Here is a 62596-nt window from a genome sequence, read left to right on the forward strand (position 1 = left end):
TGCAAATTCAAGAAGCTATTAATAATGATGAACCTAAATCTCAGTCTTTACCCAAAATTTCCCCAGGCGATTTTGTCTATTGGAAAAGGCATCAACTAAAGCATTCCTTAGAACCTCGCTAAAAAGGACTCTACTTAGTACTTCTCACCAACCTTTGTGCTGCCAAGTTAGAAGGAGTGAACTCGGGGGTTCACCTTTCCTAACTAAAGAAAGCCAGGGAACCTGCCTGGACTTGTGAACCCACTGGGGACTTACAGATCACTCATAAGAAGGCCAGAAGCAGACGACTTCGGAAGTAGACAGCTCCTCCCAACATCACAGGAGAAGACCCCATGCAAGCTTTTGATTTTGTTGAACTTTATTTAGTTTCATTAATTGGTAAAGCTGATTTATGATTATCATCCTTACATTAGTAATACTCATCACTTGTTGTTAGGTGTCGTCCAGTCAGTTCTGACTCATAGCAACCCTATGTACTACAGAACGAAACACTGCCCAGTCCTGTGCCATGCTCACATTCGTTGTTATGCTTGAGCCCATTGTTGCAGCCACTGTGTCAATCCATCTTGTTGAGGGTCTTCCTCTTTTTCACTGACATTCTACTTTACCAAGCATGCTGTCCTTCTCTAGGGACTGATCCCTCCTGACAACATGTCCAAAGTATGTGTCTTAGTCATCTAGTGCTGCTCCAACAGAAGTACCACAAGTGGATGGATTTAGCAAAGAGAAGTTTATTCTCTCACAGTCCAGTAGGCTACAAGTCCAAATTCAGGGCATCAGCTCCAGGAGAAGGCTTTCTCTCTCTGTCAGCTCTGGATAAAGGTCCTTGTGATGCATCAGTCTTTCCTTGGTCTGGCAGCTTCTCTGCGCAGGAACCTCAGGTCCAAAGGACGCGCTGTGCTCCCAGCACTGCTTTCTTGGTGGTATGAGGTTCCTATGTGTCTCTGCTCACTTCTCTCTTTTATATCTCAAAAGAGATTGCATTAAGACACTATCTAATCTTGTCAACCTCATCAGTATAACCTCATCACAGTGATAGAATTTACAACACATAAGGAGATCACATGTAACCTCATCATAGTGATAGAGTTTACAACACATAAGGAGATCACATGTAACCTCATCATAGTGATAGAGTTTGCAACACATAAGGAAATCACATCAGATTACACAATCATACAACACTGGGAATCATGACCCAGCCAAGCTGACAGATATTTTTGGGGGACACAACTCAATCCATGACAGTATGTAAGATGTAGTCTCGCCATCCTTGCTTCTAAGGAGCATTCTGGTTGTACTTCTTCCAAGACAAATTTGTTCGTTCTTTTGGCAGTCCATGGTATATTCAATATTCTTCACCAACACAATTCAAAAGCGTCAATTCTTCTTCCATCTTCCTTATTCATTGTTCAACTTTCGCATCCATATGATGTGATTGAGACTAAGGTGCATCTTAGTCTTCAAGGTGACACCTTTGCTTTTCAACACTTTAAAGAGGTCTTTTGTAGCAGATTTGCCCAGTGCAGTGCATCTTTTGATTTCTTGACTTCTGCTTCCATGGGTGTTGATTGTGGATCCAAGTAAAATGAAATTCTTGACAACTTCAATCTTTTCTCTGTTTATCATGATGTTGCTTATTGGTCCAGTTATGAAGATTTTTGTTTTCTTTATATTGAGGTATAATCCATATTGAAGGCTGTAGTCTTTGATCTTCATCAGTAAGTGCTCCAAGTTCTCTTCACTTTCAGCAAGCAAGGTTGTGTCATCTGCATAACGCAGGTTGTTACTGAGTCTTCCTCCAATTCTGATGCCCCGTTCTTCTTCATATAGTCCAGTTTCTCGGATTATTTGCTCAGCATCCAGATCGAATAGGTATGGTGAAAGGATACAACCCTGACGCACACCTTTCCTTACTTTAAACCACGCAGTATCCCCTTGTTCTGTCCGAACAGCTGCCTCTTGCTGTATGTACAGGTTCCTCATGAGCACAATTAAGTGTTCTGGGAATTTGCATTCTTCACAATGTTATCCATAATTTTTTATGATCCACACAGTCAAGTGCCTTTGCATAGTCTATAAAACGCAGGTGAAAATCTTTCTGGTATTCTCTGCTTTCAGCCAAGATCCATCCAACATCATCAGTGATATCCCTGGTTCCATGTCCTCTTCTGATTCTGGCCTGAATTTCTGGCAGTTCCCTGTCGACATACTGCTGCAGCCACTTTTGAATGATCTTCCGCAAAATTTTACTTGTGTGTGATATTAATAATATCATTCAATAATTTCCATATTCGGTTGGATCACCTTTCTTGGGAATAGGCATAAATATGGATCTCTTCCAGTCGGTTGGCCAGGTAGCTGTCTTCTAAATTTCTTGTCATAGATGAGTAAGCACTTCGTCTCAACTGATATTTCATCAATTCCTGGAGCCTTATTTTTCACCAATGCCTTCAGTGCAGCTTAGACTTCTTCCTTCAGTACCATCAGTTCCTGATCATATGCTACCTCTTGAAATGGTTGAACATCGACCAATTCTTTTTGGTATAATGACTCTGTGTATTCCTTCCATCTTCTTTTGATGCTTCCTGCGTCATTTAATATTTTCCCCAGAGAATCCTTCAGTGTCGCAACTCGAGGCTTGTATTTTGTCTTCAGTTCTTTCAGCTTGAGAAATGCTGAGCGTGTTCTTCCCTTTTGGTTTTATCTCCAGCTCTTTGTACATGTCATTATAATACTTTACTTTGTTTTCTTGAGCCACACTTAGAAATCTTCTGTTGAGTTCTTTTACTTCATCATTTCTTCCTTTTGCTTTAGCTACTCGATGTTCAAGAGCAAGTTTCAGAGTCTCTTCTGACATCTATTTTGGTCTTTTCTTTCATTCCTGTCTTTTTAATGACCTCTTGCTTGCTTCATGTATGATGTCCTTGATGTCATTCCACAACTCGTCTGGTCTTCGGCCATTAGTGTGCAATGCATCAAATCTATTCTTGAGATGGTCTCTAAATTCAGGTGGGATATACTCAAGGTCGTTCTTTTGCTCTCATGGACTTGTTCTAATTTTCTTCAATTTCAGCTTGAACTTGCATATGACCAGTTCACGGTCTGATCTGCAGTCGGCCCCTGGCCTTGTTCTGACTGATGATATTGAGCTTTTCCATCGTCTCTTTCCACAGATGTAATCGATTTGATTCCTGTGTATTCCATCTGGTGAGGTCCATGTGAATAGCTACCGTTTATGTTGTTGAAAAAAGGTATTTGCAATGAAGAAGTCGTTGGTCTTACAAAATTCTATCACGTAATCTCTGGCATTGTTTCTATCACCAACGTCATATTTTACAACTATCAATCCTTTTTTGTTTCCAACTTTCACATTCCAATCACCAGTAATTATCAGTGCATCCTGATTGCATGTTGGATCAATTTCAGACTGCAGAAGCTGGTATAAATCTTCACTTTCTTCATCTTTTCCTTAGTGGTTGGTGCGTAAATTTGAATAATAGTCATATTAACTGGTCTTTCTTGTAGGCATGTGGATATTATCCTGTCACTGACAGTGTTGTACTTCAGGATAGATCTTGAAATGTTCTTTTTGATGGTGAATGCAATGCCATTCCTCTTCAAGTTGTCATTCATGGCATAGTAGGCAATACGATTTTCCGATTCAAAATGGCCAATACCAGTCCATTTCAGCACACTAATACCTAGCATATCGATGTTTATGCGTTCCATTTCATTTTTGATGATTTCCAATTTTCCTAGATTCATACTTCGTATATTCCAGTTCCAATTATTAATGGACATTTGCAACTGTTTCTTCTCATTTTGAGCTGTGCCACATCAGCAAATGAAGGTCCCAAAAGCTTGACTCCATCCAGGTCAGTTAGGTCGACTCTACTTTGAGGAGGCAGCTCTTCCCCACTTGCCTTTTGAGAGCCTTCCAACCTGAGGGGCTCATCTTCTAGCACGATATCAGACGAATGTTCTGCTGCTATTCATAAGGTTTTCACTGGCTAATTCTTTTCAGAAGTGGACTGCCAGGTCCTTCTTCCTAGTCTGTCTTAGTCTGGATGCTCAGCTGAAACCTGTCTGCCATGTGTGACCGTGCTGGTATCTGAATACCGTGGCATAGCTTCCAGCATCACAGCAACACAGAAGCCCCCACAGTACGACAAACTGACAGAACCCGTGGGGGTCCTCATCACTTTCATATTTTTAATAGCCATTTGCATTATTTTAATTAGGAACCCACTTATGCAAGCTGCTGAAGTCTTTGGACTTTGCTTTATAGTTTTTGTTATACTTTTTTAAAATTGCTTTATTACATTACCGTGGCATAATCCCCTGTTTTAACATTTTGTTCTTCCCAAGCAAATAACTGAAGGAAGAACTTGTTTTATTGTAGCCATTATTTTTATGATAATTGCCTTATTATATACTTCTGGTTGGTGTTCTTATATTATGAAGCTTTCCTCAAGTATTATTGTATACTGTGACTCTCGTTAACCCTTGGAGAGAAAATGCTTTTGTTAGAATACCTCAATCAGCAGCTAGCACTGGTAATCTGACCAATTGCTGCATCAGCCATCAAATCCCAAAAGCAGGACTTGACAATTCTGATCCATTGGCATTGCTCATCTTTAACTATAGTTTCATACCTAGTGCCATTGTTAATATCAGTGCCATTTCCAAACGAGCCATTCATGTCAGGCTATGGCATCCATCTAATTTCCCTATTTATCCTTTGTAGTTGTTGTTATTAGGTGCTTTTGAATCACTTCCAACTCATAGCAACCCTGTGTACAACAGAATGGAACACTGCCCGGTCCTGCACCATCCTCACAATCGTTGCTGTGTTTCAGCTAATTTTTGCAGCCATTATGTCAATCCATCTCCTTGAGGGTCTTCCTCTCTTTTACTGACCCTCTATTTTACTAAGCATGATGTCCTCCTAGGGACTGGTCCGTACTGATAACATGTCCAAAGTACATGAGATGAAATCTCGCCATCCTCACTTAGAAAAGGAGCATTCTGGCTGTACTTCTTCCAAGACAGATTTGTTTGTTCTTCTGGAAATCCATGGTATATTCAACATTCTCTACCAACAACATAATTCAAATGCATCAATTCTTCTTCAGTCTTCCTTATTCATTGTCCAGCTTTCATATACCTATGAGGCAATAGAAAATACCATGGCTTGGGTCAGGTACACCTTAGCCCTCAAAGTGACATCTTTGCTTTTTAACACTTTAAAGAGGTCTTTTGTAGCAGATTTGCCCAATGCAATACATCATTTGATTTCTTGACTGCTGCTTCCATGGGCGTTGATTGTGGATCCAAGTAAAATGAAATTCTTGACAACTTCAATCTTTTCTCTGTTTATCATGATGTTGCTTATTGGTCCAGTTGGGAGCATTTTTGTTTTCTTTATGTTGAGATGTAATCCATACTGAAGGCTGTAGTCTTTGTTCTTCATCACCAAGTGGCTTCAAGTCCTCTTCACTTTCAGCAAGCAAGGTTGTTTCATTTGCATATCACAGATTGTTAATGATTCTTTCTCCAATCCTGTTGCTGTGTTGTTCTTCATATAGTCTAGTTTCTTGGATGATTTGCTCAGCATACAGATTGAATAAGTATGGTGAAAGGATACAACCCTGACACACACCTTTCCTGATTTTAAACCATACAGTATCTCTTTGTTCTGTTTAAATGGCTCCCTCTTGGTCTATGTACAGGTTCTGCATGAGCACAATTACATGTTCTGAAATTCCCATTCTTCACAATGTTATCCATAATTTGTTGTGATCCACATGGTCGAATGCCTTTGCATAGTCAGTAAAACACAGGTGTAAAAATGACATAGGGCCAGCGTCTGACCTCCTCTAAATTTAAAAGGGGGAAGGAGAACCAAGATCAACAGTGTAAGGCAGACTCCCATGAGGTGGAGGCCAGACAAGCCTCCTCTCTCCGCCATCTTTACTAATTCTGATACCAACCGTCCCTCGCACAGCACTCTCTCCTTATCTGCTGAGTTTGATAATTCATTGCAATGGCCACACAGAACACACAGACAGTATTCACGATTATGGGGTTTACTAGGGAAGTAACAGATTACAACTCAGATTCAGGAACACTCAGTCTACAGCTCTTCCATCAGGACAGCCTCTTCTCAGCTGTACTTGCAGACATGCCTCTCTGGCCCTTGGCCTCTGCCTTCCTCAGGCAAGTGTTACAAAGCTCTTTTAATTCTGCCAGTAGGTACCCAGAGGCACCCTACTCTGCCTGTAAGCGTCTCCCCAAAGGCACTCAGCTCTAGCTCTGTGGATCAGGAAACCTAGCTCCATCAAGTGCCCAGAGACACTCTATTCCTCCAGCAAGCCTCCTGCACAAAGGCGCTCAGCTTTCTCTCTTCGTGGGCCAGGAAGCCCACTGTGCCATGTCCTGCTGGTCTCTCCTGCCAGTTCCTCCTGCCAGCATTTCTCTGCCACTGCTTTTCACCATCTTCAGTGTTACAACTGTCTTTCTCTCGGTCTACTGGTTCCAGGAGCTTCTCAGCACAGGGATCCCAGATCCAAAGGACACATTCTGCTCTTGGCTCTCCTTCCTTGGTAGTGGTAGGATCCTCTCTCTACTCTGGAATTGGCTCTCTTTTAAGCCCAGCGAGATGAAAAAACTGACCAATTCCCTTTATGGGCCACAATTACCTTATTTGCATAGTCCCACTCAATCACTTGGGTGAGAGCTACAAGACCATGGTGAGAAAGGCCACACAAAAGCAATCCATCATACCACAACAGGTAATCATCTTTCTGGTATTCTCTGCTTTCAGCCAAGATCCATCTGACGTCAGCAATGATATCCCTCATTCCATGACCTCTTCTGAATCTGGCTTGAATTTTTTGTAGTTCCCTGTTGATGTACTGCTGCAACCATTTTTTAATTATCTTCAGCACAATTTTATTTGCATGTGATATTAATGATATTGTTCGATAATTTCTGCATTTTGTTGGATCACCTTTCTTTGGAATGGGCACAAATATGGATCTCTTCCAGTCAGTTGGCCAGGTAGCAGCATTCCAAATTTCTTAGCATAGAGGAGTGAGCACTTCCAGCATTGCATCCATTTTGTTGAACATCTCAATTGGTATTCCGTCAATTCCGGTAGCTTTGTCTTTCACCGTTGCCTTCAGTGCAGCTTGAACTTCCTCCTTTGGTACCATCAGTTCTTGATCATATGCTACCTCCTAAAATTGTTGAACGTCAACCAATTCTTTTCGGTACTGTGACTCTGTGTATTCCTTCCACCTACTTTTAATGCTTCCAGCATCGTTCAATTATTTGCAACTTGAGGCTTGGATTTTTTCTTCAGTTCTTTCAGCTTGAGAAATGCCAAGTGTGTTATGCCTTTGTGGTTTTCTAACTCTAGGTCTTTCCACATTTCATTTTAATACTTTACTTTGTCTTCTTGAGCCACTCTTTGAAATCTGTTCAGCTCTTTTACTTCATCATTTCTTCCATTTGTTTTAGCTATTCCGTGTCAAGAGCAAGTTTCAGACTCTGTTCTGTTATCCATTTTGGTCTTTTCTTTCTTTATTGTATTTTAATGACATTTGGATTTCTTATATGATGTCTTTGATGTCATCACACAACTGGTCTGATCTTCGGTCATTAATGTTTAATGTGTCAAATATTCTTGAGATGGTCCCTAAATTCAGGTGGGATATACTCAAGGTCGTAATTTGGCCCTTGTGAACAAATTTTAATTTTCTTCAGCTTGAACTTGAACTTGCATATGAGCAATTGATGGTCTGCTCTGCAGTTGGCCCCAGCCTTGCTCTGACTGATGATATTGAGCTTTTCCATCATCTCTTTCCACAGATATAATTGATTTGATTCCTGTGTATTCCATCCAGTGACGTCCATGTGTATAGTAGCTGTTTATGTCGTTGAAAGAAGGTATTTGCAATGAATAAGTCATTGGTCTTGCAAAATTCTATCATGCGATCTCCCATGTTGTATCTATCACCAAGGCCATATTTTCCAACTACCGATCCTTCTTCTTTGTTTTGAACATTCACATTTCGATCACCAGTAATTATCAGTGCATTCTGATTGTATGTTTGACCAATTTCAGTGGGTAAAAATCTTCAATTTCTTCATCTTTGGCATTAGTTGTTGGTGTATAAATTTGAATAATAGTCATATTAACTGGTCTCCCTTATAGGCATGTGTATATTATCCTATCGCTGGCAGTGTTGTACTTCAGGATAGATCTTGAAATGTTCTTTTTGATGAGGAATGCTACACCATTTCTCTTCAATTTGTCATTCCTGGCATAGTCAGCCATATGCCTGTCTGATACAAAATGGCCAATACCAGTCCATTTCAGCTCACTAATGCCTAGGATATCTATCTTCAAGCATTCCATTTCATTTTTGACAACTTTCAATTTTCCTAGATTCATAGTTTGTCCATTCCATGTTCCAATTATTAATGAATGTTTGCAGCTGTTTCTTATCATTTTGAGTTGTGTCACATCAGCAAATGAAGGTCCTGAAAGCTTGACTCCATCCATGTCATTAAGGTCAACTCTAGTTTGAGGAGGAAGCTCTTCCCTAGTCGTCTTTTGAGTGCCTTCCAACCTAGGGGGCGCATCTTCTGGCACTATATCAGACAATATTCGACTGCTATTCAAAAGATTTTCACTGTCCATTTTTTTTAGAAGTAGATTGCCAGGCCCTTCTTCCTAGTCTATTGTGGACTGGAAGTTCTGTTGAAACCTGTCCACCATGGTGACCCTGCTGGTATTTGAAATACTAGTGGCATAGCTTCCAGCATTACGGCAACACACAAGCCACCACAGTATGACAAACTGACAGATGAGTGGTGGACTTATCCTTTAGTGCCCTGCTTTTATCTCTCTGACGTTTGGATATGCCCTAAAGTTACTTATGCTAATGGATGCCCTATTCCCTTTGTTGGCAATGGCTGATATTATACAGCAATAGTATACTTTTGTAATGCTAACAATCAAGAAGCTCCAATTTTTCCCCATCTTAAGAAAAAAATCAGAATTAGGAGGACTGTCTATTTACAATGACTCCCCTACTGAAAAAATGGCTTGAAAAACCAGACTATCCCTTTTCCCAATACTCAGACAGGAGCAGGAATGATTTGTGCACCCCTAGGATATACATTTTTATGTGGGAGATCAGCCTATTTGAAAGAAAACAACAATATCAAGCCTTACACTTGGGCGTTACCTTGTTTATACAGATGGAACCTATGCGGCCAGTGTGCCCTGGGGAGTCCCATTAAATATCCACTCTTATGATGAGAGCACTCATTGGACCAGTGATTTAAAAATTCTTACCAAATACAAAGGAGATCTCATAGAATCTAACAACAGCCCTATAACAGACAGACCCGGGATGGATGGTCATTTCTCAGAGGCCTCTTACCACTCATTGGTATCCCTCAACTTGAAAAATCTATTCACTATTTGTCTGCTACTAACCAGTGAACTTGCTGATAGGAAGCACAGAACAAATCTTTAAACTTCCTTACCAAAGTTGTGTTAGAATATAGAATTGCCCTCAATTTTATTTTAGTCCAGCAAGGAGGATTATGCAGTTGCCAATATTTCTTATTGTACTTGGGTAAACACATCAAGAGAAGTAGAACAAGACATCAGACGAGTCTGCCAAAGGGCCACCTGGCTTCAAATACCTATGCATAACTCCCCTTTCCTAGATAGTTTTAGTTGGCTGCCTTCCAGAGTTGGATCCTGAATTAGATCAATATGATTGACAGGATTAATGATACTGATTGGTGTCATAATAATTACTGGAATAGTCAAATGCTGCATGAAATGTATGACCAATGTCGTTACTCAGAAAACTAACCTAATGCCTATGAGAAGGACATGTACATACATGAAACTCATTTCCCTAACAGACTCAAGCATACACCGTTGGCCAGTCTTTTAAGAATCAAGTTGTTCCTCCAACGTGACCTTACTCCTCATGGACCCCCATCTAGGATCACAGAAGATGAATGCGAAGCCATGGTGGAGCAAAGAAGTCAGATGGTGCCCAATTACTGACTGTAGTATCCAGGGTCTTAAAAGCTTACCCAAGTAAGCATCCATCTAAGGAATCACCTGTCATCATAAGTCCCTGCAGAAGAAAGCATTCATATAATGGTGATCAAAGGATGTAAATAAAATCCTTGATCAAAAGAAGGGAATGTGTAAGAGTCCCAAAAGTGGGGCACTTGACTCTCAAAATGACTGGCCTGAGTCTGAGTCCAGATTCCATTTTAAACCTGTGTTTCCCCTGTAACCATTAACTTTAAACAGACTTAATCATGCAACTAAGGAAATGTTTTTCTCTGTGGTTAAGCTAAGGATATGAGAACAATGTCCCTGCTGGAGCGTCTTGACACAAGCCCCTTATCAGAAATCTGCGTGAGCAGTTCTCAGGGAATGTTTGCTAAAGATGCTATCTTCACACAATGGTCTCAGAAAGACTGTCTTGTAATTGCCTTGTGACCACCGTGTAAACTCCCCTTTACTCACGTACTTCTGTAATTTAGAAGACTAACCAATCTAGGTAGCCCACGTATACACTTTAGACTAATAATATTAAGATTCTCACTTGGAGTTGTCCTGCCTCCTACTACCCTAATTTTGTAGCTTCCAATCAGAAAATTGTACCTTAAGTTGTTGATTTTACTAGATAAATATGTCTCTCTAACTCCACCACCTTGGAGCATTTAGTTTCACTGTGGTAGACTAAGTGTCTCCCCAGTTTGAACTGTCTTGAGCCTTCAATAAATCTCTCTACTTTTATTTTAACAGAGTACGTGTTCTTATTCTAAGACAGTACATAGCAAGTCCACCCAGGGCTCCTTCAAACAAATGAATGTCCATCAACAGAGTGGATAAATCAGGTGTGGTATTATACAGAAAACGGAATAGTATAAAGCAACGAGAATGAACAAACTACAGCTATACCCAAAAATGTGGATAAATTTCATAAATATTGAAAGAAGCTAGAAGCAAAAGTGTTCATACTGTCTGGTTCCATTTAAATAATATTCAAAAACAGGTCAAACTAATATTTGGGGTTAGAAGTCAAGATTATAGCTATTGTTGTTAGGTGCCTTTGAGTTGATTTCAACTCATAGCGACCCTACATGACAGAGTAGAACTTCCCCATAGTGTTTCCTAGGCTGTAATCTTTACAGGAGCAGATCACCAGGTCTTTTCTCCTGCAGAGCTGCGTGGGTGGGTTCAGACCGCCAATCTTTCTGTAAGCACCCAAGCACTTAACCATTGCGTCATCAGGACTCCTTATACCTAGGAATAGAAAGCTGAATCTGAATCTAGTATATATGTATATTCAGCTTTATAAGATAGTGCCAAATAGTCTCCAAAGTGGTTGCAACATCGCTCCTCAGGCCTGTATCTGGCTCCAGAACCAATGTAGACCTCTGGGCTTCAGTTCCTGCTCACCACTCAGGCTTTGAGTTACTTTTTGTTTATGGCACTTAAGGATTTTCCTTTATTGCTTTTGAAGTCTGCTGTGTATTAAAATTGCTTTGTTCTTTTTTTCCCCACCATTTCTATGTGCTTGCTGTGTGGGAGGCATTTCCAGCATTAGCTCCGTCCAGCACATTGACCAGAAGTCAGTTACCTTTCAAAAATTGGATATGATTCTATCACTCCCTCACTTGACTCTTGTGGGCATTTTAGCACTGCTTCGTCTACTCATCCAACCAATATTTATTGAGCATAATCTCTGTGCTAAGAACTCGGGATACAGTGATGAGCAAGATATAAAGTCTCTGCTTTCATGGAGTTTACCATTCTAGTTGGAGAGAGAGAAAATAAACCTGTAAGCAAATAAGTAAAAATTACAGACGGAGAAAAAGACATTAGCGTTGTAAGGTAGTGGAGAGTAATTGTTGTGGGGGGTCATTTTAGATAAGGCAGTCAGGGACGACCTCTAAGGAAGTGACTTTTAAACGGAGATAGGAAGGATGAGGAGAGGCCAGTCTTGCACACAGTGGACGGCTTATTTGGGGCAGGAGTCCTTGAGTGGTGCAAAGGGTTAACATGCTCAGCTGCTAATTGAAAGGTTGGAGATTCAAATGCACACAGAGGCACAAATGGTTAGGTGCTGTCGAGTTGGTTCCGACTCATAGCGACTCTGTGTACTACAGAACGAAACACTGCCAGGTCCTGCACCATCCTCACAATCATTGCTGTGTTTGAGCCCATTGTTGCAGCCACTGTGGCAATCCATCTCATTGAGGGTCTTCCTCTTTTTCACTGACGCTCTAGTTTACCAAGCATGATGTCCTTCTCCAAGGACAGGTCCCTCCTGATAATGTGTCCAAAGTACATGAGACAACATCTTGCCATCCTTCTCGCCATCCTTGCTTCTAAGGAGCATTCTGGCCGTACTTCTTCCAAGACAGAGTTGTTCATTCTTCTGGCAGTCCATTGTATATTCGATATTCTTCCTCAATACTATAATTCAAATGCATCAATTTTTCTTTGGTCTTCCTCATCCATTGCCCAACTTTCACATGCATACAGGGCAATTGAAAATATCATGGCTTGAGTCAGGCACACCTTAGTCCTGAAAGTGACATCTTTGCTTTTTAACACTTTAAAGAGGTCTTTTGCAGCAGATTTGCCAATGCAATACATCATTTGGTTTCTTGACTGCTGTTTCTATCAGCATTGATTGTGGATCCAAGTAAAATGAAATCCTTGACAAATTCCACCTTTTCTCTGTTTATCATGTTATTGCTTATTGGTCTAGTTGTGAAGATTTTTGTTTTCTTTATGTTAAGGTGTAATCCATATTGAAGGCTGTAGTAAGTGCTTCAAGTTCTCCTCACTTTCAGCAAGCAAGGTTGTGTCATCTGCATATCATATGTTGTTAATGAGTCTTCCTCCAATCCTGTTGCAGTTCTTTTTCATGTAGTCCAGCTTCTTGGATTATTTGCTCAGCATACAGATTGAATAAGTCTAGTGAAAGGATGAAACCCTGACGCACACCATTTCTGATTTTAAACCATGCAATATCCCTTGTTCTGTTCGAACAAATGCCTCTTGTTCTATGTACAGGTTCTGCATGAGCACAACGAAGTGTTCTTCATGATTCCTGTTCTTTGCAATGTTATCTATAATTTGTTATGATCCACACAGTTGAAGCTTTTACATAGTCAGTAAAACACAGGTAAACATCTTTCTGTTATTCTCTGCTTTCAGCCAAGATCCATCTGACACTAGCAATGATATCCCTGTTTCACGTCCTCTTCTGAATCCAGCTTGAATTTCTGGCATTTCCCTGTTGCCGTGCGATTGATTACTTTGTGTGGCTTTTCTAGCCATGGTCTTGTAGCTCCCACCCAGGTGACTGGGCAGGACTGTGTGATAGGGTAATTGTGACCCACTAAGGGGATTGGTCAGTTTTGCCTTAAAAGAGAGCCAATTCCAGAGCAGGGAGGAGGATCCTACTACCACCAAGGAAGAACAGCCAGGAGTGGAGAGCCCATCCTATGGTCCTGGGATCCCTGCGCTGAGAAGCTCCTGGAAGCAGGAGACCGAGAGAGAGAGCAAGCTGCAACCCTGAAGACAATAAGAAGTGGTAGCAGGAGAGACCTGGCAGCAGGAGGCGGCGTGGTGGGCTTCCCGTCCCATGAAGAGAGAAAGCTGAGTGCCTTTGGGGAGAGGCCTAGGGCCAGGGAGAGACATGCCTGCAAGCACAGTTGGGAAGAGGCTGTCCTGATGGAAGAATGTATCCTGAGTGTTACTGAGCCTGAATTGTAACTGTTACTTCCCTAATAAACTCCATAATCATGAGTGTGGTCTGTGAGTCCTTTGTGGTCATTGCAATGAATTGTTGAACCCAGCAGAGAAGTAGAGAGTGCTGTGTGAGGGATGGTTAGTATCAGAATTAGTAAAGATGGTGGAGAGAGGAGGCTAATCTGGCCTCCACCTCATGGGAGTCAGCCTTACACTGTTGATCTTGATTCTCCTTTCCCCTTGTGAAGGTAGAGGAGGTCAGACACCACCCCCATGCCAGTTTTACACCTGTCTATGTATTGCTGCAGCTGTTTTTGAATTATCTACAGCATAGTTTTACTTGCATGTGATATTAATGATATTGTTCGATAATTTCTGCATTCTGTTGGATAACCTTTCTTTGGAATAGGTACAAATATGGATCTCTTCCAGTCAGTTGGCCAGGTAGCTGTGTTCCAAATTTCTTAGCATAAACTAGTGAGCGCGTACAGCCTTGCATCTTTTTGTTGAAACATCTCACGCAGTTGGTATTCTGTCAATCCCTGTAGACATATTTTTCACCAGTGCCTTCAGTACAGCTTTGATATCTTCCTTTAATACCATCAGTTCTTGATCATATGCTACCTCCTGAAATGGTTGAATGCCAACCCGTTCTTTTTGGTACAATGACTCTGTGTATTCCTTTCATCTTCTTTTTCTTTTTTTTTTTTTTTTTTAATTTTGTTGTGCTTCAGGTGAAGATTTACAGCACAAATTAGTTTCTCATTCAAAAATTTATATGCAAGTTGTTTTGTGACATTGGTTGCAATCCCCACGTAGTGTCAGCACCCTCCCCCTTTCCACCGTAGGTTCCGTGTGTCCCTTCATCCAGTTTTCCTGTCCCTTCCTGACTTCTCATCTTTGCTTTTGGGCAGCTGTTGCCCCTTTGGTCTCATATACTTGATTGAACTAAGAAGCATGTTCCATTGTTTTATGGGCCTCTCTAATCTTTGGCTGAAAGGTGGGCTTAGGGAGTGACTTTGGTTCTGAGTTAGCAGGGCTCCAGGAGCCATAGTCTCAGGAGTTCCTCCAGTCTCTGTCAGACCAGTAAGTCTGGTCTTTTTAAAAAAAAAATTTTCTTTTTTTTTTTTTTGTGAATTTGAATTTTGTTCTTCATTTTTCTCCTGCTTTGTCTGGGACCATCTATTGTGATCCCTGTCAGAGTGGTCGGTGATGATAGCCAGGCACCATCTAGCTCTTCTGGGCCCAGGCTGGTGGAGGTTGTGATTCATGTGGTCCATTAATCCTCTGGAGTAATATTTTTCTTGGGTCTTTGATTTTCTTCATTCTCCTTTGCTCTGGACGTGATGGGACCAATAGATGTATCTTAGATGGCTGCTTGCAAACTTTTAAGACCACAGATGCTACTCACCAAAGTAGGATATAGAACATTTCTTTAATGAACTATGTTATGCTAATGGACCTAGATGTCCCCCAAAACAGTAGTCCCCAGTCCTCAACACCTGTAACTCAGTCCCTCAAGGTGTTTGGATGTGTCTAAGAAGCTTCTATGACTTTGTCTTGGTTAAGTTGTCCTGAGTTCACCTAGACTGTGTGTTGTCTTTCCCTTCACCAAAGTTAACACGTGTCTGCTCTCTAGTGATTTCCCCTCCCCAACCCTCTCTTCCCTCATAACTATCAAAAATTGTTTTTTTCTGTGTGTGTAAACCTTTTCATGAGCTTTTATAATAGTGGTCTCATATGGTATTTATCCTTTTTGATTGACTTATTTCACTCAGCATAATGCCTTCCAGATTCATCCATGTTGTGAGATGTTTCACAGATTCATCATTGTTCTTTATCGTTGCGTAGTATCTATTGTGTGTATGTATCATAGTTTGTTTATCCTTTCATCTGTTGATGGGCACTTAGGTTGTTTCCACCTTTTTGCTACTGTGAATAATGGCTATAATAAACATGAGTGTGCATATGTCTGTTCATCTGACAGCTCTTATTTCTCTAGGATATATTCCTAGGAGTGGGATTGCTGGATTGTATAATATTTCTACTTCTAGCTTTTTAAGGAGGTGCTATATTGTTTTGTCATAGTGGTTTTACATTACCACCTGCAGTGCATAAGAGTTTCAGTCTCCCCACAGCCTTTCCCACATTTGTTATTTTCTGTTTTTTTAATTCATCCCTGTAACGTGGGGTGAGATAGTATCTCATTGTAGTTTTGATTTGCATTTCTCTAATGGCTAATGATTGGAAGCATTTCCTGATGTGTCTGTCAGCCCCCTGAATGCCTTCTTTGGTGAAGTATCTTTTCATATCCTTTGCCTATTTCTTAACTGAACTATTTTCTTTTTGTTGTTGCAGTGTTGAAGGATTCTAAAGATTTTAGAGATTAGACCCTTGTCAGATATGTTTTAGCCAAAAAATTTTTTCCCAATCTGTAGGTTCTCTTTTTACTTTTTGGTGAAGTCTTTTGATGAGCATACGTGTTTAATTTTTGGTAGCTCCCAGTTATCTAGTTTATATTCTAGTGTTTGTGACTTTGTTAATTATGGTTTCTGTCTTCTTTTGATGCTTCCTGTGCTGTTCAATTTTTTGCCCATAAAATCCTTCAGTGTTGCAACTCAAGACTAGAATTTTTTCTTCAGTTCTTTCAGCTTGAGAAATGCCAAGCGTGTTCTTCTCTTTTAGTTTTCTAACTCCAGGTCTTTGCACATTTCATTATAATACTCTACTTTGTTTTCTCGACTGGCCCTTTGAAATCAGTAGTTGGAAAATTGGAACGATTATTAATCAAAGTGTGAATCTAGGAAAATTGGAAATTGTCAGAAATGAAATGGAATGACCTATAATCGATATCCTAGGCATTAGTGAGCTGAAATGGACTGGTATTGGCCATTCTGAATTGGACAATCGTATGGTCTACTATGCTGGAATGATAAATTGAAGAGGAACAACATCACATTCATTGTCAAAAAGAACATTTGAAGATCTATCCTGAAATACAGTGCTGTCAGTTATAGGATAATATCCGTACGCCTACAAGGAAGACCAGTTAATATGACTATTATTCAAATTTACGCACCAACCACTAATGCCAAGAAGAAGAAATTGAGGAATTTTACCAACTTCTGCTGTCTGAAATTGATTAAATGTGCAATCAGGGTTTTCATTGATAATTACTGGTGATTGGAATAGATGGAATTGTGTCTGCCAAAAATATGTGTTTTCAATCCTAACCTCTATGCCTGTGGTTATTATCCCATTTGGGAACTGGTTGTCTTTGTAATATTAATGAGACAAGATTAGTGTAGGGTGTATCTTCAGCCAGTCTCTTTTGAGATGCAAAAGAGATTAAAAGGCAAGCTAAGAGGTGGAGATGGGGGAAGACAGATGCCAAGCCACATGAAGGTCACCCAGGAGCAGAAGCTTAGAAGAGACAAGGACCTTCCTCCAGAGAAAAAGCCTTCCCCTAGAGCCAGCGCCCTGAATTCAGACATCTAGCCTTTTAAAGAGAAAATATATTTCTGTTTGTTAAAGCCATCCACTTGTGTTATTTCTGTTATAACAACACTAGATAACTAAGATGGAGCCCTGGTGGTGCAGTGGTTAAGAGCTTGGCTGCCAACCAAATGGCTGGCAGTTTGAATCCACCAGCTGCTCTTTGGAAACCCTATAGGGCAGTTCTACTCTGTCCTATAGGGTCGCTATGAGTCGGAATCAGTAACTAAGACGGTACTTGGAAGAAGGAACTGGTGTTCTACTTCTGAAACAATCAGCCATTGAAAACCCTATGGAACACAGTTCTACTCTGACACACATGGGGTCACCATGAGTCAGAACTGACTCAACGGCAACTGGTTTGTTTGGGGTGGAGGGTTAATTCCAGGCAGTGGAAACAGCAAGTACAAAGACACAGAGATGGGAAAAACTTGGCATGTTAGAGTTACTGAGATGGTACCCGTGTGGCTCTAATGGGGGGAGAATGCTACCCAGTGAGGTTAGAGAGGCGCATGGGAGCCAGGCCTCTCTCCTGCCACCCGTCTCTGCCAGCCCCTTCCCTTTACTCTGTTGACTTGCCACACTGATTCTTTCCCAAACGTGCCCATGCAAAGTTGCTTCCTTTGTAAAGCCCTTCTCGCTGTCTCCCCTCTGTTCCCCTGACACTTTGTTTTCACCCCTTGTCAGAATGTCATGTGGATAGATAGCTGTTCACATGACCGTTTTCTCCAATAGACCGCAGGCCCATCGGTTAGATGGTGTGTCTTCTTTACCTTTGTGACCCCAGCTTTCAACACATGGTATGCACATCATAAATCTTGATAGCCTTTTTTTTTTTTCCTCCCCACCAGTTTGTGCTTAGGGCCTCCTTAGCAAAGCCTTCATAACAGAAATTCTCACAGGTCATACTTTTTGTAGTATCTCAACCATCCAAGTAAGGAAAACCAGCAACTTAAGGAGGAATTTGTTTGTTTAAAACTTGTCTCTGAAACTGAACGGGAAAGTGAGGGGAGGCATATAGCACAGTGTTACCCTGTAGTGGGTTGAATGGTGGCCCCCCCAAAATAGCAGCACCCCAGAAACCCCCTTCATGCAGAAACTGTGACAGATCTTATTGGAAAATAAAGTCTTTGAAGATGTAATTAAGGATCTCGAGATGAGATCATCCTGCATTATCCAGGTGGGCCCTAACTGCAAGGGCAAGGTCCTTATAGAGACAGAAGAGAAGACAGGGGCAGAGAGGAGAAGCCATGTGAAGACAGATGCAGAGACTGGAGTACTGCAGCCACAAGCCGGGGAATGCCTGCAGCCCCCAGATGTTGGAAAAGGCAAGAAAGGATTCTCCAAAAGAAGCTTCTGAGGGAGCTGCCAGGACACCTTGATTTTGAACCTCTGGCCTCCAGAACCGTGAGAGAATAAAGTTCTTGTGCTTTAATCCACCCAGTTTGTGGTAATTTGTTAGGCCAGCCCTAGGAAGGTAATATATACCCCTTCTCAGGTATACCTCAATGATCTCTTTTGTAAGGTGGGTGTGATAGATAATACCTGCCTCAGAAGGTTATTGCCCTGATGGAATGATTCACAAATAGCGATGAGTGCTCTTGGTCATCTGCTTCAAGGACTCCGGAGTTCTCTTCCTCTTGTGAATAAAAACCCAATGGTAGAGTAGGAAGTTTCCATCTTGTGATGCCTGATGAGTCAAGGCCCATACTGCGGATTTAACCTGAGATCGTTGGTTTCCACCTCGTGAGCTCCCAGGTCCTGGCGCCTTCCAGCCGTCCTTAGTTAGGGTTTTATATCAAGGGAGAGGGCAGCTGTCTACTGCAGGCTGGGGGAAGTAGTCAAGCTAGGCCTCAGACACCAAGTGAGAAATGACCCATATGGAAGAGAAAGCAGCTGCTCAGTCCCCCACCAAAAGGAAAGGTTTGGGTTCTGAATTTCTACTTCCTGTTAGGAAACCCTGGTGGCGCAGCGGTTAAGAGCACGGCTGCTAACCAAAAGGTCAGCAGTTCAAATCCACCAGGCGCTCCTTGGAAACCCTATGGGGCAGTTCTACTCTGTCCTATAGGGTCGCTATGAGTCGGAATTGACTCAACGGCAGCGGGTTTGCTTTATTAAGGGACTCAAGGAGCCCTGGTGGTGCAGCGGTTAAGCTAACTGAAAGGTTGGTGGGCCTCAGTAAGCACCGGGAGCCTGGGGAAGGCAGGCGTCACTGGAGCGCGGGACGCTGCTCGCTGCCTGGGCAGGCGGCCAGTGGTCAGAGCGGGAGCCTGATGCTGACCATCCTTTCTCCCACAGGATGGCGGGCACCGTGCTTGGAGTGGGTGTGGGTGTGTTCATCCTGGCCCTGCTCTGGGTGTTAGTGCTGCTGCTGTGTGCGCTGCTGTGCCGAGCCTCTGGTGTAGCTAGGTAAGGCATTCATTCATTCTGGCTGGGAGGCCTAGGTAAAAGCAGTTAGAGGCAATCAGACACTCATCAAACTCAGCAAACGTTTAGAATTCAGAAGATCGTTTCTATAATTACTGGCAGTTTGAATGAGTTGCATTTTGACCTCTTATCATAAGCACCAAGGAGCCCTGGTGGCACAGTGGTTAAGCCGTCGGCTGCTAACTGATGAGGTTGGTGGTTCGAACCCACCAGCTGCTCCATGGCAGAAGGATGTGGCAATCTGCCTCTGTAAAGATTTACAGACTTGGAAACACTGGGGGCAGTTCTACTCTGTCCTATAGGGTGACTAGGAGTCAGAATTGACACAGTGGGTATCCTAAGCAGTAACTGTGCTATAGGTGCTCTGAAGCAGAGGTGGGAGGGGAAGGAAAATGGCTTATTTCCTGTTCTCACTGGGAGGAGGTGGAGGGCCACAAGAGATGACAAGAAAATCTGCTTTTGCAGCCTATTGTGTGTGTGCGCGCGCATGCGTGTGTGTGTGTGTGTTTCATAATTGTTTAGATTTATAGTGGATGCTTGTCCAATCCCTAAGGCTCTAGGCCTGGGCCCAGGGAAACTAAAGAACATGGAGTGACTTGGGCTGGGCCTGAATGTGAGATGGTGACTTCAGAACACAGCTAGGCCATAAACTGACTCAAAATAAAACGATAGCATTGAACTCTCCGGCCAGCCGTGTCAGTTTGCAGCAGAGAGTTTCATAATTTGCTAAAGTGTTCTGGTCTCAAAACAAAACCAGAAGTAGGGGCGAGAGAGAGGCTGCTTGGGTTTTTCATGATGATGACTTTGTGCAAAGGCAAAAGTAAAAACGACAAATTCTCATTCTTAGCTATTTGGAATAACCTTGTTAAGCATAAATGCATCCAGCAGGTGCCTGTCTACAGGAAGAGTTTGGGGATGGGGGGAAAGCATGTCTAAATTTGTTAGGCAGGGTGGACAGTGGGTATCTGGGCATCAGGAAAGGGCTGAAACACAGAATATTGGCTCCAGGGAAGAGCAGGCCAGGCCTAACCCCGATATGAGGGGACACTCTAACAGTGCTTTAATATTTTGTCTTTCGGACCCCAGGTTCTCTGTCATTTTTGTATTCCTTGGTGCTCTGATCATCACATCAGTTCTGTTGCTTTTCCCCAGAGCCAGTGAATTCCCAACCCCAGAGGTGGAAATTAAGGTAAAGCTGTTGGTTTCCTTTTGCCTCCTGCTTTGTAACTCTTGTTTCTCTTGACCCAGGCATCTGCCCTGCCCTGCAGTGGTCCCTGATATCAGAGTGGCTGACGTGTGCTAGAAGAACTTAGCTGTAAAGTTAAAACACTGGTAGGACAAGCCCAAAGGGGGTGTTACATTCTCCTATTTGCCTAGGAAAGGAATGGTATTCTGAACTTCACCTGCAGCACCACCAGGCAGAGATCTGCCTGGTCTGCTCTCACCTCCAACTTGCACCACGTTGAATGAGCAGTGTCTGAAAAGACACCTCATAGTCTTGGAGACAGAGAAAGAGAAAGTGAGTTAGGAATAGGACTAGACCAGGTCCCTGAGATTGAAGTGCATCCATTCCTGATAGCCTGGCTCAGAGGAGCCTTCCGGGTGCTGACCTGTATGCTTTCCATCTCCTCGGGGTTGAATTTTCCCATTCATGATGTGGAGAGAGTAATTTCCATGGAGAAGAGCAGTGCATAAAGAGGAACACGTCTGTGGAAGGCAGTTGTGGACAGACAAGTCCAATGATAACCGTCCTCTGGGAGCTCCTTTGGTCCTATTCCTGGACCACACCTGCCAGCACCCACCTCTTTAAATAGACCTTTATCATCTCTCTCATAATCCTTCCCAGGAGACCCCTCCCATTCCGACACATTCATGATTTGGGGCTCTGGCTTTACCATACAAGTGCCTCTCGGATCCCTAGCATCTTGATAATGGTATTGACTTCTTAGGTCCTATTATTCCTTCTAGAAGCTTCTTACCTCTCAACTTCCATTTAAATGTTAAAATAGCAATGATAATAGCTAACATTCTTCAAGGCGTTACTGTGTGCCAGGTCCTGTGCTAAGCATATTGTCTGCATCGTCTCGTTTAAGCCTTAGGACAACCCTGGGTGTTATGAAGTCGATACTATTATTATCCTCATTTTATAGACAAGGAAACTGAGGCTTTAAGAGGTTAAGGTAACTTGTCCAAGGTAATACATATATATATATATGAGAAGAGGCAGAGCAAAGATTCAAACTGAGATCTGCCTTCAAAACCTGAATTTTAAGGATTAATCTTCTGAAAGTGCGTCATGTTTTGTCACGAGGAGCTCTTAAACCTGCCATTTGATCCCTCTTGTCTGCTTTCCTCCCACAATGGCGTGGAGTCACCTCTGTCCTCTCGCTACTGAGCCGAGATGTCAGTACTTGGGCCTTTTCTCTTAGGAGGCAGAAATTCCTACTAAGCTTTGGTTTTTTCTTCATATGACAATACACAAAATTGTAATTTCTGAGCTACAGTTGACACACACTTCCTACACTACCTATAGGGCTGACAATGGCGAAGGGAGGAAATGAGTCCTGGAAACCCCAAAGAAGATTATACTTACGACCCAAATTTAAGGAATTCTTTCCATACCTGCCAGGTTTTCTGTCAGCATTTGAAAACTATTCCAACAGTGGAAGTACCATCTGTGTGAGCTAAGGTGTGAGTTCCCACTGCAGTTTCCCTGTCTTTTAAACGGGAAGAGCGATGTAGGTGGCCCTATTTCTGGATTGCTGCATATGTGAATACTGGAAGGCAGGCACGGAGCAAATGCTGTTCTGACATCAGTCCCTCTGTCCTCTGTCATAGGAGTTTCAGACCCAGGAGAGAAGAATGGGCTTGAGCAAAACCTGCTCGTCAGCATGGCCAGGGGGTTGCGGTTCTTATTTTCAGGTTCTGAGAGCCTGGCTCAATACTGTATCAATAATACATGACCTGGGCCTTCTGCACCCAAGGCCTGCTAATTGGCTAATTAAAAAGTGAAACTCGTCGAACGAGCAAGCATGTAGCCCACCAGGGAGCTGTTCAGTACTGGAGCCAAGGTCAAACTTAGAGCTAAAGCTGTTTTATCAAACTGACCTTTGTGAGTGGAGCATGGAGGGAGTCTCCGGAGCAGCCGAGGCATCTGCAGCCCTTGTCTTCTTGGTGTCTTTGGATCTCTCTGATCGTACCAGGGCTTGGATTTGACAGGCGCTTTGTGTATCGATCACTGTATTAGTTTCTTATTACTGCTCCAACAAGTTACCACAAACTTAGCGGCCAAAACAACACAAATGTGTTATCTTACAATTCTGTAGGTTAGTCCAAAATCAGCCTCACTGGGCTGAAAGTAAAGGCATTGGCAGGTCTGTTTCCGTCTGAAGGCTCTAGGAGAGAATCCATTTCCTTGCCCTTGCCAGCTTCTAGAGGTTGCCCCATTCCTTGGCTCCTGGACCCTTCCTCCATCTTCAGAGCTAGCAATGCAGCTTCTCTGTCTCTGCCTCCATGTCTTCCTCTGACCCTCTCTTCTACTTTTAAGGACACTAGTGATTATATTGGGCCCATCTGTATAATCCAGGATAACCTCCCCACCTCAAAGTCAGTTCATTAGCACCCTTAATTCCCCTTGGCCATGTAATCTAACATATTAATAAATTTCAGAGATTAGAATGTGGGCATCTTACTTTTTTTTTTTTTTTGGAGGGGGAAGCATTATTCCATGTACCACAATTGCCTTTTAGATATTTTGGATTCTCTTCTAGGTTCTGGGTTCTTAAATCTTCTGGAAGCTATGAAGTCACCCAGTCACTTGGTTTGCGTTGCTGCTCCATTGTTGTTATTGTTGTTAGGTGCCTTCGAGTAGGTTCCGACTCACGGTGACCTTATGTACAGCAGAATGAAACACTGCGCTGTCCTGCGCCATCTTCGTGATGCTTGTCATGCTCGAGCCCATTGTTGCGGCCACTGTCGGTCCATCTCGTTGAGGGTCTGCCTCTTTTTCACTCACCCTTCGCTTCAGCAAGCGTAATGTCCTTACTTCTAAGGAGCATTCTGGCTGTACTTCTTCCAGGACAGAGTTGTTTGTTCTTTCGGCAGTCCACGGGATATTCTTTCCTGCTCAGATGTGAGCACCACCATTTGGACCTGGGGAGAGTGCAGCTCTGAAAGTGTACAGTAGGGAAGTGGTAGAGCTACCACCAGTTGTAGGTTTTTGTCAGCAAAGGCCAACAGCATTGGGTCTCAAGTAGGACTGATTGCCAGGGAGCCACCTGTGTGGTTTGAGGCAAGTGACCCATCCTCTCCATGTTTTAGCATCTCAGGTAAATGGCCCTTTTCCCTAGAATGCTGGGTAATGAATGTTAGGGTTCAGAACTCTTCTGGTGAAAGCTTCAGAGGGCAACCTTTTCATTTTGAAAATGAACCCTCCTGATTGGCAGTGGATTGATGATTTTGGGGGCTGGGTCTTGGGTAGAAGGGGGCTTATTATACTATCATATTTTTATGTATGTTAGAAATTCTTCATAATAAAAAGTTAATAACAACAACAAAATGAGCCTTTGCAGGACCAAACAAGCTTCTCACTCACACTTTCAAATAACTGATTTCAGAACTTTTGTGTCCTGAATTCATTCAGGAACCTCAAAGTGTTCAAGAACCTCCTAAATTAAGCCATTTGTTCCCTGTGTCTCATTAGTCCTTCCTTTACCTTGTATCTCCCGCTTGGGGAGTTGAGAAAAAGATTCTTTCCTGTCCATTTACAGAGGAGGGTCAGGGCAGGATGTTACAGGAAGTTAGAAATACGAACAAACTCGTGGTCCATTCATCACAGAGTTCAGAGTAGCACAGCCAGGGTGCTGGAGTGATAGTAACTTCACTTGGATGTTTTCTTTCTCCAGATTGTGGACGCCTTTTTCATTGGCCGCTATGTCCTGCTGGCTTTCCTCAGTGCTGTCTTTCTTGGAGGACTCTTCTTGGTTCTAATTCATCATCTCCTGGAGCCCATCTATGCCAAACCACTCCGGTCCTCCTGATCACTGTTCAAGAAAACTGAGACCCTGTCCTCTCCATTTCGATGTCATTGATAAGCAGCAAGGCACTCTTCAGAACCTTATTTTGACAGCCTTCGTGCCTGAAGGTCTGAGGATCTCCATGATCACTCTGATGAATCCCTTGAGTCCTGGGTTCCAGAATTCTTCCTGTGGGGATAAATTCTCACCAGCTTAAGAAGCAATGGTGCTGTCTTCTTACCACCAGTACCACCTGTTTTGAAAGGGAAATAGTAGCAGTGATCTGCTTAGAGTAGATTTTCAATCAGGATGCTAGTAAGTGGATTTTGGGAAAAGGAGCATTTTGGCTTCTGTTGTCAAATATGCAGAAGAACCTGACCCTTTTGGATAATGTGTACAATTCCATATTGAATGTATTGGTGTATTGAAATGATCAGAAGAACATTTGGAAAGGAAAGGTGCTCAAAGTTCAAAGGTTATTTTAATATGACAATTTGGAAAACTTATTTAGATGTTGGTTGTTGGCTACTCTGTGCATATTAGTCCACAGAACTCTAAAGGCATGGGGGTCTCACTTCCTTTGGTCCTATTCCTGGGCTGACCGTCACTTAAAACTCCTGGCCACAGCTTTCGGAATCTACATTTCAAGTTTGCTTGGGGAATTAAAGGAAACGTGTGGAAATGTTGGGTTTTTTGTCTTACTGCTCTGTACTTTCAGGGTTCTTTTCCTTCTGGGAGTTGATGACCTCTGTGTATATTACTGAGTTACTGTAAGAGTCCATTCTGAGTTACTGTCATCTCTCTTCATCTTGGTGGCCCTTTCTCCAAAGCTGGTGAGGAATGTATCTTCTCAGGACTAAATGTAACCTTACAGCTGCCTGAGAGCCCAGACCAAGTGAGGCTTGTTATTAAGCAGAGGAGCTCTGGGCTGGTTCTGCTTTGGAAGTCTCATCCCGACTCCCTGAGCTAGTCAAAGAGGAGTTTTCTGGCCTAAAATTAAGAACTAGAGAACAGTTTGGAAAGAGAACGTTGATTGAGCACGTGCTATATGCCAGTAGAACACTAGTTGCTTTGAAGTTTATTTAATTCTTCCAACCACCGATTTATCATCATCCCCATCTTAGCGTAGAAAAAACTGAGGCTTAAAGAGATTAAATCACCCAAGCTTCACATAACTGCAAAACATGTGCAAACCCAGGTTTGGCAGACTCCAAAACCTGTCTAGGACTAGAAAGAAAACAGACTACTTTTTTTTTTTTGTGGAACTTTGAGAGTTTCGGGAAGACTACAACCATTTGTCTTTAACTTTCTCTCCTGTCTCCCTGTCAGTGCAGGAGGTAAGCACTAAAAGCAAACCAGGAGAGAACTGTTGACTTTCCAGAGTCAACGGCTGGTGAGAGTCAGGTATGGTTAGCCCTACACTTGAACTAGCTCTTTCTCTATCTTATTCAGTTTGGAAAAACTTCGCAGATAAGGCTTTATCACAGAAAGCTTTAAAGGAATTTCTTCATCTGGCCGGGGCGCATAGGGAAGAAGGAAGAAGGCTCCCTCCAAGCAGAGTAGAGGACAGAGAGGAGCATGCAGGAATTCTGAGGGAAGAGGGGCTCACTGGGGGACTTCACGCTGCCCTGCTCCCCTCTGGACCCTTCTGCTGAGCTTCCAGTGATCTGCATCCCTGGGCAGAGGTGCTGACCAGCCAGGGTGGACAAGCACCGCCTGCCTGCCATTTATCATCTCCTGGGAGACTTCTTGCTGAAAAGCACATCTGGGAAAACCTTTGTAGGTTACTGACCACATATCTTTTTTATGCCCCCAAAAAGGTGTCCAGCTTACAGCCATGAAGGTTTGCGGGACGATTTTCATGGAGAAAAGCGTGCTAAGGTTGAAACCAAATTCCTTTGCAAACACCAGCACTATCATCTAATGTTTTTTACACACGTGAATGACAAATTTGTGTGTCAAGGGCTAGCTTTTGGCAAAAAATGTACTTTGTGGGATGTAGAACAAAATTCAAACACAAAAATAGACCAGATTTACTGGCCTGACAGAGACTGGAGAAACCCCGAGAGTATAGCCCCCGGACACCCTTTTAGCTCAGGGGTGAAGTCACTCCCGACGTTCACCATTCAGCTGGGGATTGGACAGCCCCATAAAACAAAACGGGACTAATGAGGCACAGCAGTCCAGGGACAAGGGCTAGAAGGCAGAAGGGGACAGGAAGGCTGGTGATAGGGAACCCAAGGTTGAGTGAAGACAGTGTTGACAGGTAGTGGGGTCCTTAACCTTTGCCATAGGGCGATATGTGTACTAACTGTTTAATGAGAAACTATTTTGTTCTGTAAACCTTCATCTAAAGTGAGAATAGCAGCACAACTGGAAGAACGTAATCGACATCACTGAATTGTACATGTAGAAATTTTTGCAATGGTACATCTTTGGCTATGTATATTTTCACCAAAAAAAGAAAAAAATGGTCCTCTAAGGTCTAGAAGGGAGAGTGTTGACATGTCGTGGGGCTGTTAACCAATGTCATAAAACAGTATTTGTACTGACTGTTTAATGAGAAACTATTTGTTCTGTAAACCTTCACCTAAAGCACGATAAAAAAAAAAAAATTTGAAAAAAAGTACTATGTGTACAGTGTATTTCACTGTGTAAATGTAAATGAATGATAAGATTACTGTCTACCTGCATACTCAAAGCGGTCATACCCAGCCCTGAAAAACACCCTGGGGGTTGGGGTAAGACGCGGAATGCTGTGAGGGCACAGAATGAGTTTCACCGTGAGTTCTCCGTGCCCCCTCTGGAACGATGTCTGATCTGAAGCCGCCGATGCTCGCAGCCCTCCTGGAGGTGATCCCTTAAATACAAGCAAACCATCCTGGTGTCCCATTACTCAGTCCCTGGTTGTGCCTCCCCGGTCCCTACCCAGAGGGGACCCCAGGCAAAGAGACTGTGGTGATCCCGTTTAGATGGTGGAGAAGGAGAGTAGGGTCGCCATGAGTCGGAACCGACTCGATGGCATCTAATGACAATGTATGGCAAAATAGCTTATTTCATAGCCTTTTAAAAACTGTCCTGACAAAAGCTAAACGAGCAGGCTACTTACTTCCCCAGCCGCACAAGAGACACTTGTCTGATCAGTTAGGCGGCGCTCTGTTCCGTTTTAGAAGTTTCTCAAGCCAGCAAAATACTGCCTGTGGTCCTGACCTTACTCACTGGGTGATTTTGACACGTTTCCTCAGTTTCTCAGCATAAAATAGAAGTAAAGCTAACATTCTTTATTGATGCCTGGTATTAGATCTTTCATCTAAAACTGTACCGGAGTTATTATATCAATATTCAAGTACCATCCCTGGTCCCTGCATGCGTAGCCACTCCCTCATTCATGCCCACAGCCATTCATTCAACGTGAATTGTGTGCCTATTGGGTACCAAGCGCTGTTGCTGCCGGTGTAACCCCGGCTCTAGGCTCTGAGGTGCCTAGGCCATCCCCTAACTCCCTGCCAAGATGAAAGCATCCAAATTATTTTTCAGTGTTTTTATTCTAACATAAAGTAATCCATTTCTCCTGCTGTTCTTTAAGACATAAACTCCATCAACTCGATTTCATCGTTGTTGGGGTTGAAGCATTTTTGTTTTGGTTTTGTGTTCAGTGTGTGAAGAAACCTGCTCGATTTTCATACAGATGAGAAGACAGGCCGAGGGAGGGAAGGAATTTAAAGGTTCATAGCTCGTTAGCGGGAGGGCTGAAACGTGACGTCAGGACTCCTGACTTCTCATTCCGCAGACAGTCTAAAGATCATTTCAGCGTTCAGACAGCTCCTTATTTTTACATTGGTTAATAGTGTGCCTTATACCGTCTCCATAACCTGTTTTCAAAGAGGTAAAAGTTTTATTAAAGAATTCTAATGAGCATGTACTCTACAAATAACATTTTATCATAACTTCTTGGTATAAGCCTTTACGTATTGGGCTATTGTTACATAGGAGCCAATTTCCAGATGTGGGAATGGGGATTGTAAGGAAAGAAATCTGGTAAAGTGTTAATTATCCTCATTAAAAAAAAAAGTCCATTCCAGTCGAGTCAATTCCGACTCATAGCCACAGGAGCATAAAAAACTCACGATTGAAAGGGAACCTATAGTCATAGAGTTCAATCTTTAATCTCTGTTCCCATACCAGAAGTTGGAAATAAGTCTATTCTTCATGTCCTGAAATCACAATTTTTATTATAATAGTAAACACGTGCTCGTCATTTTTCTAAGTGCTTTGTATTAACTTACGTAATCCTCCTACTGACCCGGTGCTGTAGGTGCTATTAATATCCTCATTTCACAGATGGGGACAGGCAGACTGGTGAGGTGACTTGCTGGAGATCACTAGGTAGGTCACAGTCAGGACATGAAGTCAGGCGGTTTGGCTCTAGAGTTTAAGCTCAGGAGGGACTGAGGTTTGGTGGTGCAAATCTTCTTGATGGAAATACCAAGGAGAGTCAGCTGAGTCTAGAGGAAAATCCAGAATCTTACAGACTAGGCAGGTCTAAAGCAAACCAGTTAAGCTTCATGGGACCTCAGAGACAATTTCATCAATCAACCCTGTTTTTGGAGGGTGTCTGCTCGATTTCACCCATGTCTCTGGGTGGCACAAATGGTTTGCACTCGGCTACCAACCTAAAGGTTGATGGTTCGAACCCACCCAGGGGCACTACAGAAGAAAAAGGCCTAGCAATCTGCTTCTGTAAAGATTACAGCCAAGAAAACCCTATGGAGTTCTACTCTGTACCACACGGGATTGCCGTGTTGCTTAGAGATCCAGTCGGGCAGCTAGTAGCTGGAGTTTTCAAGACATACACAGCGATCTCCCCTTTAGGCACCATCCGCCTGGAATCTTGATGCTTGGGTTGGTTTTCAGAGGACCCCTGGTGGTGTAGTGGTTAAGAGCTCAGCTGCTAACCAAAAGGTCGGCAGTTCAAATTCGCCAGCTGCTCCTTGGAAACCCTATGGGGCAGTTCTACTCTGTCCTATAGGGTCGCTGAGTCGGGATTGACTTGATGGCAAGGGTTTGTTTTTTTGGGGGGTATGGAAGAATCCTAGCCCCAGCCCAACAAGGTTTTCTCCTTCATCCCTGTCTCCAGCAGATCACTGGTGGTAGGAGTAGGATGCTGTTTTTTTCAGGGGAAAAAATGTTTCCAAGTCTCCCCCACCCCCAAACACATACTCTCTCGCCTGTTTCCTGGGACTTAGGAAATGACAGCGGGAGTCTAAGGGCCCCTCAACCCTGCTGATGGAGGAGCACGTTCACCTCTGCGGCTGCCTCCAATCCCGCTGGCTGTCGTAAGGGACGTGCATTCAGTTAGCCCAGACCGGCCCTCAGAGAACTCGCTGGGGCCGTTACACGGGTAGCATTCATGCTATACCTCAACGCTGCAAGGCCATCCCCTCCACTTTTTTTTAATTTAGAGGGGTTTCTTTTGTTTTCCTGCGTTCCTCTCCCGTCTTCAAATTGATCGTCCCCCAGTCCACAGTGGGAATATGTGTTGGTTTCCTACAACTGCTGTAACAAATCACCACAAACCTAGTGGCTTAGAACAACACAGATTTATTATTTTACAGTTTTGGAGGTCAGAAGTCTGAAGCGGCTTCACAGGCCTAACATCAAGGCTTTGGAGGCTCTGGGGACAGTCCCTGTGCTTGCCTTTTCCAGCTTCTGGAGCCTGCCCACATTCCTGGGTTCGAGGCCTCTTCCTCTGTCTTCAAAGCCAGCAGTGCGGCACCTTCAAATCTGACACTCCTGCTTCCGTTTCATTTGTAAGGAGCATTGTGACTACACTGGGCGCACCCTGATAACCCAGGATCACGTGCCCATCTCGAAATCCTTAATCACATTTGCAGAGGTTCCAGGAATTAGGGCGTGGACATCTTCGGGGGCCGTTATTCTGCCTGCCATGAAATATCTGGCCCATCCCTCCAACTCTAAAGGTCACGCCCTTCTACCTTCCATCCACTCCCTACCCCACCCCTTGATGTACAGACCTGCCCTTGTCTCCAGGACCAGTCCCCAATGCGCAGGGTCCCCCCATGCTGTGTGAGGAATCTCCCTCCCCAGTCCTCCCTTAGTCGTGGCCTCAGAATGCTGAGGCCCATCAACGGCTTCTCTTTCTTTTCATTGCTTCTTCCTGCCCCCCACACTAGCCCAGCCTCCCAGTGGGTCTCTAAAGGGGAAATGCAAAGAGTTATTGCTTTTTAATTACAAGAGCTATTGTAGCATCTATAAGGAAGAACACTTTAGGCTTAATTGAGACCAAATGTGAAGTTAAATTAAGTGAATAACTAATTAATGTAACGCTCCTGCATTAGCCCCGTGTGAGTGCTGAGGCCCAGAGAGAAGGCAGGTACCAGGCCCCTGTGACCAGTCAGCGCCCAGGGCTGAGGTAGGACAGCAGCCTGGGAGATAAGTGCAATAGGGCAGATCTCAGGACTGGGGTTCCCCCAACCTTTCCCACCTATGGCCCAAGTCCTCATTTCTGAGGTCAAGCTCTAAGCTCCCACAGTGCCCTTTGCATCTCTCTGGCACCACATGTATCCGCTGGTATAAGTGGATATGTCTCATTCATTTTCCAGTCCCTAATGGCTAACATATGAGGGGCTTCACAAGTATTCAGTTTAGCCACTTTCTTCCACTTCCCCTCACCACCTGATCACCCAAGTCCTAATAATTCTTCCTTCATAAGCCTTCCACATGTATTTGTCCCTTTGCCCCTCGGCTCCCCCTCCCTCCAGCCCGTCCCTTCATAGCTGGACCAACAAATGGTGCCGCCTCTCAACCTGGGTCATTAGCTATCTGTATTGTTGCCTGTATTGTTTTAAAATGTTTTCATATCCCTGTCTTCTCCCCCTAACTAGGCAAGCTCCCCACGGGCAGGGACACATTTAACGCTCACTCTTTTCCTGTCACACCGATCCTATGAGGTAGGTGACGTTACCACCGTCTTCCAGATGAGGAAACAACTTAAAGCTTGTTCGTGGTAACGCAGGGGAAGAGAAGATATCAAAGAACCAAAGAAGGAACAGTCTCCATCCCTCCCACCCTGACCGACCTCTGTCTGCAACAGAGAGCTGAAAGTTGCAGGGAAAGAAACCTCTCCTCAGCCCACTCCCAGGAAGCGGACGGGAGCATAGGCCCACACTGGGCTCTACCGTGGGATTATGTCACCATCTAGTGGCTCCTGCCGGTGACACAGCTTCTCCTGAGCTAGTCCCACCCAAGTGAGGGTATCAGACCAACCTTTGTGGTCTTGAGAGAAGCCTTCATGAGAGCTGAACACAACACCACATACTGTGGCTCCTAGCCCTGTGGGCTCTGAGGGCTTAGTGCGTATCAGAAACACGAGACCAACCTATTTGTTATCATCAGAGTGTGTACGACTCATTTCACTGTTGAGGGATTTGTATCCAGCTCACACACTGGCCAACAAAGTGTCTGGTTAATGTAATGGTTGTATCTTGTGTGGGGCTCTGAGCTCCTAGTTGGCTCCACACGTCCTCCATGTCACCAGCATGCCCACCAAAAACCAGCCCTGGCACACCAGCGCCACGGTCCTGGGCCGTCACTTCCAGGACCCACATGAACCCAGCTAGCAGGCACCGTGCCATGCCCCCACATGAAGCCGCAGATGCACAGCTGGTACAAGGACAGCTGTAGTGTGCTGACAGGCAGCTTGAAGGGTCAGGGGTGATGCCAAGAGCCAGCTGGGCAGGGAGCAGCCCAGGTTTGGGGGTGTAAGCAGTAAGTACTTTCAGAGTAAGTACATCAGGCACACGGAGTAGAAAACAGGGCTCACAGATAGCTCCAAGCAAGTGCCCACAGAACGGCTGCCTGGATGAAGCAGACAGTTCTCGTGACTTGCCAGTCTCGTCATCCTGGCTCCTAGAGCAGAGCTGGCACCCAGCGGGCACTATCAGAGTACTCACTCACACGCTGGCACTTCGAGCCTGACTCTGCCCCGTCCCCCACCACAGCGCTGGCCCCAGAGGGTGAGGCGAGGGAGGACTCACCGTCGGGGTCGGGCAGGCGTGGGGTGAGCACGGGCACAAGCCTGAGGGTGAGGACCGCGCCACCTGTTGTTCACCCTATTCCCGACCCTGAAGGATACGGCAGTAACACTTTAATCAAAACGGGGAAGGAAGTTATAAATAGGATCCAGTGGAGGGTTGAAGAAGAGAGTCCGACTTGGGGAAATACAAAGAGAAGCCTGGTTCAGGGACAAAGGGACATATGGAGGCCAGATGTCTCCAACCCGCCTGTCACTAAAGGGACAGGTTGGCTCTAAGAGGTTCAAAGTGAACATGGGAAGAAGACATCCACCTTTTCCAGTCCTTGGCCCCACAGAACCTCTGCCTTCCGTCTTAGAAGCTGAGGAAGCAAGAGCTTGAGCAAGATGGAGATGGTACTCATCTGAGCCCCATCCCTTCTGCTGGCAGCTCCCAGAGAGCAGGGCCTTCTCAGCTTGCGTTTCCTCATGCTTGGCAGCCCCCTTCCCACGGAGAAGCTCCTAAACTCTGAGGAGCTGCTGGGCTGCGCTGCCCAGCCTAGCTGGTATCGGGTCAAGAGACTTTGCCTCACCCATCTGTAGAAGTGTCCGTTGTCTCTCTCCCATGGGGAGCACTTTGGGGACCTGAGGGGGGTCCTCCATGCTTCTCTTCCAGTAGGGGCTTCAGATTTCTCTATACCTGCACGGGGAGGAGGGAGACAGTAGAAGAGAAAATGAGAGAGACTGAGGTTATGAGCTGGAATGATGGGGAAGGCAGAGTCCCGGGTCCTTACTAACTGCCCTTCATCTCTGCCCTCTGTAACTGGGGCTCCTTTCCCCTCTTGACAGGGAACAGCAGCTAGAGCAACATTAACCTTATGATGTTTATATGACACTTGGCAGCTGTAAAAGCAATATCACATATCCCTTCTCATCTCAGCCTCAGCTCAACCCTGCCAGGGACTTAGGGATAAGTAGCCCCATTTTACCCATAAAGATGTGGAGGTTCAGAGACACGATTTATAGGTGAGAGTGAGCAGAGAAGTCAGGATAGTCTGGGGATGTTGGGTGCCAAGCCCAGCGCTCTCTCTTGTCTCGCCTTTGACTCCCATTCAGTGGCCTTTCCCCGGAGAAGGACGAGCTTAGGACGGCAGCAGTACAGGGAACAGCAAATAACCCCACACACACCTGGGCTCAAATTTAGGTTCCGCCATGACTAGCTAAAGGTCTTAGCATATTCCATGATTTCTGAGCTTTAGTTCTCTCATTTCTAAGCTACAATATCTACCTTTTAGGGTTGCTTAAAGGCAAGCGTATCTATCCTAAGTCTGACTGGATTCCAGGCAGACTAGTTGCTGCCTAAATGTTTGTTCTTTCCCACTTTCTGCTTCTTTTTTCCCCCCAGTGGCCCCTCAGCCCTGGCCCAGAGGAGCAGGGTGGAAGGAACACAGTCACACTGCTCCAACCTCCTGCCCCTCTCCAGGGCAGGCCAGGTAGGCATGCGTATGCCCCCCGCTCTCAGTTTCTCTCCTGCGAGCCTGGATGGTGCCGTCCTTAAAGGAAAGTGCTTCCCAGATAGCACGTTGGTCACCACGACCCCAGGAGGTTCACCCTCTCATTTCCTATCAAGCCCAGGTCCACTGCTCCAGCCACTTCCTCATTAGCAGAGGCTCCTACTTAGAAGGAGGGCCAGAAAGGCCACCGAAAGAGGGTTTTCCAACCACCAGCTCCGGCACACAGCCCCTGCCTCAGCACTGAGCCGTCGTCCCACCTCTACGCCCCCACCACCCCTGAACCCAGAGCAGAGAGCACACCAGGCTGGGGACCGTCACTTGATTAGAATTTGTTTCAGAGGCTTTGATTAGTATTCACTTTTTCCTGCATACCCCAAGCAGAGGGGGCAGATGACCTTGGTTTCTGAACTCTAGGAGGCGTGTGCACCTCAGGGTCTGAGTTCAGAGGGAAGACCGTTTCCCTCGCCTCTGCCTCCTCTGTCCTGGGAGGACCGAGCCCTGACGCTCTCCCTAAGGGGGGAGGCTGCCAACCTCTGTGGCATCTCAGACCCCTCGGGGAACTTCCCAAGCACCATGCTCTGCTCAGGTGGAGGGTCCTCAGAAGTGACCACCAAGAAAAAGAAAGCTGGAGAAATCACACGAGAGGACAGATTTGCATGCAGGCTCCATTCGAATGAGATATTAGCCGTGGACTTGACACAAATACTTACAAAAGTCAGGGGACTTGAGGAAAATATTACCGCGGGTGGGTTAGGGCCATACTAGAGCTACGGAGACACACAGGGGACAATGGAGGATGCAGGTTAGTGGGGCCGAAGCGGGGGCAGACAGCACGCCCAGGGCCTGGCTCAGCTCCCCGCCCTCGGGGCTGGCACGCCTCAGGATGGGCTTGGGGACACTGAGCATTGGACTCCCACAGGAAGCAAGGGTGGGAGAGGTGGGGCTTTAGCCATCTGGGGGACTCACCCTCTACCACTGCTCAGGGACGTCTTCCAGGCCAGGATCTCTTTGTACACCAACCGGCAGAGGAACTGTGGGGAGGACAAGGAGACCCTAGCACCCAGCACACGATCCCCAATGCCAGGTGACCGACCGAGCGGCAGCTGGGAAAGGGGTGGGCACACAGGTTCACTTGGCAGGGCGTCCCCCATGGGAGGGAAGGTGTTCTGAGCAAAGAGCAGCTGCTCTCCTCGTCCCGGAACCCCCATGACAATGCTCTGGCCCTCTGGGGTTCCAGCCCCCAGCACCCATCTGGGTACCTCAAGAACTCTTACCAAGCAGGCCAGGATGTCGGCCGAGATGAGCATGTAGAAGACATTGTTCCAGCCTGTGGGGGAAATGAGCCCGGCCAGCAGAGGCCCCAGGGCGGCACCTGTGTGGGGCACAACCACAAGATGGGTCAAACAAGGACCACAGGAGAGAGTCATCCCAGGCCAGGCTCAGGCTCGGCTCCCAGGAGCCACGCACCAGTCACGGACCTACGGAGCCGGTACCGTCAATGATGGCGGAGACGGTGGAGAGCGCCTTGGCATTGCCCTTCAGGCTCTGATGAGTGCCCTGGGGGGAGGAGAGGAGGAGGCTGAGCGGAGCCCTGGCAGGACCGGGACTGGACGGGGGCAGACTGTGGGAAGGGGATCACTGGGGCTTGGGGTTGAGAGGGAAACGAGGCCAGAGGTGGATGCTGAAGGACTTTGTGGATCTTACCTCTGCAGGCTGCCCCGCAGAGAATGAGGACAAGAGCAGGAAAGGGGAAAAGATGCCAGGAAAACGGGCCTGAAGACAGCAGCCCTGACCTCCACCCCCCACCCCGGGAGGTGGCCCAGCTCACCAGGTCAGCCGAGACCGCGGTGGTGATGAGTGCATATGGGCCGTTGACCAGGGCCCCACAGATGATCAGCATGACTGGACAGAGACAGTCCAGTTATCATGAGAGGCCACCACGGGTCCACCCCAGAGCAGACGAGCATTCCCAGGCATCGGGCTGGAGAGCCTCTGCTTCCCAGCCTCTCCCCCAATGACCCCAACCCCACCTCAGAGGGCCACGGAGCCTCAAAGGGTGGAGGCAAGGAGCGCCCTTCCTGTGGCCTGGCAGAACCTGACAGAACCTGAAGCCGTCTCCTCACCTATGGAGCTGGTCATCCCGCTCTGGCCACTGTAGTTGTACAGGAACATCTGGGAGGAGGGAATGGACAGGCTGTCACAGCGGGCTCTGCCAGGGGCCGCCCTTAGACTGTGGCAGAAGTCTGCAACCACAGAGGCCACGTTATTCCTTTTCCTCTCATACCCAGACCCCTCGGGTCTTCAAGTGTCCCAAGAATGGAGGATCTAAGATGCGGTCATCTATTGTTCTTCTTTTTCCCAAACGTCTTCTCTCACGCATAACCTCAATCACTTATTCTTTCCCTGGTCAAGGAGATTGGCAGCTGGTCTCCCTCTGCTCCACCAAAGCCAAAGTCACTCATCCCTTTCCAAAACTGTCTGGCTCTGTTCCCCAGGCGCCTGCCCGCTACTGACCCCTCACTTCTCCTTGTCCCTGAGGTGTGTCCACGCCTAGGGGCGCACACAGCTGAGGCCCACAGGCACACGCTCGCTCGCGCGCTCGCACACGTGGTCCTGAAGGGTGTACGCACCATGGGGGCAGCCAGGATGAGCATGATGCAGCAGGTGGTGGCCCTGCCACTGGTGTAGTCAGAGATGAGCCCGGCCAGGATGCCGCCTGGAACACACACCCCATTTGCACACTGCCACCCCGGGTGGGCCTGCAGCCCTCCCACTCGCTGCACACCCCAAGCTTGGCCCCGTCACCCTGTCCAGCACCAGCGGGGCCCGGGCATCACGATCCAGCAGAGCTTCTTTCCCCAGCCTGCCCCTCACGCCCATGGGAAGACCAGTGCGCAAGGGCCACTGTCTTAGGGCCACTCAGCCAGGCAAGGGCAGAATTGAGAACAAAGCCAGAAACCCTTTTCTCCCTGACGCTACCTGCCCAGGTGAGCCCCGTTGGGCCCATCCCTTTTTTCTGCACCCTACAACAGTAGAGGGGGATGCACAGATACCGGCAGAGCAGGACAAAGGCTCACCTATGATGCCACCAACATCGAAGAGTGTCGAGAGGTCCCCAGCCTCCTTGGCGTCAAAGTGAGCTGTGGAGAACAGACTGCAGTCAGACCTGGGGCTGGGGCCAACATCCCGGCCTGCCACAGCCAGAAGGCTCCCTTCAAAGCATTTAATGCAGTCCCGCCCCTCCTTTCAGAGGGCAGCAGAGAGGCCCAGAGGAGAAGCAGCTGGCTCAGGGTCATGCACTGAGATCTGTGGGAGCTTAGGACCAGAGCCCGGCTCCCCATCCGGCACTGCCTCCTTCCCTGCAGGATGACCTTGGCCTGGAATAGCCTTTCCCTGTGGAGTGTGGGCCCTAGCCCCTGAGAACACAGCCCCACTGGCCGTCTTTCCCACTAACCTCCCCCGTCCCGAGCCCTATACCAGCCGCTCTGCCCGCTGTGCTCCTGAGCCAGCAGCAGCCCCCCACCACCATGAGGTCTTCACATCCATTTTAGGTCTCTGCCCATGAACAGAGACGGAAGGAGACGAGAAGGAAAACAGGGACTTCAGGTTCCAGGCCTTGGTTTTAGATTAAGAAAAAAAAAGACTGTCCAGAAGCTGGAATTATAGCCCAGCCCCCAAGGTTGATTCATACTCTGAAGTCAGCAGCAAGGCCACAAAACAGACTCCCGGTGACCAGGACCCACCTGGCACTCTGCCACTATCTGAGAGGCCCCTCAGACACAGCTGTGGAACAAGTCACAGCTTGAGCTGTGGTCATGACTAATCGCCACAGCTTCCTGTTCAGAACAAGCAGTGTGCGACGCAGCCTGTCCCTCCCACAGCCCTGGATGTGAAGTCTTTAAGCCTGAGGCTTGGGGGACTGGAGGTAGGGGAGGGGGCTGCTCCTTGGTAGAGCTGCCCCACCTCTGGAAAAGCAGAGCCCCAAGCCAGCTGCACATTAAACATCCTCTGTCAGCCACAAGAGTGAACTCTCCTCATCCGTGCACCCTGGGGCTGGCACGGAGGCAGCCAAGGGGAGATGCACAGGGAGGACACCCAGCCCTGTTCAGCGGACCAGGCTCGCAGGAACCAGTCCCCCTGGGGCTCCCTGCAGCCCCCTGGGAGAAGACAGCCGTGGTCACAGCTGGGCTACTGGGAGCGGGGTAGCTCAAAGGCTCAAGGGGCTTCTGGAGGTATTCACAGAGCAAACCTTTTCTAGCACCCGATCCTAAAACCACCCATCTATGAGCCGAGAGCCTACAGGTGCGTTTCTCCCAGACCAGGAGACAAGACTAAAGGCTAGAGAAGAGGACGGGGCGATTGCAGAACCGAGCACCCAGTTCCCAATCCCACTCACGCCCGGGGGAGTGCACAGGCTCTGTTGTCGTTAGCTGCTGTCAGGTCACCCCCGACTCACAGTGACCCCGTACACAGCAGAACAAAACACTGCACCACCCCTTCGATGGGTTACGGACTGGATCGTTGTGACCCATAGGGTTTGGATCACTGTGATTGCCAGGCCTTTCTTCCCAGTCTGTCTCAGCCTGGAAGCTCTGCTGAAAACCTGTTCCGCATCACAGCAACACGCAAGCCCCCACTGACGGACAGGCGGGGGCTGTGCATGAGGTACACTGGCTGGGAACTGAAGTCTCCCACGTGGAAGGCGAAATTTCTACTGGCTTAGGTTCCTATTTCAAAAATGTCCTTTGTAACTTGAAATGTAAACTTTCACTTAAACTGCAACAATAAACAAACCAAAAAAAGTCCTCTGCCCCTAGGAGAGGTTCCGCAGAAGTCCTGCGGTGTACTGGAGTCCCACGCAGCACCAAGGCCCTTCCTTGCCTCCCTATACTCACCCACGTTGAAGATGTAGAGGGGGAGCCAGTAGAGGAACGTGTAGCTGACCAGCTTGGCAAAGAGCAGGCACAAAGAGAACTCTATCACGCCCTGGGGAGAAACCAGAGGGCCCGATGGAAAGGGTGGCTCGGCACCACCCAGGAATGCCCATCGCCTACCACGCAAAGCAACCTGCAGTACACATCCAATCTAAATCAAAGCAAAGCATCTGCTACTCAAATGCAAGGCAAGCCTCCTTCAAGGCAAGCTTCCTAGACTACCTTCCCCAACCACTACCCACCCTGGGCACCTCCGGTAAGGAAATCCTGAAAACCACAGATCATCCTACTGCCCGTCCCTGCTGTCCAACAGAAGACTCGGGGGAGCCTCTCTGCCTTCCGCTCCCACGCTTCTCACCGGGATTCGGAGCGCCCCAAGGAAGCTGATGGCAGCAGGCTTGGCGCTCGGGTCCTTGGAGCATTTGGTGGCAGCGTCCAGGTGGCCCTCCCTGTCCGAGCAGGGGTCGTTGGCAGGGTCCTCGGGGTTGTCCTCATCCTCTCCCGGACTGCTCTGAGAAGGATGAGCCCTTGCAGTGGGGCACATCTGTGCACCACCTCCCCCCTGCTGGAGGGGCAGCCCGTGTGACAGAGGTGGGTCTCCTGCTGTAAGAGGGACATGGCTCTCTCCTGGGCTGGGCTGACCTCCGGCAGGCCCGTCGGGTTGTGGGGCAGCCAACCCAAGGACCTAACATTAGGCCTGTGCAGTGACTGTGGGGCCAGGGCTCCCTCCCAATCCCCCATCTCTCTCTGGGACCACCCCTTCTGGACGGAGCAAGAGGGCAAGGGAGAGCTGGGAGGGCTCACACTTACATGGTGCTGAGGAGGGGCACAGTCCACGTCTTCCGGGTCTGAAAGAAAACCTTTTAAGAAGCTTCCCAGCAGAGCAGGCCCTCACCCTTTCCTGGGTCTATGCCCGTCGGGAGAGCCAGCCCCCAGTGTGGCCGGCGTACTTCCCAGCATGAGGAAGCTAGGCACGGGGGTCAGGAAGCCAGGTTTCTAGGCCACGCTCTCCTCTTCTCTAATAACCTGTTCTACCAGCAGTGCCTCTGGGGCCTCGGTTTTCCTACCTACACAATGGGTAATTCCTAGCCTTGCTTCCACACAGCTGTCAGAGAATGCGGACGAGCTGTCCACCAAGTAAGAGATTCTGTGCTTTACGACTGTACCCTGGACCCCACCTCCCCCGCCTCTCACCTCTCAGACTCAGTGTTTGCCGAGCACTGCCTATGGACCGGGAGGTTTACCTGCATTGTCTCACTTAACCGTTAATCACACGAAGCAGGTAGATTACTCTTATCTTACAAATGAGAAAGCTGAGGGTCAGCGAGGTTAAGAGGTTTGTTCAAGTCACACAGCGAGCCCTCCAGCTCCATGACTGTGATCTCTCCACCCAGAAGCCAGGGAGAGGCCCTGGGAGGCTCAGCTCCAGGGTCTGCGGGGAGGGAGGGGCCCAGGAAGCGCATCTGCACTCACATTCTACGAGGAAGAGGAAGGTGAAGGCACCCATGGCCGCGGTAATGACACCAGGCACGACAAAGGACAGGCCCCACTGCTCGTTCACCCAGATGCCGGCAAGCAGGGAGCCCACGATGTTGCCCACAGATGTGTGGGAATTCCAGATGCCCATGATGAGCCCCCGCCTGGAGGGGAAGAAGGGAAGGAGACGGGAGAAGAGAGAAACGTCAGAGGAGGGAACGCAGTTCACAGCAACTGCCTCAGCCAAGCTGGAAGGGCTGGCTGCCTGCAGCTTCTCACGCACCAAAGCCTGCGACTCGTAAAGCCCCAAAGTGTGTCAGCCACGTCGGTGAGCAGAGACGCTTGGCTGGTGTCAACAGCTACAGCAAGGCTTGGGGTCCTGCTTCCGCCGCTCCGGTCCTCGCCCCCTCCCAGCAGGCAGCACACAAGCCTCCCAATGGAGGCACTCACTACACTCGGGGGCAAGGGACACCCCTTCCCCTTTCCTCTTCTGTCCACGGCTCTTACTCTAAGGCCGTGGTCCTCGCCTCGGGCCTGTGCTCTCCCCCAGGGGACATGTGGCCACATCTGGGGACATTTTTGATTGTCACACTGGGGGATGCCACTGCCGTCTCGTGGGTAGATGCTAGAGATGCTGCTAAATATCCTGCAACACCATGAAGAATCATCTGGCCCAACATGTCAGTGGTGCCGAGGCTGGGCAACCCTACTCCAAAGTGACATTTTTGCACAAAAGCCAGTTTAAGGAAAAGAAAAAACAAATTTTTTTTTTACGGGTTTCATTTTTGTCTTCATTCAAAATGACAATTCCTCTGTTGTGAGGACAAAGGATAAGGACGGTTGCCTAGAGGAAAACCCGACACTGAGAAAATGAGCCCAACTTTTTAACCCTAAAATGGCACCAAGACTGGGCACGTGAGAACCAGCAAGATGGAGGCAGCTTTCTAGTGTTTCACCTACGTTATACTGGGGGCCGGGGGTCACCTCCTGACTAGCCCCAGCCCTCCTGGGCTTCCCACTCCTCCTCCCATTTCACACTCACCTTCCCTTCCCAAACCAGTTGCCCACGCAGGTCACCACGGAGGGCCAGCCTGTGGTCTGGACGAGTCCATTACAGATCTACCAGCAGAAAGGAGGTGGGATGGGCGCCGGCTTGGGCCACGCCACCAGCTCCCTGCTCTGACCCCTGCTGGGCTGTGGAGGTTAGATACCCGTGTCGAGGGGCCCGCCACACCCCACACTACACACCTCACCCCTACCTCACACGCAGGTACACACACACCCCAATGTCACGAGCTGATTTCTCCAGCCCAACATCCTTGAGAGCAGACAGCAAGCCTCTCATCAGCTAAAGTGACCTTGGGGTGGGGCCCAGTTCAGACTTGCTGAGTGAACGCATGAATGCCAGGATTGGGAAGTGACAGAAGGCACTCTGGACTGGGAACCAAGAGCTCAAGTCCCAAATCTGCTATGACCTGGGGCAGGGGAGTAGTACTGACAGTCTCTAAGCCAGAGGGAAGACAAGACCATACCTGGATGAGCACAAAGTACCAGAGCATGTGGACGTTCCAGAAATAGCCCATGCCAAAGAGGGCGGTGAAAAGGCCACTGAGCAGCATTCCGGCCGACAGGTAATAACGGATGGGGAGCCGCTCCCCAAAAATCCCACTGCAGAGAGATGTGGATTTGCCATTAATCTCTGCTATCTCCACTCCTTACCTCTCTGCCATGTTGGTTCTTCCTCCACCACACAGCACAGAGCTTGGCTGGCCAAGGTGACCACGAGTGGCCTCTGTGTGGCCACATCTCATGGACAACCTCGGTCCCCCACTTCCCAGATGTCTCCGCTTCATTTGACGCTACTGGCCTCTCTCCTTGAAATGCTCTCTCCCCTGGCCTCCACGTCATCACTGATGCCTAGTGTCTCGTCCTATGCTAACCATCCCTTCTCACCACCCTCTGGGTAAGCCTATTTGATCACTTTCATGATTTTAACTACCACTACATATTCAATTCAGAAGGAAAGCCTAGTGATCGACCTCAGAAAAATCAACCATTGAAAACCCTATGGACCACCGTTCTACTCTGACACACAGGCCATGAGCCATGAGCCGAATTGACTCAGTGGTAACTGGGTTCTTTTCTCCCCGGATACATTAAATACCTGCAACTTTAGGTCTTTAATCCTCATCTCTCCCCAGAGCTTCAGGACCATATCCAAAAGCCTTCTGGGAATCCTTACTTGGATGCCCCCAAAACATTATAAATTCCACACTTCAACCTTGAGTTCCTCTTCTTCCTTCCCCCACCCAGCCCGCCTCCCTGAGTCCTTTATCTGAGTCTATGGCATTGCCATCCACCAACCACTCCAGCTGGAACCAGACAGCTACCTCAGCCTCCTCCTTCTCCCTCCAAGACCCATCCATTCTACTTCCTAAACATTCTTCCAGTGTGCCGGCTCTCTTCCATCTCTACCACTGCTGTTCTAACTCAAGCTCTCTTTGAAGCTCACCGGGCTAGTGCCACAGCTGTTCCTTAGTATGACAGGCCTCCAGTCCTGCCCTCCTCAAATCTATCTTCAACTTCACCCTCAGGGTCATCCACCTTAAACGTGAATTGGAACAGGATACCTCTGCATCAAACCCTTGGATAGCTCCCCCTACCCACAGCCCGGCACACGAGACCGTCTGTAAACAACCTCGGTCTTCAGGCCCATCTTCTGCCATGACCTCCCTCAAATTTTGCACTCTGGAGAACCTGTAATAGCTCTTCCCAGAGATCACACTGCTGTACATTTGCATAACTCTGTTCTACTCCTTTTGCCTGGCTTGTCATCTGCTGCTGCCAAGGCTGATTCTGCTTCTCAACTCAAGTATCATTTCCTCCATTATCATTTCACTAGCTAGTCCCTTCTCCCTAGTCCCAGCTTGGACTAAGTGACTGACTGAGCTCCCAGGGCACCCTACAGGCACCTCTGTCAAACAGCCACCACCCTGCTTTGTAGATGCTGCTTCCATTATCTACACGTCTGTCACCCCATTAGGCCAGGAACCCTCTGGAGGCAGCACCCTGCCTTACTGTCATGGTTTGAATTATGTCCCCCAAAAAATGTGTGTATCAGTTTGGCTAGGCCATGATTCCTGGTACTGTGTGATTCTCCTGTATGCTGTAAACCTGCCTCTATGATGTTAATGAGGGAGGATGGGTGGGAGTTGTGTTAGTAAGGCAGGACCTGATCTACAAGACTGGATTGTGTCCTAAGGCAATCTCTTGAGATATAAAAGAGAGAAGTGAGCAGTGAGACAGGGGGACCTCACACCATCAAGACAGTAGTGCCAGGAGCAAAGCGCGTCCTTTGGACAGGGGTCCCTGTGCCAAGAAGCTCTTACTCCGAGGGAACACTGATGAGAAGGCTGACAGAGAGAAAAAGCCTTCCCCTAGAGCTGACACCCTGAATTTGGACCTTCAGGCTACCTAACTGTGAAGAAATAAATTTCTCTTTGTTAAAGCCATCCACTTGTGGTATTTCTGTTATAGCAGCACTAGATGACTAAGACACTTACTCATCTGTGACCCCTGGCAATGAACACCATGCTTGCTATGCAGAATCTATGCTCGCTGCACCCATGTGGGCACAGGACAGGATGAGGTTCTCCTAGCTCTCTCTGCCCCTAGGATCATCCTCAAGGGATCCCAGCCGGGCATGAACTGTATCCCAGCCACACTCACCAACACTGCTATGTGGGTGAAGAAACTCAAAAGGAGCATCCAGGAAAAAGAGCTACTGAGAGTGGGGACGTGCCAGCTGAGGAGCAGCCCAGGGCCCATGCCACGGGGATAAAGATGGCTGCGGGCTGACTGGACACACAAGCCTTGGTCTCATTTCCATCTGAGGGGGCCATCAGCTTTTTCACCTCAACCCCCAACGCCCCGGTGGCCCAGGTTAGTCAAGGAGGGGCAGTAGCTCTGACCCTCTGACGCTGGGACGGCCCCAGGCTTGGCCTCTCTCATTACCTGATAAACATGCCGATGGCATAGGCCACAAGGAAGGCATTGTCCACCGCCCCCAGTAACTCCTTGTAGTTGTCCTTGTCTGAAAAGAGAGGGGAGAGAGAGAACACTGGCTGCCTGGCTGCGGGAAGCCGTTCCTGGCTCTAGACAACCCTTCCTAGAGAGTCAGAAAGGGGAGCTGGGGAAGAGCAACTGGCCTGTTCTTACCAAAGGGAGCCCAGCTGCACCACGTGGTGTCATTGATCGTATGGGTGTCATTGATGGGCTTGATCAGGTCAGAACAGTTCTGGTGCAAACGACTCTGGAGAGGCAACGGGATGCAAAGGCAGGAGTTACCTGATGGTATCTGAGCCCTTCAGCTCTGAGAGACGCAAGCAACCTCCTACCTGACCACACCAGGGCCACTGCCCACCCCCCTGACTCCCCACTTCTTCCTGCAGGAACTGAACACAGGGCAAAGTGGTCGTATCAGACCCGGTGGTGAAGGGCAACCAGAGACCATGAGCAGAATCCATACAGCCCAGGGCCCCTTCTCTCTTATTCCACCCACACCCACCAACACCCAGGGAAAACTTGCTGGGCAAAGAACTACTGGACGTGGGGATCTGTGAGGTGGGAGGAGCTATTTCAGTGACCGTGGTGAGGGGATGAGGATGGTTATGGCTGAGTTCCAGACCGTTCTACTAGAGGGTGTTCCTGCCGGGCCCAGCATCTCCTGCAACCGTCCTTGCCACCAGCCCAGCCTCACCTTGACGACACTGATGGGCTTCCTGGACATGTGGTAACAGGTATAAACGAGGAAGGTGAGCAGCAGGATGAAGCCTCGGAACCTGCAGGAAAAGGTGGGCATCTGGGTCAGCAGGAAGGCAGGCCAGGGTCCCATTGGTGCCCACACCAGCCGCCCGGAGACCTCAGCACCAGCTACTCTTTACCTTCAGGCCCCCTCTGGCAGAGACCAAGGGGAGGTGGAAACATATGCCCAGAGGCAGGGTATTCAAGAGGCCCTAACTCCCTGGTCCCAACCCCAGAGGGCCCAGCACCCTGCATGAAAGTACCTCACCCTGCTCTCGCTACCTTCCATCACCCCTACTTTTTTTTGGCTTCATGAATGTAGGGGCGCCTGTGTGTGCGTGAGGAAGAGAAAGACAACAATGGTGGGGTCAAGGTGTTAGATCGTTGTACAAATATCAGAAATGGTGAAGGAGGGTGGGGGAAGGCTGAAGTGGGAGAAGGGTCTGTCTTTGGGGTGAGATCTGTACCCTGTAAGCTGAGAACACTGCAGAAATAGCACCTGCTTTGGCCATTCCGAGCAGAGGCCGGAGCACGGTCAGAAATGAGTCAACAGAGGGAGAGCCGCTGACCGAGCCTGCTTGCTTAGTCCCTGCCGGGTCCATTCCACTGGACAAAGATCATTCTTTCCATCTGTGGCTCACATAGCACGTGTGCCCCTCCTCATCCCACATCTCCTGACAGGGAAAGAACAGTGCAACCCGCTGCCACTCAAAGTTTCCACTGTCCCCCCAGCCCATCCCCTTCTCCCGAGTGTCTGAGAACGGCCCTCGAACGCCCTCCTGAGTCACTGTCTGCTTCCCCAGCAGAGCATCAGCTGAGCTGAGTCAGCAGCCTGAGGCCAAGTGGGAAATAGACCTCAGCATGGACTCCCAGCCCAGGAGAAAGGGCCAGGCAGTAGGAAAGTCCAGAGCCTTGGCTGAAGGACCCCTGACGCCCCCTGCATCCCTATGTTCCGTGAATTTAAGGGGCAGGACACGAGATTCTCACTCTTCCCTCTCTCAGAATCCACTGCCAAGGCTCCTCTTGTGAAATAAAGGGACATTCCAGCAAAGCCTGGATGAGGCTGAATTTAGGCCCCTTCTCACTTCACCCCTGGAGATGAGGAGCCGCTTCCTACCTGGGTTTTCTGTCTCCATTCTCTCTGCTGCCCCCCGTTTATTTTATCACGAGAATGAAGTCACACATGGCACCCCCTCCACTACCTGGCTTAAAATTTGTCAGCGGCTCTCCACTTCATTAAGAATGAAGTTCCAACCCATACACCCTGGCCTCTGGCTACCAGTTCCAGAAGCTGTATGGGTGGCTTTCGGAGGTCTTCTGGGGACTTGAGTTCAACAGGGAAGGTGGGGTTACTCCAAGTGCCTGCCACGGTGACCAGCATCAGCAAGCTTGGGGGCAGCCATGTTTTCTGGGTCCTACCAACGGGCACATGGCTCCACACTCCTAGTTCAAGGACTTTAGAATCTGGGGTAAATTCCCTGAGAGAATTTGGAGACAGTACCCAGTAGACAGAAAAAAACCGCAGCCCCACAGATTACACCACCCCTGACGCCCTGCCCAGGATGCTGCCTGGTCCAGCGGAAAAGGCTGGTTGGAAAAAAGAGTTCTCTGGCTAATTTCTGGTGTGAGCTAAAGCAAACCCCTAAGTCTTTCTTGGCTCCGGTTTGCTCATCAGTTGCAAATAGAGGAGAGCACCAAGCCCATCCACGCCACCAGACAGGCGAACACAGTGGCAGCCTCATCCTGGTCCCTGGTCGCGCACCCCGTCGCAGCGCCAGGGCTCAGCTGAGCCGACCCTGGCCAACCACATGGACAACCCAGGGCCCTTGCCTGCCTGTGTGGCCACAGAATATGGAGACAAATCAGATCCTCTCTGGGAACAAAAGATCCCAGGGGGCTGTAGCCCCACGGAGGCGCCTGCTTGTGACTGTTCCCTCACGACAGGCCCGGCAGTGCGGTCCTTGCTGCTACAGAGCCCTAACGGTGCCTGGAAAGCTCGGCTGCAATTCAGCAGACACACTGAGTGCTCTCGGGAGCTGGGCAGAGCTCACGACAGGCCAGGAGGTACGGCCTGGCTACCAGCAACCCGTCTCCTCCGGCCCCGCTCCCCAGCACCGCAAGGCTGCCCCTCGGAGCCCCAGGCCTTTGTCCTCCCAGTAGGGAGCTCCAACCACACTTCCCTGAGGTGGTCACCTTTCTACAGGGCTATTGACAGGTCACTGAGACGACACTGTCATAGGTCTCGCATAGTTCCTGACACCCAGTGGGCACTTACAAATGACAGCCAGTGTCATTTCAAGTTTCAGATGGGAACGAAGAGCTGGGGTAGGGGATCCAGGCGGCCGGGCAGCTCAGCTCTGCGGGGGGGGCACATTCCCAGGGGGTGGGGACTCCTGGCCCTGGGTCACCTGGAGGGTAGGGATTTGGAGGCCAGCCCAGCCTGCTCCCCCGCAACTGCCCTGCCCCTGTCTAGATGAACACAGGATGTCCCGAGGCTACCAGGGCCCCATCTTGCCTGGGATGGGATCCAGGTGCCTCTGGGCAACTGTCCTGCTAAAGTTTTCCCAGGGGCTCCCACCAGAGCCGACAGGGAGGGTCCCAGAGGTCCACACTGACATCCTGACCTGCAAGATTCCTGCCCCGTGAGATTCCAGCCTGGCCTCCTCCCGGCTCTGAATTCCGGCCCCGACTTCCGGCCCCAGGAGAAAATCTGACACCCAAGATACCAAGAGCGAGAGTTGTGATGCCTGGGCTGTGTGCTGGCTGGATCCTCTGGGACCTCCTGCCTGGACGCTGGGTAACCGAGGCTCAGGGTGCACACAGCTCGTTTGGCAGCACACACTTGAACCCAGTCCCCCGATTTGGCCCGCTGCTCGTTCCACTCTACTTTGGCGGCTGTTCCGAGGTGCCACAGTTCTAAGGGGACCAGGGTCATCGGTCAGGGTAGGGGCTGGGCTCGGCTGAGCACCTCAGAAATGACAGCTGACTCTCCAGCAGCACGCAAGACCACAGCTTTCACTTCTCTTCTCTCAGCCCTTCCCTTCTTCATCAGGAGGCCCCAGCAGGGGACCAGTGGAAAGACGCACAGCAGGGTCTGGCCTAGCTGGCCCCAGGGAGGCCGGGAGGGCGGGATGGCAGCCCAGGTCCCGGGCCAGGCTGGGCACACAGGCCAAGGGCCAAGGGGCAACGTGCTGGGCAAGGCCCCCAGATTGTTCTAGGTGGGGTGGCTGTCCTACGACCCTCTGAGTCTTTGTTAGCAGGAAGTGGCACTTCTTAGAGTCTCACCTGCCCCCACCCAATACCAGTTACTGATGAACCAGGTCAGGTAGCGAGGTCACTAGCTGTCTCTTAACTACTAGTTGGCCCATCCAGTGTATAATTTCAAAGGAGTATGATAATAGTTTTATCGACCTTGTTAAGACTTTGCACTAGAAAGGCTTCCGGGGGTGGAGCAAGGGATAGGGTGTCCTGAAACAGCAACATAAAAAATCAACCAACAAAACCCCCGAAGGACCCATTTTTGCCACCACTACAATAACAAAGGAGCCCTGGTGGCACAGTGGTTAAGAGCTCGGCTGCTAACCAAAAGGCAGGCAGGTAGGATCCACCAGGCATTCCCTGGAAACCTATGATAGACGGTCCCACTCTGTCTCATAGGGTCGCTATGAGTTGGAATCGACTCAGTGCCAACACGTTTGGTTAGGGCTTGGTTTACAACAACGAAAGGCCATAGAGAAACAGCACAGCAGAGGGACAGTGACCTTAGGGGAGGGTGGAACAAGGGTCCCCCTTCGCTGGTGGCCTCCTCAGTCTGCACTGCACCAAGCCAGTGCCCACCCCCCTGCATCCTCCTTCCTTGCTTTGCAGCCACACTGCTGACGGTCCCGACCCCAGGGAAAGCCTGAGGGGACTTGAGCTCCCTCACTGACCACATCACGCTATCCCCTGCCACAACCAGCGGCTGCTAGTAGATGTCTAGGGCTGCTCAGGCGGACATGTGGCACGCTGGCTGGTTGTGCTCACAGGTGGCCTTGGCAAGAGGACTTGGTGGCCTTTCCTTGAATGTGTGTCTTCCAGGACTCAGCAGATCTGAAAAGGATAGAGGGCTGGGCATAATAAGAGCCAGGCTGGGGCCAATGGTGACAGTGCCACCACCTCCACCCCCTGCCAAATCCTCTACTGCCACTGGAAGACTTCTTGGCAGGGAAAGGCTGGGGGGAACAGATACCACAGGGGCAGAGGCCTCAGCCAGTCCATCAGTGCACAAGACGGAAAGGGACAGGCCCAGTCTGGGAGGGCCTCTGAGGGCTGAGGGCACAAAGCTCCCTTGGGGTAGGGACTCCACTTGTTGTCTCTCCTCCAGCTGGGACTCTGGAGCTGCTCACAGAGCCGCCTCTCCTCCAGCTGGGACTCTAAAGCCCACTCACAGAGCCTCCTCTCCTCCAGCTGGGACTCTGGAGCCAGCTCATAAAGGTGACTTAGGGCTTGGGCCCAAGATCCTTCACAGAGAAGGGACCCATTGGCTAATAGCCACAAGGAACCCAGGACTTTCCAGAAGAAATTAGTGGCTAAGATGATGATCTTTGTTTAGGAAAGAGAAAATATATGTGATGGATAGTTTTGCTCTGAAAAGAGAGCATAAGATTTCATTGAAGTGATGGGAATAACTTTGGAAGAGAGCGTGAGAGTCGGCAGGGTTTGGAAGAGGTAGTAGACAGGTATTGACTCGATCCCTCCTCTGAAGAAAGGCTATTTAAACAGCACAGATGGAATCAGCTGATGATGGCCTTGCCCAGGGAGTATGTAAGATGGCGGCCTTCCCTTCAGGATTCTGTGGAGGCCCGGCCCCAGCCCAGGCAGCCTGCACCCCTCACCCATCACCCTCCTCCACCCACTACTTCTCCTGAGCAGGAAGGATCCAGAGGCCAAAGCATGAGCCCCAGGCCAATAGGAGAGCAGTAGCACTTCCCCCTCTGCCCAGCACACACACACACACACACACACACACACACACACACACACACACAGAGACACACAGAGACACACAGACACACATACACAGACACACATACAGACGCACGCGCGTGCACACACAGACACAGACACACACAGACACACATACACACAGACACACAGACACACACACGCACACACAGACATGCACACAGACACACGCGCACAGACACACACAGACACACACAGACACACACGCACAGACACAGACACACAGACACACACAGACATGCACACAGACACGCACACAGACATGCACACAGACACACGCACATGCACACACACAGACACACAGACACACACAGACAGACACATACACAGACACACACACACAGACAGACGCACACACACACACAGACACACACACACACACAGACGCATGCACACACACAGACACACACGCAGACACACACACGCACGCACACGCGCACACACACACACACACACATGCACACGCACACACACCATGGGATAATCAAATGGAGAGTCAGGAGCCTCAAGGCCTCCACCCCTGGTGTCTGCCCTCTAGTCTGTGGTTGCTCTGTGACCGCTCAGCACGGACCTTGTTGCTCAGTAGGTACAGTCTGACCGCGAGAAACCAGGTCTTGGCCAACCACACGGACCATCCCCAAACCCTTGCTGCCTTCCAGACCAGGGCCTGGGGCCTGACTCAGGCAGCCCAGCTAGCTGTGTAAGGAAGGAAGAGGAACCAGCAGGGTGCAAGAGGAAGGGTGCAGCTGGGGAATTCAATCACGAGAGGGTGGGGGCTGGGGAAGCTGCCCGTCTCAAGCGCCTGCGCCAGCCCCAAGGGGCCTGTAGGGCTGACTCTGGCTTCTCCTCCAGGATCCCTTGCCCCTTCCCAGAGCAGCGGTTAACCACCACCGTGCATTTCAAGCAGCCTCTTCTCTGCCCTTACCAAGCACTTCTTGGCAGTAACCCGGAAAATGAGAGAAGAGAAAGCTGCTTAGGGTACCTGGTATGACACAACCGCAGAAGAGGGAAAAGAACATTCAGCTTAGACCAAAAGTTTTCAGTTCTGGTTCTGCTACTTACCGTGACCTAGGGCAAGTCGCTTAACCTCTCTAAGCCTCAGTGAGATCTTTAAAGCAGGATACTAAGCTCCTGCCCCACAGGACGCTTAGAGGATGAAATGAGGCATATGGGAAGTGAGCGTACATGGCACACCGCAGGTTCTGGGCATGCTTCTGGATGTCTGTAGGGCGGGCTGCAGCTCTGGCCCTGGGAGCCTCCAGAGGGCAGAGCGCTCATCCCAGCTGCGCCCATCAGCCAGCCTCGGCCTTTTCCAGCTCACAAGGAAGATTAGGGCGTGGGGAAAAACAAAGCGAGGCAAGCTGGGAGTCAGGCCTCTGGCTCTCCGGCACCCCGTCTTCCAGCTCCCTCCCTCCCTCGCACAGCTCCCCTCCAGGTCCCGGCCGGGCCCCGCAGCGCCACCGTCCTCCCTCCAGCTGCCCCACATCCGCCCACGCACAGAGGGCAGGGACCCGGCCGCCGGGGCTCGGGAACCTCCAGGAGCTCCGCGGCTCCGAAAGGCCATGGACAAGCCGCCTCCCCACCCGGACACGCAGCGTCCGACGGAACCCACGCGCTCCAATATCTGCCTGGGCAGAAACTCCTCGGAGACCGCGGAGTCGGCAGGTCCGCTTGGACGAAGATGCCTCTGCACACCTGGCGCCACCTGCTTCCCGGCCTCATCCGCAGGGGCTGCTCCGCGATACCCTGTGCGCCTGCCCCGGGCTGCAGGTCGCCAATCCTGAACCGCCAGCCTCACCTCCTCCTCCACTCCGTGTGGCTCCGAGACCTTTCGAGTCCCTCCAGGACCAAGTCACCGGCAACCTTCTCCCCCCACCCCTCACAGAAATTCAAAAGCCCCAGCAACTACCAAGCACCGACTGTCCGCTAGGCTAGGTGCTTTCAATGTTTTCTCAGCTAACTTCACCAAAACCCCGAGACGTAGGTGCAACTGCTACTCCTGCTTATTAGATAAGGAAATTGAGCCTTAGGGAGATTAAGTGATTTGTCTAAAGCCAAACGAGCACCTGATCTTTCTCCACACCATTCGGAGCTTCATTCCAAGGCTGTCTCTAAGTCGAATTTGTACGTAAATCAGAACAGTTAGCTACGGTTCATAGCCAACGTCAGTTAGTCAGATGTTTGTCTTGCTATATAGTGCGCCTTTCTATGCACAAAAAAACATTAAAGAAACACTTCCAGATACACTAAAACATCTTTAACATAATAATACAGTAATAATAATGTTTTGATGCACACGTTGCAAAGTAGTACCCATTTGTCAATACCAACCATTCTATGACCTCAAATGTTAAATATAATAGGCTTTATGGTGGTTGGTTCATAACTACAGGTTGTACATAAGTCGAACATTCGTAACCCAGGGACTGCCTGTATCAGGACAGTGTAGAGACTGGGGGCTTAGGAGTCCCACTAACCTGGGTTCAAGTTCCTCTCAGTTATTTAGTAGCTATGAGATGCTTGACTAGTTACATTGTTTCTCTGCACCTCATTATACCCATATCTTGATGGGGAAACCTTGCACCCTATAAGAACGGCACATAAACACCGCCTGGGACCAAGTATCAGGAAAAGCAGATAGAATAATAATAACCAAGTTCACTCAGTGCTTAATAGGAGCCTGGTATTGTTCTAAGTACTTTACACATCATATGTTACTTTGTCCTCCTAACAATTCTCTGAAGTAGGCATCATTACCTTCAGTTTACAGATGAGGCGTCCAAGACCCAGGGCCAAGCCACCCCACAGCTTCTACGCTAGGAAGGCCTAGCTAGGACTGTTTGCTTCACTTCTGCTTAAATGCCCTCCTTGGGACACATGAACACAGCAAGTTGGACAGAGGATTCATTTCTAGTTTTATTTCAGACGGTGGGTCTTCCTCCTATTTCCACCCCGACTCCGCCTATAATTTGTGTAGCACAGTAAAGGTGAATCGGGTTACCATCGATCCTTAATATCAGCATCAATAACGATACTAATAGCTACCACTTACTGCGTGCTTATTGTATGTCAAGCAATTCACACATATAACTGCGAACATTTTTCATGCTAGACGTACAGAAGGCAGCTTTCTTCCAAATCAGCTCACTGAGTTCTATAACCCCCTAGTTAGTCCCCTAAATGACACGGTACCTACAAACCGTCACCTCCTTCAGAGTCAGCACATACGTGGTGCAAATGGTTAAGCACCTGGCTACTAACCATAAAATTAGGGTTCAAATCTACCCAGAAGGTGCTTTGGAAGAAAGGCCTGGCGAACTACTTCTGAAACATCAGCCATTGAAAACCCCGTGGAACACAGTCCTAGTCTGACACACACGGCGGGGGCCATGAGTCAGAAATTGACTCAATGACAACTGGTACTGGTTTTTGGTTTCTAAAACTGTTGACTTCAGTGTACACACCTTCTCTCCAGGTTGGACCTTTGTTCTAAGCAGGTAGGACCACGTCTCAGAGTTCAACATAAGAAAGTGCCTCCAGTAATGAACTACATTGGCATTTAATGTTTGATAGGAGTCCAAAGCTATACTCCTCAGGAAGGAACTAAAACACTTATTGAGTACCCGCCATCAGCCACTGGAGGTCAAGAATTTTCACATCTATATTACATTTAAGAAGCCCTGGTGGCAGAGTGGTTAAGCACTCGGCTGCTAGTCCAACTGCTAACTGAAAGGTCGGTGGTTTGAACCCAGCAGCCGCTCAGTGGGAGAAAAGACCTAGTGATCTGCTCCCATAAACATGACAGCCTAGGAAACCCTATGAGGCAGTTCTACCCTGTCCTATAGGGTCACTATGAGCCAGAAGCAACTCCATGGCACACGACTACATCACATCTAATTCTCAAGAACCCATCTGACATACTGATGAGGAAACGGAGGCTCCGAGAAGTCAACTACTCAAGACACACAGCGGGGGAAGGATTTGAATCCAGGTCTGTCTGAAATCTGAGAGATGTTGGAGAACACAACAGCTGAGTTTACACTTTCAGAAGTGTGTGTGTGGCGTGTTTGGCTGTAGAAATTGTGTTAGTATTCATGAGCTCTTCCAAAATGCTGGTGTGTGACAGATGCCTTACAATTATCTACTCCTCTCCCACTTTCTCTGTGAAATATACTTTGATTAAAGGTTATAATTCACATACATGAATGAGACTCTACCAAGAACAAAAGTGGCAGAGAGGTACAACTTTGTATACAAGGTAATGAGATGCGTTTTTGTTTATTAAGGAAAAAAAAGAGAATATCTTCATTCTAAATTAAAATGACTGGTTGTTCCAGAATGAGAAAGAAAACAGTGAAGGACAGACCCGAATGGACACAGGTGATGGTTGTACAACATTATTGATGCAATTGGTCTCAGTGAATTATACACGTGAAAAACGTTGAATTGGCAAATGCTTAAATGTGTTGTAAATATTTTCGCAATAAAGAATAAATTAAAGAAAAATTTTCAAAAACCTGAATGGATAAATTTGTATGTTTGTGGAAAGAGAATTTTATTTATCTTGGATTATAGTACCTGCAAATAATGAGTCTGAAAAGAAGCAATTAAGTATGTTAAAATTTTGCCAAAGCTGGCTCAATTTTGATGGGTGTGTTCATATTATTTAATAAAGATGTTGTGGTTCTGTTAGTATTAAATATCATATTTACACAAAACTAGACTTTGGTTTACTTGCTGTTAAAATGACAAATTTTTCTTGGAATATTGGTCATTGGTCTGCTCTTAAGAAGAGGTTGTAAAAGGTTATTCTTTTAGCACTGTGTAATCGTCCCAGATAGCAATGATTCCGTGTCTTACCAAAATAATCTTCTATGCTTTTTAAACTTTATTATTCTTGATTACTAAGGTTCCTCACTTAGCAAAGAGCTAACGTTCTTTACAATGTCACCTTCTATGTTTATTTGTAAATGTTTTCTTGTCATTTTCAAATAGATAGACAAGTACTGTGTTTCAGGCACCCACAATCCAATCTTAAATTGTCCCCTGACAACTTTTGATTTGTGCCTTATCTGAACCAAATCCTAAATGCAAAACAAAATAAAACTTTCAAGATACCTTTTGTACCTAAAACTATCTTTGAGGTGTCCCAGAGGGCCCCTTTCATCTTATAAAAAGGGAGGTGTTAGAAATTATTAGGTTTATTTGATGTTACTACGGATGACTTGAATGGGATTAATTCTCACGTCGGAAGAGATGCCCAGCCTTCCCTAGGTTAAGTTCACAAAGGGAAAATGTTATTTATATAAATACTTCAGCAATTATACACAGTATGAGAAATTCTGACAGATTTCTCAATGCTCTCTCTGCCCACATGTTTCTACTTATCAGCATCCTGGTAAATGCTGATCACAAGCGTACAGTGTTACTAGTCATGATTTCAGTTATGACTTAAAATGTTACCAAGGCTGCAACATTTATTTAATTTGAATCTAGCATCTTCTGGGCCAATCACTTTCAAAACGGGGCTACACATCAGACTTTCTCATGGAGTTTTATTAAAACACAGGCGGTAACTTGAAATGTAAACTTTCACTTAAACTACAACGATAAAATAAATAAAACACAGATGGTTAGGATCTATTCTGCATCTCTTTACTTGATATTCTTGGTATATTTTTCATATATTATATAAATTATTTCTCAGGATTATTATATGTTATATCTCAAGATTTTTTCCTCTAGAAATTATGTTCACCTATTTTTATAGATCAGGTGTAATGGTCACTGTCTTCTTTGAAAACAGCCTTACGATTTTAGACACCTTACCTAGAACTTTTTTTGGATTGGCTTCATCTTGTTTTACACACCACAAAAAATAAAAATTTAAAAAACCCTTGCCGGTGAGTCGACTCTGGCTCACAGCGACCCATATGCGCAGAGTAGAACTGTGCTTCATCGGGTTTTCAAGGCTGCTATATTTCAGAAGCAGACTGCCAGGCCTTTCTTCCGAGGTGTCTCTGAGTGGGTTCAAACCAGCAACCTTTCAGTTTGTAATTGAGCGCTTAGCGATTTGCGCCATTCTTGTTAAGAATTCTCATCACGTCTTTCACTTTTGAAAATTATTTTATTTCTAACTTATTTTTAAAATAAGTTCAGCGGCACCTTTTTTTAAGTCTCTCCACTGACATGTGGGTTTTATTTTACTCTGATGCTTCCCTAAAGGCTCTGTAACCAGCTACAGGCCAGAGTTCTTTAACAGCCATGGACCATCTCAGAGAAACACCGTACCAGGCGCTGACTCGTGGGTACAGGATTCTGATGGCATCACTGAGACCACTTTAAGGGAAAGTTCTGGAGTTCCAGAACTCTTTAGTCAAGAAGCAGACAGGTTTGTAAGACTGCTAACCCAAGATGGAACGGAACAAGAATTAATCACATAGGACCGAATGAACTGATGAGGGATGATTGTCATCTATGTTTGCAATATTGTTGATGTTGCTAAAATGTTCTACTTTCTCTTTCTTAAATTAGCTATAATCCATAAGAATTTAGTAGACTCTGCTTTTAAAACTGAAATGAAACATCCATCTGTAAATGATAACTTAGTCTCCCTGCCTGACCCCGCCCTCCCAATTGAGAAACTCTTATTGTGCCTTCTGACTTCTGATGACAATATGGTTGTCTGCAGAGGCTCAGTAAGAACCTGTCCTCTTTCTTACCAGGACACCATTGGAAAAAACTGGTTATGTAACCAAGGCTTTGCCTGGAGTATCATATTCGACAATGATGGTCATTTAATCAGCTATGATTTACCTGTTGCCATCGAGTCGATTCCGACCCATAATGACCCTACAGGACATAATAGAACTAACTGCCCCATCGGGTTTCCAAGGAGCAGCTGGTAGATTCAAACTGCCGACCTTTTGGTTAGCAGCCAAGCTCTTAACCACTGTGCCACCAGGGCTCCCAGCCCCTTTTAAAGAACTAAAGTTGACTCAAGGAGTCAACACTAATAAATCTCTCCCAGGAGAACCAGCTTACTGGTTTCCCAGCCTTGTAGGCAAGTATGGAAGTTCGCTCCCTGGCGGGCCGGAGAGCCTCAGGGTACTTTGGAGACCTTGCGAAGGGAGGCATTCCCCCACATTTTCAGGCGCTGCAGGTGAGACCTGGTGAAGATGGTTTCTTGGCTGGCTCCTACCTTCAGGATAGTAAAGAGTAAAAGGGTTTTTAAATTCCAATCTGAGATTCCTTATGAAAACTTGCAGGAAAGCAAACACAAGAAGGCCTGTATCGTAAATTAACACTCTCGCTGCACCTAAGTATGTAATCAGATCAGACCTCATGAAACCCAGATTTATATCGTGATCAAGAGTAATCTTTTTTTGAGATTATTTCTGATCAAAATGGGGAACAGCTCTGGTGGCACAATGGCTGCTACCCAAAAGGTCGGGGGTTCGAATCCACCAGCCTCTCCTTGGACACCCTATGGGGTGATTCATAAGCAATGGGTTATGGGAAAAAAAAAAAATTTGTGTTTCAATGGAAAACTATGCATTGTGCAGAGGACACCCTGCCAGGTTATCTGATTCAAGACTTTCACTGTCTTTGGGCTATTTCCAAACTCTTTGAAATGGTAAGTAACTGATAAGTCAAGTAAAATACTCTCTGCACCCAAAGAAGTTTAATAGTCTTCTTTCCCAACCTCTATATTCCTGATCTGTAAATGGGTATGATCTTTGGATTTTCTTCTCAACAAGTTACAACTTAATCTGCTGGCTCCCTCATTATGATTACAATAAAATCTTTAACATAAGCTCATTTTTATATCTGTAGGAAAGTCATGACTGGCACTTTTTCAGGAAAATATCTTTTAACAGTCCCAAACGCAGAAGGGACCAAGGAAACGAGTGAAGAAGGCTGGATATGATGAGGGCGGTGACTGACCAGTGAGAACATCCCTAAATGAAAAGCACCCAGGTGACCAGCCCTCCCAGTTTGCCCAGGGCTGAGGAAGTCAGACACAGGATTTCCAGTTTTAAAACCTTAAGTCGGTCACCTTAAAAGCACCTGCCCCACTTAAGAGGGCTTTTCTCAACTATGAGTTTAATTTGGGAATTTCAGCCTAGTATTGCTCTACAATCTGTTTTATTTGTTGTTTTTGCTTCCCCCTCCGGCTAGAAGCCAGGAATCCGGCTATTGATGCTACAGTTTATAATTGGTAAGCGATGGTAACTAACACAATATTTAAATACACTGTGCACGGAACCAAGATCTCTCTATAAGATTTTTTTTTTTAAATATCAGTGTGAGTTTTGAATCGTAAATTTATTAACTATTTTCTAAAAATAAATTTAGAACCGTAAAAAACAAACTGAAACAATCAATTTGAAAACTTCGCAATGAAACAGAAATAAGTAAGCCCGACCTTATATCAGCTGGTCCTACGGCCCCTCAGAGAAAGACTGTCTTCAAAAGGACTTTAGAATACAGTCTGTTCACCGTACATCTTTAGTGGAATGACGTCCAAGAACACAGAGAACTCCAGTGAAATTCTGACCTTCACTCAGCAATTTTACTGTTTGAGCAATAAGAAGAGTGCTATTTTGAAGTTATTTTCTCTATACTGTATGGGAAAGCAAATGTGTAAGCTTGTTAAATTCGTGATGTAAGGAAGTAAGATTTCCCGTGTAAGAGAAAAGATACAGTTATGATATCAAAGAAACTAAGTGAAAACAAAGAAACCACCTTCCAATCTCCCCAACCAAAAAAAAAAAACACTGCGGAGTAAGCAAACGGCTCCAGCCCCCCGCCCCACCACGCAGCCCCATGCAGAGGTCTGTCTACCCAGTCCGGAGGACAGCAGCTGTGAAGGCGGCCCACCCACTGCTGGGGTGAACTTGCAGAGGAGCTGATGCTAGGGGTTTGCTCTTCCCAGGAACGTCTCTCAGGGCCTGGAACCCCTCAAGGCAAGCTCCCAGGACCACTGGGTTCTAGCCTCTTGTTACCCACGGACTAAAGGCACCCAAAAAGGCGCCCTACAACTCCAATGGCCACTTCCCAGCACTTCCACCACCCCCTGGCCTCGGTTCCCTAGCCTCAAGTCCCCGGGTGCTCAGTGATATGAAAGTGGGGCGCTCTGGCGGTCTATCCCGGGCTGTGCGTTTGAAGATGAGGATGGCGAGCCGCGGGGATGCTCCTAGGCAGCCCACTCCTCACGAGAGTGGTTTGGTGGAGCGTGGAGTTAGGCAGCGTGTTGGCAGCCTCCCAGGCTGTGCGCTCGCTGCAGAAGCCGGGGCCAGAGCCGGTCAGAGCCCTGAGGCGCGGCCGGGGCGCCCAGCCCATCTGGTCTAGTCTCCCAGGGCTCCACCTCTGCGCCCGGCACGGCCTGAGCCCGGGGCGGTCACGGTCGGCGGGGTGCTCCCGGGCCCCGTCCCACGCCCTGCTCACCAGCTGTCCCTGGAGAAGGCGCGGAGGAACCAGATCCCCGGAGCCAGGGAAGCCCGCATCTCGCCAGCCGGTCCTGGAAGCGGAGCGCGGAGCGCGGAGCGCGGAGCCGGGAGCTTGCGGAGCGCGACGCCGGGAGTGTGCGGGGAGCGCAGAGCGCGGACAAGGAGCGTGCGGAGCGCAGAGCGCGGACAAGGAGCGTGCGGAGCGGCGCGCAGCCCCACTGCAGCCGGCGGGTTTAAATGCCCCGCGGCGGCCCGCCCCGGCGCAGCCCCCGCCCCCTTGGCCCTGACCGCTCCCCGGTGGGGCCGAACCGGAACGTGCTGCCCAGCGCTCCTGCCAGTTCTCTAGCACGTGGGCTTCCTCGTGCTTTGCCTCCGGGCCCGGACGGACGGCTCTCAGTGTCCGGGGACTCCGCTGTCGCCCGGCACTTCCCGGCTCTGCCGGCCGGGGGAACCGAAAGCCGCGATCGCAGACGTGACCGGCTCTTTCGCCAACCCGCAGCGGGCCGCTACCCTGAGAAGTGGCTCTCGACACAGACCGGGAAACTGAGGCACGCTGCAGGGCTAGCACGACCACCCACTCGCCCCCCACGTGGCCCTGGTCTGCGTGCAGGCGCCCCCTGGGAACGCACGAGGTTTTTCTGGGCTCTGCAATATTGCCCCGAACACCCCTCCCAGGCCCCTCTGAGCTTCCGGTGCCGCCCTGATTGCAGATTCTGCACCCAGCCGGGCGGCACCCTACCGCTCCCCGCTCACGGAAGGACTGGCCTCCCCACCGCCTCCCCGTGGACACAGTGTGGCAATCCTTCTTGCGCTCCCTCTGGAGGCAAGCAGCCAGGCAGCGGAGGAGGGCCAGTCTCGGGCCACCAGGTAGGGAGTTCTGTGCTCTCCAAACCAAAACCAAACCCACTGCCTCGAGTCGATTCCGACTCATAGCGACCCATTGGCCAGACTGGTAAATGACTGTCCCGGGCCTAAAGATTTCGGGGGTGTTCTTCCACCCGTAAACCGAGATATGGTGAGAGCCTTGGATGTGAGCCCAAGGTGAACCACCGAAGGGTGGAGAAGGCAGAGTGCCCCTGGAGAGTAAAGCTGTTAATAGAACATAAACGAGGAATGTTCTGTGCAAATGGGTTTCAGCTCTAATCCCACCCCACCCCTGACTCCTAGGAGTGACCAGGCCCTAAGTGCAAGGTCAGGCAAGGGAGGCAACAGCCCCACGAAACAGGTTAGGGCCGAGAATGACGGGCTTGGCTGGTACCAGCCCTGGAGTCAAGCAAAAAGAGGCTAAGTAGAGTTGTAAAACCTTCCGTTAATGCCAGGCAATCAGGGGCATGGGTCCAGTGGCAGAAAGGAAGAGCACAGCAGGTCAGGAATAGGAAGTAAAGGGATAGACAGGGAAGAAGAAAGAGGATTAGAAGAGGTAGAAACACGAGGTTAGCTAAGGCATGGAAGGTTGGAGCACCAAGGGGAGAATCTAACAGCACTCGCTCAATCAAACCCACACTGTATACCACACGCTGTCCCTAGATGCATGCTTATTTAATTCTTACAGGTCAGTGGGGTTGACATTATCCCTCTATGCAGAGTGGATTGCTCCAGGGGACACCTGCTGTCTCAAAATGTGTGATGTACCAGCTCTGGGGTCAGTAACACCCAGCAGACGCTAGACTTGAAAGAAGGCAGGTTAAAGGGTGGGAAGTAAACTAGAATGACAATGTGCTATCCTCAGGGAGACACTACTTGTTTCCAGGGATTAAAGGGAAGGATAAAGTTGGAATGCAAATCGGGCAAGGAAGCAGCAAAAGGTACCTGATGCTGCCTGGCAATGAAGAGCATGGGAGGAGCAGGTGGACATCATCTTCAGAGCTCCAGAGGTGCTATTCAGAGTTCAGGAGTGGGAAACATCTGTCTCCCCATTTCTGAAGGAGAGAACCCAAGGAATAAGGCTCATCACCACTTGCTTTTCATGCCCCTCTGGAGAAACTGTTAGTGGCTGTCAGAGAACCGTGCTTACCCACAGCTGGACCTATCAGAGAGGCATTAAGAATGTGCTCTCATGGTGGTATGGCTGTTATTCATGGTGTGCCAACAAGTCTCTGGGAGCAGGACCAGTCCTTCAACAGTCTTTGCCTTGTCCCAGTTAATTCTTGTACATTTTGGCCGCGAATCCCTGTTCAGGTAGAACACTCCTACTATCTTGAAACTCTTCCTTAGTTGCTCCTGGGGGTGAGCTGGATAAGCCCTTTGTTTCCTGCTGCTTGGGGAGTGACAAAGAGGGATGCCATGGCTCAGTCACCCCTTTCGCTCACCTACGCAGGCTCTCCACCCTTGACTCACCTTCCTGTTGTTACCTGGCACCTCTCCACGCCCCACCTCCTCAAGCTCTGCAGGAGGGTGGACAGTCGCTGAGGGAAATAAGGAGAGACGAGAGGATGAGCTACTGAATCAGTAACTAAAGGAAAATTCCTACAGTTTTTTATGTGGATACCTCTATAATGTTTCAAAAATGACTCAGTAATATGCACATCTATGTTCATGGCAGCATTGTTCACAATAGCAAAACGATGGAAACAACGTAGGTGCCCATCAACAGATGAATGGATAAACAAACTATGGTAC

The 62596-nt window shown here is 48.1% G+C and overlaps 2 protein-coding genes across 2 annotated transcripts; one reads left to right on the forward strand and one right to left on the reverse strand.

Annotated features, from left to right (window-relative positions):
- The first annotated feature begins 19619 nt into the window (after nucleotides 1–19619).
- TMEM218 (transmembrane protein 218) lies at nucleotides 19620–25779 on the forward strand. The gene is made up of 3 exons (XM_004379390.2): nucleotides 19620–19729; nucleotides 20834–20936; nucleotides 24652–25779. The coding sequence occupies exons 1-3, from the start codon at nucleotides 19620–19622 to the stop codon at nucleotides 24784–24786; spliced, it is 348 nt and encodes a 115-aa protein (XP_004379447.1). The 3' UTR covers nucleotides 24787–25779.
- Nucleotides 25780–32972: 7193 nt separating this feature from the next.
- Nucleotides 32973–60044, reverse strand: SLC37A2 (solute carrier family 37 member 2). Its single transcript, XM_023734087.1, has 18 exons — nucleotides 59976–60044; nucleotides 45478–45559; nucleotides 44937–45030; nucleotides 44733–44811; nucleotides 42251–42386; nucleotides 41761–41837; nucleotides 40716–40882; nucleotides 40053–40090; nucleotides 39601–39753; nucleotides 39204–39294; nucleotides 37386–37448; nucleotides 36939–37024; nucleotides 36432–36480; nucleotides 36137–36210; nucleotides 35787–35865; nucleotides 35583–35680; nucleotides 35275–35339; nucleotides 32973–33494 (listed from the first exon to the last, which is right to left on the reverse strand). The coding sequence occupies exons 1-18, from the start codon at nucleotides 60032–60034 to the stop codon at nucleotides 33479–33481; spliced, it is 1506 nt and encodes a 501-aa protein (XP_023589855.1). The 5' UTR covers nucleotides 60035–60044; the 3' UTR covers nucleotides 32973–33478.
- Between the last annotated feature and the right edge of the window lie 2552 nt (nucleotides 60045–62596).

This window comes from Trichechus manatus, unplaced genomic scaffold (genome assembly GCF_000243295.1).
Source record: "Trichechus manatus latirostris isolate Lorelei unplaced genomic scaffold, TriManLat1.0 scaffold00064, whole genome shotgun sequence".
NCBI classification, from domain to species: Eukaryota; Metazoa; Chordata; class Mammalia; order Sirenia; family Trichechidae; genus Trichechus; species Trichechus manatus.

Excerpts from the sequence above, each read along its gene's own strand:
- TMEM218 (XM_004379390.2), top strand. The coding sequence starts at position 19,620 with ATGGCGGGCACCGTGCTTGGAGTGGGTGTGGGTGTGTTCATCCTGGCC. Across the intron at positions 19,730-20,833 it reads CGAGCCTCTGGTGTAGCTAG|GTTCTCTGTCATTTTTGTAT; the intron begins GTAAGGCATTCA and ends TTCGGACCCCAG. Across the intron at positions 20,937-24,651 it reads CCCCAGAGGTGGAAATTAAG|ATTGTGGACGCCTTTTTCAT; the intron begins GTAAAGCTGTTG and ends TTCTTTCTCCAG.
- SLC37A2 (XM_023734087.1), bottom strand. The coding sequence starts at position 60,034 with ATGCGGGCTTCCCTGGCTCCGGGGATCTGGTTCCTCCGCGCCTTCTCC. Across the intron at positions 44,812-44,936 it reads GTGCAGCTGGGCTCCCTTTG|ACAAGGACAACTACAAGGAG; the intron begins GTAAGAACAGGC and ends CTCTCTTTTCAG. Across the intron at positions 36,211-36,431 it reads CGGGATGACCAGCTCCATAG|TCATGCTGATCATCTGTGGG; the intron begins GTGAGGAGACGG and ends GTCTCTGTCCAG.